General features: G+C 38.0%; 3 protein-coding genes across 4 annotated transcripts in view; 2 read left to right on the top strand and 1 right to left on the bottom strand.

Annotated features, from left to right (window-relative positions):
- LOC101852646 overlaps window positions 1-9,117 on the top strand; it is a 26,679-nt gene extending 17,562 nt beyond the window's left edge. The window contains exons 15-16 of the mRNA XM_005105777.3: window positions 2,244-2,429; window positions 6,020-9,117. Of these exons, the coding sequence (XP_005105834.1) occupies window positions 2,244-2,429; window positions 6,020-6,126 (293 nt within the window). The 3' untranslated portion in view covers window positions 6,127-9,117. The remainder of the gene's footprint in view (window positions 1-2,243; window positions 2,430-6,019) is intronic.
- A 5,377-nt stretch (window positions 9,118-14,494) lies between these two features.
- On the bottom strand, window positions 14,495-36,337 carry LOC101852430. Its single transcript, XM_005105776.3, has 16 exons — window positions 36,169-36,337; window positions 31,624-31,679; window positions 30,639-30,739; window positions 30,329-30,420; window positions 28,998-29,137; window positions 28,201-28,289; window positions 27,696-27,796; window positions 25,857-26,042; window positions 24,710-24,863; window positions 21,150-23,815; window positions 20,570-20,659; window positions 18,603-18,834; window positions 17,794-17,907; window positions 17,423-17,524; window positions 16,118-16,228; window positions 14,495-15,473 (listed from the first exon to the last, which is right to left on the bottom strand). The coding sequence occupies exons 1-16, from the start codon at window positions 36,316-36,318 to the stop codon at window positions 15,427-15,429; spliced, it is 4,431 nt and encodes a 1,476-aa protein (XP_005105833.1). The 5' UTR covers window positions 36,319-36,337; the 3' UTR covers window positions 14,495-15,426.
- A 272-nt stretch (window positions 36,338-36,609) lies between these two features.
- Window positions 36,610-64,153, top strand: LOC101851887 (N-acetylglucosamine-6-sulfatase). 2 transcript variants are annotated; one of them, XM_005105773.3, is made up of 12 exons: window positions 36,610-36,794; window positions 44,642-44,701; window positions 45,509-45,712; window positions 47,325-47,390; window positions 48,265-48,363; window positions 49,535-49,702; window positions 50,168-50,250; window positions 51,739-51,857; window positions 54,454-54,557; window positions 55,316-55,633; window positions 59,079-59,189; window positions 59,978-64,153. In XM_005105773.3, exons 1-12 carry the CDS (start codon window positions 36,630-36,632, stop codon window positions 60,146-60,148), a joined length of 1,668 nt encoding a protein of 555 aa, XP_005105830.2. In that variant the 5' UTR covers window positions 36,610-36,629; the 3' UTR covers window positions 60,149-64,153. The 2 variants fall into 2 exon arrangements, with proteins under 2 accessions (XP_005105830.2, XP_005105831.2); XM_005105774.3 differs by lacking the exon at window positions 55,316-55,633 and adding an exon at window positions 57,101-57,304 and having other exon boundaries at window positions 36,611-36,794.
- Window positions 64,154-72,089: the final 7,936 nt, after the last annotated feature.

Raw genomic sequence — 72,089 nt, 5'->3', positions numbered from 1 at the left:
CCCGTGTATAATTCAAACTGTAAATGAGCCATTGGCCTTAACAATGAATCAGGACCATTTACTTCAACCTTCTCCTCACCAGCGTCCATGGTGCAGTGGTTAAGCACTTTGCTGTCACATGCAGGAGACTTGAGTTTCATTCCCAAGTTTGGAGAGTTTTTATCAAGCATGTCGGTCTCTCTGCAGGAATGTTATACAGTAGTCTCCGCCTAAATGCTCGGTGCTCGGGTAGGCTCCTTAGCATGTGTTTGTACGGATTGTGAGTTTACCTGAACCTTTGCAAAGGGAGGAAGGGATGCAGTCATCTCATTGCCTTGACATTCAAGTGACCTCCCTTTTTGGTTGGGATCACTTTGGCCGATAATGTGATGACACGTGACTGTTTTGTGAAGGATACCCCGACTGTGGTAAAGAATACAAAGATGTTGAAGGGGTGGGGGGGTAGATTAGAAAGACGAGACTCAATGTAATGATATGTAGTCTACCATAATCACTGATCGTAAATTCATGGACGACATCAGAATTGTAGATCTCTGCATTCAGAGAAACTTTTCTCTTGTGATTCGTTGAACAAGTACATTATAAGTTCTTTGAGTGCAGCTGATTAGGCTTACTAGACCAATCTTTAATCCTATATGGTAGAGGCCTATCTTCTAGTGTTTTACAGCATTCTCGCGTGTTGGACATCATAGGCTGAGGTCTAACTGAACATTACATATAATATATAGGTACCAGAAACTAAATTTTCAAAGAAGCTGTATGCCAAATGTATCTGTTCCTTATGAAAGGCCTATATCTCCAGAGAATTTTTGTACCTTTCTTTAACCTCTCAGTCAATTTTTAAGAAAATGGCAGCTGTTTAAAATTTGATCAAATTTGTTAAAGTCGCTCACTGGCTGCAACCCCATGTTTGACAGACAATAAAAGAGTACCAAGTGCTCCAAACATCTCCACATTAACAGAGTACAATCACTATAACATATGTATGGAGCCTGATTTTTTTCAAGACTGTGATATCAATAAAAATCAGTATTTTATCACCTCAAACCCCATGATCTGTCATTACTTCGACAAAACCGCAGAGCGTTGACCTGGCCGGCGCCCCACCAGCCCCCCTCGGCGAGCGAGTCGTCTCTATACTGTAGTGTACCGAGAGCTCCCCACGTGGGGGATTGGGGGGTCACATATTTTCCCAGCTTTGCGGAAGCCGATTACTTAATTCTTATAGAAAATGAACTGATCTTTCTATTAATACCTTTTTTAAGCCTGTATTATACATATTTTGTGTAATAAATGATCTTTGAAAACTTTGACGGTATTTTTAAAGGCTTTCTATTTCAATGCCAAAGGTCAAACATATATTACAGGAAAATCCGTCTAAAGCTCCATAGTTCTCCGCCAATAAAAGGCAGTATTTAATCATTGATCTTTCTGCGAAGCATTTGAAAGCACACGTGTCAGTTTTTTAACCGGCCGACCACGCGTTCCGACCGCGAGGGACTTCTCTTTCCTTGACGAAGCTCAAGCTCCTAATAATAGGACATATAAACAACTTACTCTATTGTAATGAGGAAAAGCTGAACATTTACAAGGTGTACAGCATTTGGTGTTTTATAGCGAAAGAGCAAAGAAACAGCGATCTGAATTACCCCGATTTGACTGATACCATGCGCTCGGAAGGCCCTGAGTGCCCGTGAGGCTGTGTTTATACTACCTTTTACATGCAGTCACCCAAACACTTGACAGAAACCTTCTCTCAAAGATGCATTTCCAGTGACCAATCAAAAAACGTTTCAGTCCCCCAACCCCCCAATATTTTACCGACCAGTCCTAGACCTATGTGTCTGTAGAAAGTTGGGTGTGAAAATGCTGCCCAACATTCTCTTTGTTCAGCATGAGGGCCAGTCTCACCAAATATCCGGTTGTCTAGGCTTGTCTTATGCAAACTGTGCAGGTTGTAGTGAAAATTTTCCCTTGTCAAGCTTTACCAGTCAGCGTGTATGCTGATCGGAGCGTATGTATAGAGGGAGTGACCGTACGTCTAAATTATATAGTAAAAAACCCGTCAGATGACAAAGTCGTGCTTTTGAGCGGAGTGGCATTTGTATGGTGTGCGTTTAGACGGAGACTACTGCATCCCTTTCAGCCCATGATGGCCCTGACAGGCAAGATTGAAGCACTCCTCGTAAATTATCTTCATTGTGTTGATGAGGGCATAAAAACACCTACATTTTTTTTTTCAGATATGGGCACAGGCACTGATTATAACCCAGAGGAACCAGCTGTAGGTGAACCGGAGGTTGATACCGAACCGGAGGCTAATGGAAGTAAGGATGGAGGTAACGACTACGGTGGTCAGCCTGATGCAGAGACAGATGGTGCTGACCCAGAGGGTGACGATAAAGAGATGGAGGAGGGAGAAACTGGCTGTAAGACCCTTTTACTTGAAAGATTAGCTAATATTTAATGTAGATTCCTTTTCAGGCTGTAATAATTTCTTGTAGTAACCCATGATGAGACAGAAGAAGTAGCTCATTTGTCCTGTCAGTTACTGAAACTAAATATGTGCCACAAAGCGGTGGAATCAGGCGCTTGTCAATTTTGGGGCATGTGGAGTTATTGGTATCAGTGGCTGTTGTGGGTGGAACAAAATTTGGGTGGGGCTTTGGTTGCTTCTACTTCTTTACCACTAAAGAGCAAGCAATAAGACCTAAACAGTATTGATTTCTCTTTAGTCACGGTGAGCCACGGCATTTTGAGAACCATTCAAACAAGAAGAGTCTCCTTTGTCTTCCATCTTTGTTCTGAGTTGGATTCTTCTGGATGAAAAAGTTGCCTTAAAAGTGGAATTGACATGATTTATAACTATTAAATCTCAGCAGCACAAACACAAACATGAACACACAGTATTTTCAACATATTCTGTCGATGAGCTGGATTGGGTCATGTTTTCGCGGAAAGTAGAACGCACCTAACAAAGATCCAATAAGAGCTTAGGTATCTGTGTCGCTGGGGGAAAGTGTGTCATAAACTTTCACCTTATCGTCAGGGCTAGGAGAGCGTGAGCCCTCAGTACAGTATTATTTTTTCCAGTGTGCTACCTTTTATGAGAAGAGTTTCATTATGGAAGGGGCTTTGGAATGGGCTCATCCTTTGCTGAGCCCTAAAGACATTTGATTGGCTGTTACTTTACTACAGTTGTAAGCAGTGACAAGAGTGCTTGGACAAACGAGCAAGCCGCAATGCTGATCACTGTGTTTATTGCATGTGATCATAACGGTTTCAACTGCTTATTTTGTTAGTTACGAAACTTTCATTTAATTTGGGATAGAGTTGGGGGGGGGGGGGGGGGCTCAAGCCCGTGAGCCCTTCACTACCCACTGCCACAATTGGTATCATCCGAAAGCTGATTTATTTGCCTTGCTTCCAATGAAATAAATATCCTTCTATCTGGAATAGAACTCCAGATATTTGCAATTGAAGGAAGTGAGGTTTCCTGGTTTCAGTGGTGAAATTAGCAGGAAAATGGCCACCAAAGTTTGGTAACTCCAATAGCTAAAGAGTCCTTGAAAACAGAAAAATGACATATTTTGTGCCTATAATCAATGTTTTCAGTAAAATCCGCATGGAAATGTGTTTTTATATGGACATAAAAGAGGTTGAGCCCAAAAATAAAAATTTGATAAAAATGTTCAAACTGACGGGAAAATGCCTGTTTCTCCGATTTCTGTATTTTGACGAGCGCCTGATTTCATCACGCTGCCTCACACATGTCACAGAATTTACATAAAGTACTTTTTTTTTTCAAATGACTGCATTTAATATGATTCTTAATATGTCAGGCATCATGATGAATCAGGCAATTATCAAAATAATGAAACCGAAGCAAAAGGCATTTTTCCTCAAGTTTGACAATTTTTATCGAATTTTGGTTTTTTTGGCTCGAAAACCTTTTATATTCAAATATATAAAAACCCATCCCCATGTAATTTTTACTTAAAAACGTTGATTAATGACCCAAAATATGTAAATTTTCAGTTTTAACTCATTCGCTACGCCGAGCCGTGGGGGGGGCGGCGCGGCTAGTGCCGTCAGTACGCTAAGCCGTCCCCGGCGGCTCGAAACCCTATCTTCAATTTTAGCTTAGATTTTTATTCCAATCCACACATCAGTGTTAAAATAAAGGTCATAATATAATGTTGACTTCCGGGTCAAGCGTTTCCACTGAAAATCGAAAGTTTTGATTCAGTTTTGAAACAATTTCGAAGTTTATGCGACTTTGTTTTATCGCGATGCTCAAATTATAGCTCAGACCCCAGTCTTACTACTTTTACGCAACAAAATATGTCATAATTTGGACACTAAAAAAATGTAGGACTCTTCTTTAGAATATTGATACAATTGGGCTCAAATTGCCATTGCTCTATTATTGAGAAATCAATATTTTTCTGTGCTAGATCTAGATCTAGATCTTGATCTAAATTGTCAAACTATTTTTTACTCCCAAAAAAATCACAATTTTTGTGTGAAATTACACGAAAGTACCTCTCAAAACATGTGTAGGTTTATTCCAAATGCAATTCTGAATAATTCCATATACGATACTAGTGGTTTTTTTCTGTCTGTGAATAGATTATCTACATTTTGTCCATTTTTTCAAGATTATAAAATTTTTAATTTTTTTTAAATTTCGGATGTCATAATCCAAATGTGCAAATTTTATGGAATGTATATAAATAACTGCAAATTTGTAAATAATTTCCAGTTTTCCATTATGGTTATTTTGATGTATCATTTGACTAGGTGCAAACTTTTTTTTTTCAGTTTCACCGAAGATGATTTATTTTTTATTTTCAAATTTTATCTGCATCCAAGCAAAATTGTGTCGCATAATCGCCTCTTACAGAAACCAAAGTTGAAAAATTCACAAATAAACATTACAGATGTATTCTACAAATCATACTGAAAATTTCGGTGCGTAATATGTTAATATTTATTTGAATTTGTGGCCCCAAAGACCTTTGAACTGTGCACTAGTCATCATCTCATTTCGCATTCCCGAAAAAAATTCGTCCACAAGCCGAAAATAATGCGTAACGAATGAGTTAAAGGACTCTCAAGTTATAGAAGTTACCAAACTTTGGGGTCCATTGATCTCACTGATTTTACCTCTGAAACCGTACTATACCCACCTCCTTCAATTGCAAATATTTCGACTTCTACTCAAGATAGATGGATGTTTTGGTGATACTAATAACTCCACATGCCCAAAATTGACAAAGCGCCTAATTCCACCACGTCGTGACACATATGTCTTTCAAATGTTCTGATCATTTAAAGTTGAAATAAATTAATTGATACTGAATACAGTGTTATCATCGTGAGAAAGTTTTGTCCAAATATCCCGTCAGTCATCATTGAATAGCCGATACAACTTGTAAAGAAATGGGAACTTGGTCAAGTGTTGCTTTGATGACAGAAAATATTTTTATTATACTATAAATGCAGAATTATGAAATCAAATGGTGTTAATCTGTGATGCAGAAAGTAAAGAAATATTCTTTGATTAATATGTGTTTTTATGATTAGGTGTTTCACCCATCACCCTCTCCTGAACTGTCCTGGTTTTAAGCTTATTGGAATTTTCCTAAGTATTGAGAGCGCAAATGTGGCATCGTTGGTCAGGCTCTTGGGCTTGCAACCATAAGGTCATGAGTTCAAATCCCATCAGGGGTTCGACGTTGTAGCCTTCAGAAGAGGCGCCTTACACAAATTTTCCTCACTTCAACGGCTACAGACGGCGAAAGTGCTTGACAGGTTGTAAGTGTTTGAGGGCAGCAATCAGCAGTTAACACTATATACTTACCGCAAAGACGAGAATGTTTCTGAGTGTTCTTGGGTCTGGTGGGTAATACTGGTTGTAAAGCGCATAGAGCATGCTGTAGAGCTTGGATATTCACTATAGAAATGAAATTTTTATTGTTTGTTATTATTCTTTTTCTTTTTTTTTTGTTCACAGCTGTCTCGGATCCTGACAAAGAAAATGGAGCTACCTCTATGAGCAAGTCTGCCATATTGGCTATTTTCATGCAGCTGATCCTGGCCACCTTATTGTCATGGAGATAGAGAGCCATAGTTATTCAAGTGGTCAGCGTTTTGTTTTTGTTTTTGGGTTGTTTTTTTTATTCTTCAATCCCTTGAAAGGTTGAGAGAGCAAATGACATAGGCGAAAGAGTAAATGATCATCTAACATCCCTTAGTTTGGATCCGTTGAGGTGTTGTTCTCAGTTTTTCGGAGTTTATTTGTTCGTCCTGTTGTACCTTTCCCTTTTGTTTTCTTTTGAATTTCTAACAGCTGAGTGCCTTGGTCACGTGACAACGTGTTATGTGTATGATGCCAAAAGAGACAGTGACAGTTGAAACACCTGCGTTCAGAAAGATTAAATAATAATGTATAGCTTATCGTTTTGTTCAACATTGATTAGATCAATGCTGATGGTAAGTCATAAGAGATGGGAGGAAGTCACGTTGGTAAGTTCTGAGGAATGTTATCCCAATGATGAACTGCCAAGATTTTAGAGGTTTTGATTTTTACTGACAGATTTTAATTCTGTTACAAATCAGACTTTCATATGTTATGTATGTGAAATGCAACTGCCTAATACCGTAATTTGTGGAAAAAAAGAACCGTCATAGAGTGAATGAGATACATTATCAAAAGATGAGTACCAGTATTGTACCCGATAAATTGTTGCCTCTAGTGTTTATTTGTTTTCTGAAGTTTTGTATTTAGAAGGGACTACGTCGTTATATGTGTGTGTATGCTCACGAGTGGATGAAACGGAGGAAAAGAGACTGCTTGTGTATTTGTACATGACTGAGTTTGTTAATGAGAATATGTAAAGAGAGAGAGGAATACAAAAAGAGAGAGAGAGAGAGTGGGTTCATGTGTGCTTATGTATGTGTATGCAAGTTTTTCTGACTATGCGTGTACGTTAGTGTCTGGTTGTACCTGTTCAGGCATTTGCATATATATATGTTTTGTAACCTGACAAGAGATGCTTCTAGTCTTCTTTATTCTACACAGATTTTGATGGCTGGTTGAATTGTACGATCTATGATTTTTGTTGTGTAGCAGAGTACAAGCTATATATGTCAGTGATATGGCTTGTTCTAGACTTAGCGGAGTTTGATATCGTCCATTCTTCATACTGACAAACTCTTCAATTTTAAAGGGCATAGTGTGATTATCCGAATAGAACAGTGAGTTTGTTGTTTGAATTGGGTTTCTTCTTTTCAGTTGGTTGTATACTGTGAATCAAATCTCATAATATATACTGTGTGGAGCGTCAGTTGTTTTCTTGTATATAAGCATTTCATTCATCTTGACATTATTGATGTCTCCAATCTATCATCAAATGACAAAAAAAAATTCAAAATCTCAACCCAAAAATTATGTGTGATTCTTAACTCTCTTTCACTGCAAAATTTTTTTGGGTGAAGAAAAAGAAGATAGCAAAGACTGTTAAAACTCAACTCATACTGTGCCTTTAAGTTTTGAATTCATCTTTTTTTTTTCCCCAGTATAAAATGACAACCAATTTGTCTCTGTCTGTATACAGGTGTCTTATTTTGGATTTTGTTTCCCCCTCAGTAATTTTACTTACCTTTAAAATAATTTTTTTAAAGAATATAACAATGTTGATCTTTATTTAAGTAGAAAGTCTTTTTACATTGAAAATAAACACTGTCTAAGCTTCAGCATTGTTCCTGTTTGAATTGCCTTAAAACTTATGCACTCAATTGTCCTCCCTTCTTCTCGTAAGATTGTAGTGTTGATCTTGCAATGTGTTCGAATGAATGTTGGCTCTCTCATAATCTTTTACAAGGAAAGAGAGAAGAGTAACATAAAGTGGCGGACTCTGATGAAGATCTTTGTGCATGCGCATTAATTCAAAGTATTTTTCTTCATTTTGTTGTAAATGTTGCTTGTGCAAATGGTAATTTATGTATTTATTTCCTTTCAATACATACTCACATAGTTCCTGACATGGGAAGTATTAAATGTGTTTAAGCAGTATACATTTCTCTGAAGTATCATTTAAATTATGATATTATTTCTTTTAGCCATTGCATAAGCTTCTTGAAAGTACTGTGAAGTAAATCTTATTGTACTGGATGTTTTTGACAAAGTTCCACCAGTTTAGTCATACTTGAGAATAAATACTCAGTGATAATAGTCACCTACTTCAACACAACTTTTGAATGCTGTATTTTTTTGTATTGTTTCTTTATTTTGCTACTTCTTTTACTGCCATGATTCATCGAGATTGCAATAAAACTTATGTGTATAAAGTTTGACGATATCTTATACAGTCTGTCATGGTTGATTTTTCCCCTCTTCATATGGCCTTTCAAAACTTTGATATCCAGGTATTCCAGTCAATGCAAACTATTAGTTTCAAAATTTACCTACCATGTTAACACTGTATGTTAACATTTAAACTGTGTTGCTCTATTTCCAAAATGCAGTGCTTCTCATGCCTCTTAAACTTTCACAAGGTGGCCAAAAAAAAAAAAATGAGGAAAATTATAGCAGCCGCTTTTATTTAGAATGTTAATCGTTGGAGAAGAGCATTTGTTAGAGGGTGGTTTTTTAAGCACAGGACTTTTATTTCCATGAACATGCTCTTGCTCTGTCCTCACAGGGTTGATATAGCCAGAGAGTTTGATTTGATTTATTGAATTTCCCTTGGAAGAATCACTCTTGAGTGTTACGTTCATTTTCTACTAATAAAGTTTCCATTTTCTCTTCACTCATTAACACTGATTCTGCAGATAGACAGGAGTCTTTTTCATGAAACCTCAAGGCTTTGTTGTGCTTTACAGACTCTTACTTTCCCTAGGAATTTGATTGAAACCTTTAAATTATACAAACTACTGGGGCTTAGGGCTGAATCAATTTCTGGAAGTTAGTTATGTCCTGTAGCTTGTAGAAGTCTCTCCCTCTTTACAAGTTGAGAAAGTCTATGTTTCAGAGGCAAGTTTTCTGTCATGTCTTCCAGATAAGACTTTGTTCTTCTTAAAAATTAATCAATAAAATTTCTTGTGTCTGAAGATATGTGTTTGCCTGTGATTTTTTTGTAAAGACAGTATCAATGAACACATTCTTTTCTATTTTTACTTGATTTACCTAGTGTTGTTCCTTGTGATATACTCTTACTCCTTGTAAATGAGGTGAACTGACCTGAAGGATGAAGGTTTGCTAATGCTGAAGCAAGGTGCTCATCTCATTCGTCACTTTATGACTCAATACTGGAATTATGACTAATGACAGCCTGGGATTATTATCAGGTATCTTAAATGTTGCAGAACTTGAAGCAAAATGGATCAAGTTTAAAGTGTTGATGACTGAACCAGGGCTGTAGAGTAACAGATTGCAATAATCTTTTTTTTAAGTTGACAAAACTCTCTGGAACGTATATGAAATAAAAGAGCACGGTAGCTTCAAAATCATCATGTAGCAGCCTGAAAGTCAATGGGCCTTGCTCTTTGATAGCAAAATAATCTTGAATGTCATGATATTGGCAGTACCACAAGTTGAAAATTTGAGTTGTTCTAGCGGGGGGGGGGGGGGGGGAGGTCCAAAAGGAAAATAATGAATCTTAATTTATAAAGGTATGAAGTAACATGCTTTTCATAATGTCTGGATGCAAAACCTGAGAAGTAGAATTCAGGTCAACTCTAAGTGTAGCTGACATGACTGCAAAGCTGTTTTTTTCTCCAGAACTCGGATGATAGCTGAACTAAAGCTGCACACGAAACCAAATAGCAGACAGAATATGGGAGAGTTTAAATACAGTATATAATCCACTTATATTATATCGACAGCCGATGTATCGACATTTTTCCAATTACGAAATTTTTCCTTCAATATCTTCACTAAACAATTTCTCTTATATCGACTTTTTTTCGGCCCACTCTGCTTTATCAACATGCTTCCTGGTTACCTGGTGAAGCCCATGAACATAAATGGGGGAAAAGGCCACGCTAGCGGTCAACACATTAGTTCTTCATTAGTCCGCATACCCGCCAAGTAGCCTAGCCTACACACCAGGCTTTTAGTAGGTCATGTAAGGCCTACACAGTCATCAGTGTAGTCTCCAACACAGTACAGTGCCTGACAGATGTGAGTGTCTCGCGAGCTGGTCATCACCTCCCTACCCCCACTCCTGATCGTTCACTCCCCTTCCCCATCCCATTCTCAGTCTGTTGCTGGCAAGTGCCACGGTCAATGCAATGAGTCAGTGCCTCGCCTTTCCATTTCCCCTAGCAAGCAGCCATCATAAACAGGCCTCACAAGGATGCTACAACAAAGTTTGCGCCAATCTAATGTGTAGTGTGCCCTCACGTTGCTTGGTCTTCGGTACCGTAACTCCAACACCCCCTCCCCTCTGCCTATTGTCAGTTTCTCTGCGTAGTTATGTAAGAATCAAGGGAAGCAACCAGCTTCCAAAAGTAGTGTTGTCTTTTTACCGCTAACCACCCTTTTTTTGTCCTCTCTGGCTTTATATAATTTTCATCGACATTTTTGTATACAGTGGAATCCTGTTATAACGAGAGGAAGGGGGCCGAAGCAAAATGTCCGTTATAGCAGGATTCTCGCTATACGGGATCCAGTAATAAATTCAAGGGAAACTGTAAAGTAGGCCTAATCTATGAGTTTGGTGTTCTGTTTTCCTTTTGCTATCTCCCCTGATGATGATTTTGTTTCAACATGACCTCTAGGTCTTACTTGATCAAAAATCAAATCAGGTTTTTTCTCTAGCGCTAGATCTAGCGATGTGGACTGACAGCTCGACGTTGGCGATCAGAAAGAAAGGACTCTGGGCTAACTCGCCTGCTGTGTCCCCCCCCTCCCCCCCCACCATGTGGTGCATTCTGTCTGCTTGCGCACGTCACACATTCGCTCCATCCATCACATTGCTGTGACCTCTCCATCCCCGCATTGGAGAAGTGAGAGGCATGGCAGGCCTTGGTAATCTAAACTGGCCTATCACGCGATGCGTTCTGCTTGTCTGTGCATGCCACACCCTCCCTACTCAGTTGCTCCGGCCTTCATTGTTGACGCACATGGGCTCTCCTATTCTTTGTTTCGCAAGATCAGCAACAAGTTTCTCAACTGGCGAGGTCTAGCATTATGTATAATTGGCCCATGCCATGTGCACAGCAGCAGCAATATTCCGCTATATAACCGACTCGCAAGTGTGTCTGATTGCGCTATAGCAGTATTTTGTTTACAAAGGTAAAGAGGGGAAAAAAACGGGGATTTAGAATAGTGCCTTTATAACAGACCTCGTTTTTTCTGGACTCGTTATAAGTGGACTCCACTGTATTGAAATCAAATACACTTCTCAAAGCATGTCGATATAAGCGGCTTATACTGTAGTCTGTTTCCTTTCAGGAAATGGAGTGGAGAGATACCATCATACTTTCGTATTTTTATTACCACTGTAGCAGATCATCACTGCTTGGTGAAAGATCAAATCACATCAATTAACGGTAACACTTCTACAGCAAATAATTGTGTTTCATGTCCCATGAGATAACTGATAACTCAAGCCTTTGCCTTTTCCAGACAGATATTAGCATGGTAGAGGAAAGGGGAACTTTTTTTTTTGGTATAAAAAAAGTATCAAGGATAAAAATATAATATGGCATATGCCTGACAATAGCTACTGACAAAAACTGTTTTGCTCTAAAAAATGGAACCGGAACCGTTAGCTTAGATTTGTGTATGTTTCCGAAAGACAGAAAACCACGTGAGCATTGGACCTTTTGCACCTTACCTTTAACATTTTATCAAGAGAACATTAGCTATGTTTAAAGGAATTGGTTTGTAGTTTATTATGAGTCTGCGTAATAATGACTTTTGATTATCTGGAGGGGGGGAGGAAGGGAATTTGATAAAACTGCAAAAAAGAAGCAGAAAAAGCAAATCACTTGCTAAACATGTGTTGTCCATTTTTTTTTCTAAGTAGGTGGTTTTCTTTACCTCCATCAACACAATTTATATCATTTACACGGTGGGCTTCCGACTGCCTGTCAGGGCCAACCAGGGTTGAGAGGGATACAACATCCTGGCAGAAAGACCAAAATAACAAAAATTTTCTCCCCACTAGGGAATCTGACTCAGGTCTCCTGCATGTGACAGCAAAGCACCTAACCACTTCATCACAGAGGCAGGTCCACCTGTTGTGTCCAGCAGAATATCAACTACATTTCGAAACATTACACTTGTAAGTCCAGTGACCTCTGAGGTCAAGATGAAACCAACGTAAGAGGAATAAAAACAAGAAACGAAAAGCGATGGAAGTGAACATACCATCTTTATTGAAAAAAAATGATAGCCAGACAGATACAATCTTCAAACTACAAGCTCTAGCAAAGACAGACGAAAGTGATTCCTAGTCATAAATAAAGTATAGTGCAACATTAAACTAAGTTCTTTTAGTCCCATTCATGGCACTCTAAGTTCTTTTTCTCATGATACTCAAGCACTGCTGCTAAATGGAACCTAAGGTGGTCTGGTTCGAATACCATGCCTTCACATTCACAGACTATTGCTACACATTTCCATTATTGACAAGTATGAGGTCATTAACAGCTAAGTGACACAATAAATGCTAGCGACATGACAAATACTTATGCTTATATTAATTCAAATTAGAAATTAAAGAGACAAAAATTTCAGATCTGAAATCCAAAGAAGAATGAGAATACTTGAAAGGCTTAGACAAAATATTTTATAGCTTATAACTGCACTGAAACGGCAGATATCATTTCTGTGCCTAAGAGAACCAAACAGGAACCCTAACATTACTTACAAACAAGGGGAGAGTTCAATGATTTTGATAGCAAAGCACCTAACCACTTCATCACAGAGGCAGGTCCACCTGTTGTGTCCAGCAGAATATCAACTACATTTCGAAACATTACACAATGATATATATGTATTCTGAGAGGCTTGTATCTGTATCATGTAATAGTGACTAGTAATAGGAGAACACATTTGTTTGTTATGGTAAAGAGAAGCACATCCACACAATAACGGTCATTTACCGCAGGAGGGAAAAATAAGATAGACAGGCACAAACAAAAGAGTGAAAGACAACTAGTTGCACCCTCTGTTACTTTTAGTAAGTTTTACAGCACTTGCAACAAAATAAGGTAATGTAAGTACTGAAGATTAGAGGTGTTACAAGAGAGTAACAAATATAAAAAGGATGATAGATGTTTGATAGAAAAGAAGGAGCAAACCACACCACACCACACCACAGCATCCGCCAACCACAGACTTTGTGCCCTCCAACCATCTGCAAGAAAGACACACCTATACAGCGACAGTAAAATATGTGTCAACACTTGGTGGAATCAAGCGCTCGTTAATTTTTCGACATATGAAGTTACTGGAATCACCCTAAAGCTTGTTTATAAAATTTGTCTCTCTTTCCATGAAAGAAATACCCATCTTCAGTAGGAGTTGAGATATTTGCGTTTGAAGGAGGTGAGGTCATCTGGTTTCAGGGGTTAAATAAGTGAGAAAATGGCAGCCACAGCATGAAGAATTCAACAGCTTGAGAGTCCCAACTAGCTGAACATTTTTTTTCTTTGTGCCTTTAATCAACATTTTTCAGTAAAATCGACACAAAAATGTGTTTTTATTAAATGGAGATAAAATGTGTTGAGCCAAAAAATAAAAATTCAATAAAAATTGCAACACCAGCAGAAAAAAATGCTGTTATTTGTTATCTTTAATTTTATTATTTTGACGAGCGCCTGATTTCACCATGATGCCTCATATATTAATGTGCGAGGGGAAACCTTAGTAAGAGGCAAGTAATGATAGAGAAATAGGAAAGGAGAAGTAAGTCCATTCAGCAGCTCCACCAGCAATCACTAATATGTTCTCAAGGATACAGAGAGCAGTGGGAACACAGCATGTTCCCCACACACTGTACATGCATACACAACAGACCAGATATATAAATACATACAGCTCACATTCGAAGAGGTTGGGAACAGTGGTTTGATCAAGCACTCATAAGCAGAAATTCACTTGCTGTTTACATAAAAAACAAAAACATCAAAACTCACTCAAACAACCATGGACACGTCGAAAGAAAATAATCTTGGATAATAGTTTACCATGAGAAATATTATGTAGATTATGTGAATATTTTAAAGTAGGGATTACATTGATATACTCAGTACATCAACATCTGAAAAAAACAAAGTCAGGGCAAATTACTAAGGTCTACCTTCACACAGGTGGACACTACATTATCAAAGATAAGAAAAAAAAGTCCTTTCAACTGTAAATCTTTGCAAAAATATATGGACCATATAGCAAAATATGAATTCATAAAAATGTTTCTAAAACTCTGAACCATATATCATGAAGACGGTAAAAATTTGGATTGAACTCTTAGCAAAAGGTAAATATTTTTTTAAAAGATATAAAAATATGCAGTGCCACAGGTTTTTCCATGACAGAATAAAACATTTCATCACTTGACTATTAAGATCATACAGAACATAGATGACACACTCCAGTAAGACCCACAAAAAAGCATTTACGTACACACAATGCTAGAAAAGATTCAAATTCCTCGACATTTTTTTTCTGCAAAGGCACATTTCTTTACATTTCTCCTCAAAAATTTTGGAGAAACAATCCCCAAAACCAAAATTTGGCAGAAACCGTTCCAATTGTACATGATGATTAAGTTAATAATGCTGCAAAAATCGCAAAACTATATATGCTTAAGCTGCTTAAGTATGATCACAGAAGATGCTGTTTTAACAAAAGTTGTAGACTAAAGAAAGAAACTGTACACAAAACTGAGTTATTTATCGTTTCCTGAATAGAGGGGAAATTAATATGTAAAGTAACATCAAAGACACATTAAGTGTTTCCATACAACCAGAGCAAAACATTTTAAGGTACCATCTCTAGACCCAGAAAATACATTTATGTCCATATTCCATTGCAGCCATGGTAATTAATGGAAGTTAATCAAATCCTTTAGACAGAGAGATGCACTTTCTCACTTGTCATGACATTCTGTAGTAGACAACAAAAATAATACAGACATAATGCATTACTCAGTCACTCACAACTTTCCATTAAGGCCAGGTTAAGCCTGCTTCAGGTTAATTCTATGCTTAGGTGTTGGTTGTTTTGTTTTTTTGAATGAATGCTGGCGACATTCCCAATAAAAATACTCAGCAAAACACTTGCAAAAAAACCCCCCAAAAGTACGATACTGAAATGATATTAATTGCACTCCCCGTAGTCAAAAGGTCAGTCAAACTCAGCCGAGAGTCTTCTTTGTTGCTGTACAGGAAAACTTGTTTCAGATCTTATAAGTCCACAGCAGACATCACCAGATTCATCTCAGCATTTTTTGCTGAAAAAATCACAAAAGCAAAAAGATTCAAATAAAAAAAATAAAAAATAACAACTATTAGCTATTAAAACTTGGATACCAGTACTCTCAATTCCTTCTTTAAAATATGTGAAAACAGAGGCTTTCTCTGTAAAGTCCATATCACGTAAGTATGAGTAAGGTTGAAAGATGAAATCCAATGAGCAGCTAAAATGACAATAAAACAATTTAATTTTCAAATCAAACTATTGGGGAAAAAAATATAGCCAAATGAGATAGAATAAAAACGAAATTACCCTTGTCTTAATCAGTTGTTTATATATTTACATACAAAATTCAAACAAAATTATATTCAGAAAATGCACATTGACATTTACATAATGTGAGCTTTCTTTACCATGCTAAAAACACACGAGGACTTTTAGGCTTTCAAAGATAAGAATTCAAGTCAAGATGAAACAACATGAAGAAAATTGTTGTTATTGCCTGTACAGTACCTGACCATAACTGCACCTATCCAGTGATTTATCCCTACAAATAAATGGTTATCTTGACATTTAGCATACAAAAAAAAACCCTGCCCAAACAGCAAACACAACACAGTGAAGAGAAGATAGATAAAAACAAAAAAAGAAGCAAAAAAGGTGATAGATGCCACAACTTACGGTCAAAGTATGTTGTGTCCATATTGTCATCTGGTTGGGGTACGAAAGGAGCTTCCATATGTAGCACACTTGACCAATCTAGTGCAGTGAAAAAAGGCATTGCCTTGACACCTGTACAAAAAAAGGATAAAACCAAAAATCTCATATTTTCTCTTGTTAAATTCACTCAGCCTTGAGCCCGAGATAGTCGAGTTGCACACTTCTGCATTGGGCCCTGAACCCGACAGTATTAGGATGGGAATTTCTACAGAAATAACGTGAACACACATCAAATAAGAACAGACTATACTTTATAAGTGACCCCTGGCCATTTCTTTATAAGAAACAGACCATTACAAGGGAAAAGGTTGCTTTCTTGACCTACAATTGAAAATAACTTAGCAAATGGTAGCGAAGTGGGAAATGAGAATGAGTCTTGGTCTTTCATCCGAGCCACTTTTCAGTGTGTGTTGCCGACCTTTTTTCAAAAGGCAATATCTCACAGACTATTATTAAATATTTTCAAATTCTGTAAATGGTAATAGTCAAAGTAATGACTAAACAAATTGTGTGCGAAATATTACAGCGATGGAAGTTGATCTAGTTTTCTTTCTTCTGATTTTACAAAAACACCTTAAGCCACTAGGCAAAGGCAGTAGACCAGGTCCTTGGCCTCAGGGCTGAGTGAGTTAAAGAAACAGAGTCGAAATTATTGAAAGGAGAAAGGCCAGTGAGGACCTCATATAAACAAACTCCAAGTGCTGAATCATCAAAAAATAAAAATTTTGTTCTAAGGGCTCATAAAAAACTTTGTAATTCTGACAACAAATCTGCAGATATTAATCCAACAGATAAAATAAATTTTCTTCAAAATGTTGGCAACAATACATAAGTAATAGATTAGGTCATCCTTATCTTACTACATTAGCAGCCACACATACTGTTTGTCAAATAAAGCCCAGGATGGTCCTGCTATGGCGCAAGATTGGGTTAACCACAGAACCAGGCAAACTTAAACAAGCCAGTGCTTCATTTCTATTCAGCATATATAGGGTAGTGCTGTGAGAACAAATAAATCAGTTCTTGTCAGTTTTACAACCAGGCAGATCCCTAAGACCAAATATTCAGCACCCATTTGCAAGTACTTCAAAAAACTTGACTGAAGACTGATCTGTGGTGATAAAAACTATTAAAGCTAAAAGCTAAGGATGAAGGGTGGGAAAAAGACTTATAAATAATTCAAGAACATCATTTTTTAATATAAATTAGGTGTTGACAAAGTTATTTAACCAAGAGACTGAAAAAGTGACATAAAGCCTCCCTGACCTTTAGCAGTCGGCCTTCTCTCTACATCCATGGTCAGCAGTTGCTCCACAGCTGACTGAGCATCTTCACTCAGAGCTTCCTCCCCCTCAGGCCAAACAATGTCTGAAACAGAAAATATACATCTTAGGCACTTAACTTCCTACTGGGTGTCGTGTAATGCAAGATATGTATTTCAATGAGTAAAATAATACTATTCATTATGGTAAAAAATCAACAACTAAACTTGCACGTAAATTCGTAAGAGATTGATAATATATTACATTGTATACAAAGAATTTTTTTTCTGAATTTTGATAAACCTTTTAAAATTGCCACCATTCAAAGTTTCGATACCTCTGATAAACAATAGTTTGAGAAAAAAAAGCACTTACTTCTGTTGAGAATATTTTCAAAAACAGCTTCTGGAGTCTGATCATTGAAGGGAGGAAGGCCAGTGAGGAACTCGTACAAACAAACTCCAAGTGCCCACCAGTCAACAGAAAAACCTGCGGAAAAAGAAACGTCCATTTCATGACATGCTTGAAAAATGAGCGTTTTCCCCAACAACCACATCTGACATCTCATGAGCAAGAACATCAAACTTATTATCTGTGGAAGCCAAGTTTTATGATTTTTTAGTTGACACACAAATCTTCTTCAACAACAGACACCTTACGTTCTCTGTGATACAAAAATTTACTTGCAACAGCATCAATGGGTTTCTACAATATGATCCTCAGTGCTAATAGGTATTACGAAAAAGCATCTTATGTCAAACAAGGTTTTATAAGACAATAAACATAAAAATGCCTATTGTCCTATACACCACCAAGCACTTTGAATTTGGCCATAACCATTCATTTCCAAAATATAGTAAGCCATAAATATACAATATATCCCAGGTCAGAAAATACAAAATACAGGAAATACGTAGAAAAAAAGAGGAAATAATTGTTATGTCCTCCCTTCAGCCTGAAAATACAATCCCTCCACAAATGTTTTATACAAACCAATTATCTAATATGTTCTCAATTTGAAACATGAACAGAAGGATTTACATTTGGGATGAAAACTGTCACAAAATCAAGCAGATTTAGAAAACTCCATTTTTAAAAAAAGAATCTTCTACTGAGCAGTCAATAAGCATGTTTTTTTCCACAAAAAAGTTTTTGTTTTTTTAACTAAAGATTATGAAACTCACTGTGAGGCTTCTGAAGCAAAATTTCAGGGGCTAAATAGTCCGGCGTTCCCAAGATTCTCCCATCATCCCCCTGCGGCTCGGGCCCTCTGCGAACACTTTTGGGCGTCCTCAGAGGGGTCTGCAGGTGAGCACCAGGCGTGTGCCTCGGTGTGTGAACTTTGTTGCCAGGCGTCCGGAACACGAAGTCGTGCTGTGATGCACTCAGCTTCGGGGTCTTAGACGGCGGCAGATGCTGTGGATGTGTGCAGAGGGTAAAGGCAACATACGACACCTTATATTAACTATAGGTCATTCTAACAGCTCGCAAGCTGCCATTGTAAGAATACACCTTAAGAAAAATTATTTATCAAGCAAAAAAACACAAATAGGATACTAGCAAATGTAGTGTAGAAACTAACCACATTGTCATAGCACAAAGATGACCTGAGTTCAGTTCCCATGTGGGGAGAATTTTTATCGAGTATCTCCAACTTTCCATTGGGATGTTGCATCCTTCTCAGTCTGAGTTGACCTAGTCAGGCAGGGTCAAAGCCCACATCCTAAATGATCTGAACTGAGTTGATAGGGGCAAAAAGCATCTACAGTCAAACAAACAAAAAATGGGATCAAATGTAAAAAAAACTTTTTAAAGCTTTATTCACATTATTTATACATCAAGAAAAAAGATTTGTCGTGGAAATTGTGATTACAGGTGAAGATCACTGATAGAATCTGCATTTCAAGAGAACATTTTTTCCCTGGAAATAAAAGCAGTGACACTTTGTGAAAGGAAATATTTTTCAGGGGCTGAAACGAGAGGCTTCTGCAAATCCAAAGAAAGCTGCAATTTCTGGGAATTTTGGGGGTCTTTTGTAAGTATTTTACGGCATTCGCACTGCATAAGGCCATATGACTCATATGACTCATATTATGAGCGTACAGGACACATAAAACATCTTTCAGTTGGTAGAAAATTTTGAATTTTGCTGAGGTGGCAGCTGAAGCCTACTCTTATCAACTTTAGGAGCACCAAGGGATCTTTAAAGTGCACAGCTTGCACAGGAGCCCTTTACACCCTTATCCGAGAAGGCTAAGTGTTAGATCTTACCTTCCGTAAGATAAGGGGTGTGGTTGAAAGACAGCAGTAAGCAGAAGCCAAGGAGTAGCAGTAGAAAGGCCGCAGAAAGAGTGGGGGGAGCCCAAAGTAGGGGGCAAAGGGGAGGGGAAAGGAGGCAGAAAGTGAGGATGAAAGCAGACAACAGAACATGGTTAAAGAGCAGGAAAGGAGAAGAAAGGAGACAATTTTAGAGAAGAAACTTTCTGTCGCTGTCTGGATTCTAACCCGGGACCTATTGAATGAGAGGCAAACACCATAACTTTTAAACCACGAGTCCCCCAATTTCTGTAATCCATTTATAATCAATTTTTTTTAGTATGTACTGCTCCTGGAGCTGAGATACAAACAAAAAAAAGAAGAAAAATGAACTTTGACCTGATATTCTCAAGTGCTTTCATTCCTTTGTTCATTATTAGACTTTCATAAAGGCGATGCACACTTCTTTTTAAAATTAAACAAATAAATTTTGACAAAATTTTAGTTTCGCCTTGTTAAGTGTGGAACTCATTATGTGACAAGGTAACATTAACATCCTTTGTTTCAATGGTAATCACTTGCAGCTTGAAAGTTAAGACTGACTGCCACATTTCTCTCTCAAATAAATACACCCTCATCAATTTACCATAGCTTTTTTAAAAAAGAGCTATGCACAGCAAAGTACAGCTATTCAACTCACATGCTGTATATCTTCCATAAGTCTTCTCAGAGCCCAGACTAGTTAGTACTCAAATGAGGATACCCCGGAAAAAAAAGATATACGCCAAATGTTCTTTCATAGTGTATATGTTAAACTTTCTGCTTTTTGCCAGACTGGAAAAAACACAATTTTTAAAAAAAATGTCAGCCCTATTTGAGAAACAGTAAACCATACCGCATCTTGTGGTGGAGAATGCACTGAGACGAGAGGTTTCTCCTCAGTGCCGATCACAGCATGCCTTACATGCTTGGACAACACTCGACTCTGAAAAGCAGAAGAGTTTAATGCCAAGGGCAAGGCAGACTCGTTCAAATTTACATTGACAATAACAAAAGAGCAATCTAGTAAGCAGAAAAATAAGAGGGAAAAGCAAGGACTTTCTCTGCTGAGTTTTATTTTATGGGTTCAAAAACTGACTTCAGTGGATATTCCCTAATAATTGTCAGATTGCAGAAACCAGTTCAAAGAGAATACAGTTAAAGGAACCATGTATAAAAAAAACCAACTAAGTATATAAACCAAAAGTATCAAGGTGGAGAACACTTTAGAAATGTCACATAAATCTAGGAAAGTTTCTTTGCAAATGTGAACATTTACATAATATATTTCTCATTGTTCACCAAACTTATCGACCCTTTGCAGTTGATCATATTGGTTAATTACGGTAACAAAACATCAGCACCTAAGTTTTGTTCATCTGGTCAAAATACTTATAGCATTCACACTTGTGTGCTAAGTAACTGTCACAACTTACTTCCTCAACACCCAGGGGCTTCAGAAAAGCCTGATCATCAATGTAGTCAAGTGTCTTTCCCTCAGCAATGCTGGGCATCCTTTGTCCTTTGCTCACACGACCACTCTTACTGACCAGATCAGTGTGGCCTGCCAAGTTCTCTTCTTCTGATGATGAATCATCCGATTTTCGCCTGGGCACAGGTGACATGCCCTTAAACATAAGGGAAGGTGACACATCTGTGGAACGAGGGGTCAAGGGTTTGGTTTTCCCATTTTCCCCCTGAAGCTCAGCACCATCCGAATGTGAAGATAGCGAACTGCTGCGGGAACGTTTTCTGTGACTCTCCATTTTCTCTTGCGAAGATGAGAAAGATGGAGGATCGTTGTACTCTGTCTCTATGGTGTTGTTTAGGCAGCCATCAGAGTCAAAGGATGAGTTCAGGGTAGAAACACCTTTTTTGAAGATCAAAGGTTTTAAGTCTGAATTGTTCTGAGTCTCCATCATGCTCGACTGAGAGCCTGGGGCAGGAGACGAGGCTAGTATTGGCCCTGAGGAAGGCGAAGCTAAAAAGAACCTCACTTCTTTCTGTCTCAAATCGTCTAATATTGGTGGAGCATCACCATCGGTAGGAACATCTGGCTGCAATATGGCCAATGTCGCAGAAGTGGGGCTGTGCAAAGGAAAAGCCGCCAAGTTCCCCACAGCATTAGACCTATGCAGTGTTGATCCAACAGCTTTTGTATCTTGATCACCAGAATCACCGGAGCTCTCCTCTTTAGCAGACTCTGACGTCTCTCTCTTTCCATCTGTACTCGTACTGGGGTCACTGCCACTGCTGCTGTCTTCCTCAGTAGGAGCACTTGGATTTGCACCCAGTGGCTCATCTTCCTTGTCGACTGCATCTGTTCTAGAGTGATCTTTTGACTTTGCAACAACGTCAGCAAGCTCTAGGGCATTCACCTCCATGGTCAAACCAGTGTGAGCAGGAGCAGTTCTGGAGTGAGAGGAAACAAGATGCGAGCTGGAGGGAGCATCTGCGAGCAAAGCCTTATTACTGCAGGCCTGAAGCTGCTTCAGTGTCTGCTTCCGAAGATCTTGAGTTCCAGACTGCATATTTTCTCTCCCACCAAATAAGGACTGTATGTGAACTGAATCTGGACTACCAGAATAGGATGAAGTATGTTCGGAATTTTCAATGTTTGAATTAGACCCAAAGAGGTTTTTGGTGTAAAGATCCCTGTCTAAGCGTAATGCTTTGGCTGGACGCCCCATGCTGCCATCTGCAAAATTAATTTTTTCTACCTCAGGAGTCAAACCTGAGTGAAGCTCTGAGGAGCGCTCTGGAGAGTTTTTAAAGCTTGAAGAAAACGACAATGGTCTTTTGAAACGTTGAGCGTTGTCAAAATGAACATCCTCATCAGAAGTAGACTCATCATCCACTGATCTGCTCTTTCTAGTCAAGGATACTTGACGAGCCTTAGTTGGAGATTGGCGGACACTTTTTGATCGACTGAATGAGGAACTCGATGATTTCTCAAGGCATTTGTCAAACGTGTCTGACAGAACACGCCTCAGGCCAGGACGGCTCAACTTCCGTCGAGTTGCTAAACCTTCACTGTTGGGAGCTTGCTCTTTCTCTTTCCTTAACAAATCCCCAGACCGTTTTCCAGGAACAACTTTCAAATGAGGAAGCGTCTTGCTGTCTCTGTGCTGATCTGGATTAATAGGTTGAAGAGCTATGCGGCTTAGCCCAGACAACTTGCTCAAGTCCTTCAATTCAGGCCCCGAGTCTAAACTAACCTGAGACTGACCAAAATCTATGGACAAGCGGGTGCTGTCTAAAAGTTTGTCCCTGCCTTGAAAATGAGAAGAAAAGTCACTGGATAAATCCATGTCAGTCGAGGCAGCAACGGAATGGGTCTGGGAGAAACAACGAGCACCGCTGAGAGAGTCGTCGAGTCCAGAGACCACACCTCGAGCCTTCTCAAAGGAGGCAAGAGACCATTTGCTTAAGTCAGAACTTTGGAAGACGTTATCACTGAGGCTACTTTCACTAGTGACAGAGATCTTTTCCGGAAAATCAGAGATGCTGCTGCTACTACCTCCATGACTTACACCATCTTTCGAAAACACAAATTTACGAATTGCCGAGGAGTTTGTATTGGAAGATTCTTTCTGACTTTTTACAGACTTTCGAACACTTTCACTTGACACTTGCTGGGAAGGGGAAGGTTTACCCATTTCTTCAACACGAACAGTGCCCAGAAATTTGGAATGTGAATCAGAAAGAAAGCTGCCTCCAAGAGACCCTGAATCAGTGTAAGATCCATCTGCCATGGAGCGGAGATTGCGAGCGGCGTAAGAATTCCACACAGAATCATGAGTCCGATGCAACATTGGAGTTTCATCATCCACCTCTCCATCTCGAAATAAAGGCATGATATGACTATCACAACTAGGGGGGTGCTGGGTGTTGGTGCAACCATCCCGAACCTTATGGGAGCTACAAGTTGAGTTGACATCATCTCCGTGGCTCCTTTCTAGATCTGGATCACAAGCACTATTGCCGTGGTCATTGATAGACATGTCCATTTCAACAGCGTTTGTTGCACTGGGGATGTCAGACAGCGACACTGTGCTGCAGTTCCCACCAGATCCAAGTGCATAAGTACTGTCATGTTTTCCTGCAAAGGTAAACATGAATGAAAGCTGAACTTATTTTACATTCTAAAAGACCAGAGTATATTTTCAAGGGTGGTTTCCATGAAATAAAAGAAAAAGAATAAAGTCAACATAATTGGACTTCTTTAAAGGAGCAAAATGCACAAATGAAATCAACAAAAGATATTGCAAGCTTCTGATCCCGAACTTAAGTTTAAAAAAGTATCACCATGACTCAAACCAAGATGCAAGTGGGCATTCAGCAGAAAACTAATCTGTTAACTTCTTGTGTGCTTAAGTGTTTGTGAATAAATGTGCGGTGGACAAGATGAACATGTATTGCCAAAGTTAAAAAGAGAAATTAGTGGGGAGGGGGGAGTTGTTTTTTTATGTAGAGGTTTTACGGCGCTCGCAACTGCATTAGGTCATATGAGCGCCAAGGGGTGGATGTCAACAGAGAAGCCCTTACAGGGAATCAGGCTTACTCTGCTCACCTGTCTAGCTTCAACAGCACAAAGTCTGCTTCGACTATCAAGGCACCCCGGAAATAACGGGTGACAAGAGTGTGACTAAAATACAACAGAAGTAGAGGTAAAATGACGATAGTAAGGATTAGAAAAGAAAAAGCAGCAGTTCCCTGTTGCAGTTCAGGCACTTTTATGAGCATGACATTGATGAATCAGCCCATTTACAATTCTACTGTGCAAAAGAACATATTAATGTCCCCCCTTTGGGAATGGCCTAAAGACACTTCAGTCAGTAGCACTGCCCCGGTTTTAAATTAGTGTTTAAATAGATACAAGATGAGACACAAAATTAAGGTGACAGAAAGAAAGATTTGACAGATTTGTATTTCTGAGTATAATTTTAAAGTCAGGAGGTAGTAATGACATAAGAGAAGGAATAAAGGTTCTCACTGGAGGCCAAAGACAACTGCAAGAGACTGCAGGCCTTCCGGGAGGTGGGCTCACTGGCTGAGGAACTTCTCCATGTAAGAGATTCCTGTAGAGTTGGAGTCAGGCTCTGAACAGGGGGCGTGGAACCATAACTGCTGTTGCACAGCCTGCTGGTCTGTGAGAGAAGAAATAAGCGACATAATTTACTACAAAACCAGCCAAGCCCTGAAAAATAGAACTAGCCTGAATTAGAGGCTTGAAATTCAGAATGTGAAACAAAAAGTCTACAGGATCTATAGCAACAATGTACAAAAAGTCTGGGATTGACAAAGGTATACATACCAGAATAAGAAACCCAAAGTTGTCTGTGTGTGTACATGCTCCAATTGTATTTCTTCACCGCACTATTTTTATCTCTTTGCTTAAAATAATTACTTCCATAGCTCTAGTTTTCCCCTGCCCCCAACATCCTTCAGTATGCTCAGTCTCTAAATACTTAAAGCACAAGAATGATGTTTCCAGTGGTCATCTACATCATTATTATCTTCTTTGCATTCCCACACAACATCTCCGGGGTAGTTGACTGCTGGTTCTTCAACCTGTAGTGCAACTTATTTTTATGTATGAGACACAACTGTATTTTTCTTCTTTGTAGGCAGCCACATTCCAATTTCTTAGGTACTCTACATTTTTTCTTATATTGACGAGAGTATTTTCAGTTTTGGTAGAAATTAATTCTGAATTTGGCTCAAGGGGCAGCCAAATTTTACTTTTCGATTTTAGGACCACCAAGGGATTCTTTAACTAGCACAGCTTGTACATGGGACCTTCAAATTTTTTTGCCAATATCCAAGAAGGCTAGGGGTTCGATCTTACCTACCCTAACATTATTAGTGTGACTGAAAATGGAGATGAGAGCAGACGGCAAAACAGGACTGGAGAACATGAAAGGACACAGAAGAAATTTTTTTTCCCCCCCAAAATACAAACAGAAAAGTCACAACAAAAACATTTTCCATCGCCCATGCATGCGTAGACATTTCCCATTAGTCTGGACAATGTCCACCAAAGCACATCCCGCTCTTCAATATATACATGTCAATACAGCGGTCAGTTTTACTCCTATAAACCTTCCAAATATTTTTACAGCATCTTTACGATCTAATACCTGAAGGGCTTGCTTGTTCCCTACAGGCGTCAACATGCGGCGTGAGAGAGAGTTCCTCTTGCCCTTGTTGTTCGGTGACCAGACGTGGGGAGGCATTAGGTGCTGCGATTGGTTGGTAGAGTCATCCATGTCCGAGTAAGAATCCCCCTTTGGGTAGTAGGCATTACTTTTGGTTGTGCTCAGTGTCTGACAGAAAAAAGATAGCAAAATAAAGTTATGAGAAAAGCTTAAAAAATCTAAAATCAAATGCATTGGGAGTAGTTTTCATGTGGCATAAATAAGCCACAAAGTGACGTCGTATTTCAAACAGGAAAGGCATAACAGGTGAAGCAAAGGTCTTCAGCATGAATCCCTAAAGTTTGTTTTTTTGGTCTCATTTGCCACTTATTCTGGGGTTTTTAAAAAGCTCTATAACTCTCATCCCATTTTTTGCATATCCTGTTCTGTAAAAGTTGACATTTGAGAATTATACGAAAGCCGTGTGACAATAATCAAGGAGTACTTGATTACTCTCATAAATAAAAGAGTTACAGTATGAGAGCTTTTTACCCCGGCAAAACAACGATTGAATTCGACAGGATTTCATTTTTACCTGATATGGTCAAATACAGTTGAAACTGTCTAAGACGACCATCGATTGTCAAGGAGAAAAGTAGTCATCTTAGATAGGTGATACTCTTGGACAGTGTCATTATATTTTTTTAATGCATGGGGGGGTCCGATTTGTACACATGTTCATATGGGCAGATTTGACTGCACTTCCAAAATCAGATTAAAGGCAATAAAATCATGCTTTATTTGAAGTTGAAGAACAGCTAAATTTTTCTTGATTAAATCGTTCTTCTCTTATGATCCCATACAAAATCTTAGGAGCAACAGAGTTTTGGTTTATCAATAAACAGAGTACCTTTTACTTATACAGTCAAACCTGCCCTGACGGCCACCTCTACAAACAGACACTTTCCATTTCCCTCCTTGCGTTTTTTTTCTATAATTTAACTGAGTAAAACGGGCACCTGTCCAACGCGGCCACGGCCACCATATTTTAACACACAACTCCTATCACACTAAGCAATAACACCTGTCTTAGACGGCCACCTTAGTGACTCCATTACGCTTTGTCATAAATCAAGCATTGGCCTCTGGCGTTGTGGGCAAACCGTCATAATCTAAAAACATGTCGTTGTTAGGTAGTCCCTCCAACTGATCATGTTGCGTAGGCCCCTCCCACTGTTGACCAATAGGTAACAAAATTAATTTTCAGCTGCTGGGGAGGGAAGCGTGTGATCCCTCATAACCCATAAGCTCCGCCCAGAACCCATACACAAATCGTAAGTGAGATGAGTGATCACTGTTTACCCAGTCTGTAACAAAGTAACAAAGGACGTCAACATGAACTTGTGACAGAAGCGTCGCTCTTCTCCGTGTGGTGGCGACCCATGTGTTTGTTTTACCATAGCACTTGGTCTTTCTCGTCTGACACATTTCATTTTATTGTCACCCGTGACAAAAGCAGCAACAATAGAAAAAAAATCCAGCGAAAACAACATCAACAACAAAAATAACAAAAACGACAATGCAACTACCTTCAGTTGGAACCTCAGAAAGGAAGAGTTTGTTTTCTCAGAAAGGAATGTTTTGTTTTCTTCATCTTGATCAGTCCTGCCTAAGACGGCCACCTGTATTATACGGCCACTTTTCTCCCTGACAATGGGTGGCCGTCTTACACAGGTTCGACTGATACTTGTTTGGCCTACTTTCCTTTCAAAAAACCTGTTGAGCCAATTTTTTTGCTAGTCAGTAGTTTACTGCCAAGCTAAGTTAAACATGTTGACTTACAAAGGCAAGAGATGACTGTAAGCTCAAAATCTGTCCGGGGGTCCTCAGGGCCAAATGATCGCGAGCAAATGGTGTCATGCTACCAGCCCGAGGGCTCGGACCTGAAGAAAATGTAGAACAATCTTATGTTAGTCTTTATCTTAAATGTGGGAGTGGATGTGTCTGTTTGTATGTGAGAGAACATCAGTTAGATAGATGAATAGATAGAGAGTGATATATGTTTAGATACAGACAGACAGACAGACAGACAGACAGACAGACAGACAGACAGACAGACAGACAGACAGACAGACAGACAGACAGACAAATCTTGGACAGGTTCAACTGTACTTTCACACAAAACTTACTGACAGTCCAAATCAGGGATCACATCCTACCAACTTTTTTCCAATAAAAAGTCACCTAATCACAGTTGACACATTTATTTTTACTTTTCAAATTACAATTTTTTCTGCTTGTTATGATAGAACTGAAAAATAAAGCATATATGTCAAAGATCACATACGATAGTCCATTGACACTTTTGAAAGGCCAAAATCAGTCAACTTGATATGTCCAGAGTCAGAAATCAACATGTTGTCAGGTTTTAAGTCCCTGGGGATAGTGAACAGAAATAATGGGATTATAATCAAGTATGAAGCTTCCTTATTGTTATTTGTTTGTAGGTTGTTTTTTACAGGACAGAAGCACATCAACACAATAACAGTAATTTTAGAGAAATAGGGCCTACCAAGAGCACTCTCTATATGCACACCATTATCTTCTTTTAATGCAAATATCTAAAACATGACGCTCAAGTTTTCTCCCATTCAAATTCGAGAAGTTAATACATATCTTTATGTTATGTAGGAGATAAAAACACAGTTAAAATGAGCATGTCTGTATAGTCTAATCAATTAAGCATGAGTGAGCTTATATTGTGCTGTGAACAACAGCTGAGGAACATCAACTCAAATGTGAAGTCAGTCTTGTTGTATGAATGTGAGACATGGAATGCATCTCAGACTTGCATAAGGAGGATCCGGGTTATCTTGAACAAATGTCTGAGAAAGTTAGCAAGGATCAGATGGATAGACAGGGTCACTGACTCCAGCTCTACAGGGAAGTGTAGGGGAGAAAAAGACAGAGCCTAGTTGAAGATGAGTTTCTTCATGCATTTAAGAATTCGGCCATTGGTGATAAAAAAATGTGTACATAATCTTTGTAGAAAAGTGCACTGAGCACTCCCTAAAAGAAAATAAATGAGACCCATTACTAGTTTTAATGCATAAACAGACAAACTTTCTGCACAAACTTCTATACCTGTGGACAATGCCTCGTTTGTGCAGATAGTCTAGAGCCAACGTGACTTCCGCAGCATAGAAGCAAGACATTTCCTCACTGAAGTAGCCGAGCATGATCAACAAAGACTTGACATCTCCCCCAATCATATATTCCATGATCTGAAAGTAGAAATTAATCATTAAACCATTAAATATCGGCTCCTTTATTTTGACCAAATCTCAACTTACTAAGTAAAGCCCTGTCCTTTACCCTTTGAACCCATAAGGCTGGTAAACACACCCAGGGCGTATTCCTCTACATCCCATGAAGCCGGTTAATTGACCCAGGGCCGATTTCTCAGTATCCTATGAGGCTGACAAACCAACCCAAGGCATTTCACAACCTCCCATGAGGCTGCTAATCTGGCCCAGGGCAAACTTATCAGTACTCTATAAGATCGATGTACCTGGGGATAACCATGTTTAAGTGGCCCAGGGATGGGGATAACCACGTTAAAGTGGCCTAGGGATGAGGAAATAGAAAACATGGGGATAACTATTTTAAAGTGGCCCAGGGATGGGGAAATAGGAAACATCAAGGTCAGAGGGTTAAAATTTGAAAAGAAAAGGGATGACTATTTTACTCAAAGGTGCCACCTTTAAAGTACGGTTGTAACGGTTTTTCTATAACTCTTTAAATCCTGAGTTTTTTTCCACGGTTTCCCAGAGTTTTTTCTTCTAGTCATCTAAACCTGGTGCACTATGTCTCATGATAAACCCAAAGTTTGCCTCCAACTTCTAAATAGCAGAACAAAGGCTTAGTCATTACTAAAAAACTTGGTTCGAGAAAAGTTCCGAAAAAACAAGCAAAAACAGGCACTAAATGAAACGAAACAATTATCACTAGTATCAGACACGGTTATTACCACCGGACACTCCCAGCACCCGTTTAAAGAGTTAAGTGGTTCAACTAGTTTATCTTGTAACTGCAAAATATCTTATCCTGCGTGAATGAATTTTATTACCTTTCAGTGATCATGTGATTGATGTAAAGCCCTCAGAGTTTATACTCAAATAGGATAGACCGTTATATTAATGCAATCTATTATTATTATTATCAATGAAACGAGCAGTTTCATATCAATCTTGTTTAACTATAGCACTCTGGGTAGTTGTCTTCCTCTTTCTTAATTTCGATCCCAATATACAACACATAAATTGAAAGACAAGCTGAAAATAATCTTTCTTGACCACCCAAACAAAGAAAAAATCTTACCAGAAGCAACAACATTCAAACCTTCAAAATATGGCATACAATATGCCAAGCATTCTGCTAACTGTCATAAACAATTTTCCTGTAGGTTCACTTACCAAAAAGATGTTTTGCTTTGACTGTAGAGAGTAGAAGAGCTGAACAACAAATGGGCTTCTTGACCTTGCTTGAGCATCTCTCTCCGCTGTCACTGTTAATAGAAAGAAAACAAGACATTGAAAATGAAAAAGAACACTTTCTAAACTTACTTTAATTCCCCCAATACAGATGAAATTTTTGTGTTACGACATATGTATGCATATATATATAAATAAATTCAGAAGTTGCATAAATGTGCCATCATATTTTGTAAAACAAAACATCAATACAGGCAAAATCACAAAATGATGTGACCGCTGACTTACTCACCTTGTTCAATCAGATTCTTGTTGACCAAATCAACTTTCTTCATAACCTTAATCGCAAGCATCCGCTCCTGACATGATTTCTTGTAGCCCAGCCACACCTTCCTAAAAATTCACATTAAACAAAGTTGAATCACTGTAAAATCAGAAAACATCAAATGTTTTTCAAAACGATATTTTCTTAAAGCAATTTTTAAAAAGTAAGACAATTTCACCATATGACAGTGTTACAATTCATGAAACTTGAATTAGCTCTGATATTGAGCCCTCATTTGTAATCAATATAGGCTATCCATCAATGCACAGACAGGATTGACATTTAAAAAAGAAAAAAAAAATTCACAGACACAGACAAGTTATTTTTGGATGTTCTAACACACAAAGTAATGATTCTTATCAAAGCAAAAGTCTAGGTTGAAAGTGAAAGGGAGCTTTTTTAAAATATAAATACATATTTTTGTACCATTGGAGCCTTAATTAGCAAAATGCATTTTTACAATAATATTATAACATATTCAGATGAAAACCATCTCAGCTGATACACGATGAAGTAGGAAATGCTGAGAGTAAGTGATCTTTGTATTTCTTTGTGGCGCTCAAGGCAGTGAGTGAAAATATCCATTTTATAAGCTTACTTTGATTTCTCAATACCCTTTACATTAAAAATCTATGCTTAACACTGATGGGGATCAATTCGTACGAATGTTACCAGGTGGTGTACCCAGTAAATCATGAGCAAGGCATCCGTAACCAGATGTTCAAATTATGACACTATATCAAGATTATAAGAGTGTAGTTAGCGGTTCACATTTGTATGCTCGCTGCCTCCTTCAGTAACATGATGTGAACTGGTGATACACAGAAGAGAAGAGTAAAAATACAAATTTCAGAGTAAAGTCAGTCAGTTTTCTCTTTATTTTCACAGCATTATAATAATCTGAACTGGTGATTTCATTGTAATTTGACTTTATTCATCAAAATGAACTTACCCAAAGGCGCCTTTGCTGATAGGCTTCACAAGAACAAAATCATCTGTAGTAGGCAGCTGAAATTAAAAAATACAGTGAAAAGGTAACATATAAAGAAAGAAAAACATGATGACCTGTCAGTATTATGATAGAACACTTTTCACCAACTAAGAAGTACTCCTTCTTTAGTAATTAAATAGCTAAACAAGTTGTTTGACTTCATCCATCAAATCATTTAAGTTATGAAATAGCCCAATAGTCTACTTAAATGTTTCTGTTCAACTTGACCGTCTACCACTGGACCAGTCTGACAAAAGCTGCACTTGATGGTCTACTGATCTACTTCAACCACTACTAAACATTTTCTTCTTTCTGTGACCAATTTCTTGAAAGTAGTGCATCAGGGTGAGGGAGGGGAGGGAGGGACAGTTTAAATTACTATGTGCAGCCCCTATGGGTAGAAAGCATTATGATAGGATAGAGACTATGGTCTGTCAGGGGAGACGTGTTTGAAGGCATTATAGTGGTAGACCATCATGTGGACCAGGACCAAATTATTTTCATTTGAATAGTTACATGAATCACTCAGTCAACACAGAAAGGTACTACTTTGTGAAACCCATTAGCGACTTAATGACTTCATTTCTTAGTATTAATCTCTAACATTGGCTGTTGATACTCCCAAACTGTTGAGAATAGATCCATACTATCTTTAACAGTTTAGGAATAAGTTTTTTTTCATCCCTTTCTAAATTTTGATCGTGAAGACTATGCATGTGAATGGAGATGAGATCAGAGTTCCATTCTCGTGTAGGGAGCATTTTCATCAAGTTTACATCTCCATCTTTCTGATGGGACTTACTTTGTATCCCTCTCAACCGAGGTTGGTCCTGACAGTGACAGGTGGAATTGAGACCCACCTCCTAATTTATCTAATTTTGCATTCATCAGGGTATAAAACACCTACACTGAAAATAAAATTTAACAGACAATAGCTACAGATTGTTGGATAGCTTTTCAGAAATAAATACAGATTTCTCAAAAAGCTGTGTGGTGGTGAATCTGCTTGGCCTACAGCCCACACTATAATAGATTCGTTAGTCACATTAGTACACTCATTTTATTTTCTGATCATAGTACAAATTACAGTCTGAGTTACTTCCCTTAATTTCCTTCAAACTTCAATTGTGAGGCATCGTGGTGAAATCAGGCTCTTGTCAAATTTAACAAAACGGAAGAAAAAGCATTTTTCCACCTGTTTGGCAGTTTTTATCGAATTCGTATCTTTTGGTTCAACATCATTAATGTCTGTTTTATATTTAAATTTAAGAACACATTTCAGTGTGGATTTTACTGAAAATAATTGATTAAAGGCACACAAGATGTAAATGTTCATTTCCCAAGCTATGGAAGTTACCACCAAACTTTGGCGGATATTTTCTCCATAATTTTACCTCTGAAACCAGGTGACCCCCACCTTCTTCAATCGGAAATTTACCTCGACTTCCTTTCAAGATAGATTGGTATTTTTTTCATCGAAAGCAAGACAAATTAATGAAATTCTTCCAAAGAGTCTCCCACAGACTGGAGGTTTAGGTTTTTACTTATTAAGTCAGTTTGTGGGAGAGTGTTCGTTGTTGATCCCAACAGAAGGGACAAGGAATCCTTCGCCAGGAGATCCATCTGATCGTTTCCTCAGATGCCCACGTAGCCATGTGAACACGATACTTTTCCCGGCTTCAATCAAAGCGTGAATTTCTTGTTGTAACTATTACACCCCTCCACAGGCCCAAAAATTGACAAGCATCTGATTCCATCGCGTTGTGACACAATTATTCATTTCATATTTTATGGGGTTAACCCGAAATATGGACCATATCATCATGTGTGTGTTTTAAACACCCAACATTTGTTAGCATGTCATTATATTAAATGGCATTTCTTACGAAAACTGCTGTAATGATAATAATAGTATAGCATTTGTATAGATAGCGCAAATCCTTGCTCAACAGCAAGCTCTATGTGCTTCACAATCTATACTATTACCCCAGCAGACCTGAGAGCATTCTGAAACAATCTCAACTTCCTGGGAAGCATACAGAGCAAGCGGCCATTTATAGGCGCTAAAACACTAAAATACTGAGATCTTTTGCTGTCTATAGCCGGGTACCCATTCCCACCTGGGTGAAGTGAGGAAAATTCATGTAAAGTGCCTTTCCCAAAGACACAACGTCGGGACTGCGGCTCGATCCCCCAAACAGGCAACTTCACGATTACCAGTCCGATAGCTTAACCATTAGGCCACCGACGCCAAAACAAGATCTAGACCTATTACTGGATCTACTGAAAATCTAGTTCTTCTGGACAGTCTGATTCAAAGAACGGGTGTAAACACTAAGATCTATGCTAGAAAGAGACTAGACCTGTCCTGTCCTAGAATTCATTCTAATTCTAAAGGATTCCTTCATTCTGGATCAACAGCTTATTATTTGAAAATAATTTTTTTCCGCAGCTTATTTAATTATTATCAGTCAGATTAGTAACTTGTCAAGACCTTGACTATGTTAGTTCTGACCGGTCATACTAAAATGTGAAAAGACCCGAAAAGACATGAAAAGACATGAAAAGACACAGCAAAAAGACAGGAAAAGACTTGCAAAGATACAATATCAGTCCAAATTGGGAGCGTGTCCAGCTCGCTCATATAACTTGCTTTTATGATGCAGTTGCGAGCGCCGTTAAAAAGAAAAAATGCGAAAAGACACGAAAAGATACAATACCAGTCCTAATTAGGAGGGTTTGATTGGTTATTGCGACCTCGTTGAAAGCGACTTCTCTGTCTGTTTGCAACCTCGTTGGAGCTGACGTACATTTACAAAGAGATAGAGGAAAAAATCGGGGATTGAGGATTGCCTCATTGTAGCCGACTTTTCGTTGAATGCAACACCCACTGTACTAAGGAGCCCTCCAAAGAACCATGCGTTTAGGCAGAGACTATTGCAAGTCTAGATGTTTGTCTAGTTAAATTAGAGTGTAAATAGACCCACTATTTAAATTAGACATGAGGAGCTCGAAAGGATAGCCAGGAAACAAGACTTCCGTTTTACTACAAAATCTTTCTAATGAGCTTGACAAGAATTTATTTATGCAAAATGATCTCTCTCTCTTGCCCTTTTTAACTCCCTGTGGAGCGCGGCCATCAACAACATTTTTCCAGCGAAGTCTGTCCTGTGCATCATTTTCTAGCTGTTTCCATGATGTCAATGCCTTTTCCATATTCTTCGCTCTATTTTCTCTCCTCTCTTCGGTGATGAAGGTTTTCCATCTTCCAGAACTGGCGGTCGTGTTGTTTTTGCTGTTGGTGTTTTTGTAGCAGTTTTTTGTTTTACAGGAAAGGGCTAACCCTTTGCCCAACCGACCTTAGTTTTGCCTTCTACAGCATGCACGGTACGGATACAGTGGTCCTATTCTTTGCTCCCCTGTCTCTTGGACACGGGTCCCGAGAACCATATACACGCATGAAAATGATGTTAGGTCTACCTGATAAAAATACGTTTTTATAGATAGATCAGATCTAGTTTTGAATACATTACAGGTAAAAAGAAGAATTAGAGTGCAAAACATTCGGAAATTGACCTCCTACTATTTCCTTTCAAACCCCGGAATGTGTGTAACTACTCATTATGACTTTTATCAACTTTTACGAGAAGGGGTTAAATATAATTAGGCTGAACTCAATGTAGGGTAGCGTTTGTAACACATGTTAAGAATAGAAAGCTAAAAAAGATGGCCAGAGTGTTGTTTTCAGATTTGACAGCACTTCACTCGGTGGCAATTGACACCAGCGTCAATTACTTCACTAGGAGGTGGCAACTGACGCTACTTTTCGCATGACTCGTTCTGACTCCCGACCTTTTTATACTTCCTTGTCAGTAATTATCATGACAATGTTATGAGTAGATCAAGTCACGTTCATTATAATCTCTAGATCTATTTGTCTCTAGCAGTAGGCTAATAGATAAGAAAATAATTAGAATCTAGGGCCTAGTCGTAGTAGACTAGTAGATGTCTGAATCTAGATTCTAGGTGAGTAATCTAGATTCAAGGTGGTTACGGCAGTGTAACAGTGTTTAGAAATCGGAAGGACTTCCGTAACGAGCAACCACCCCATCAAACACAATAAAGAAGAGGCCTAACCCTAACCCTAGATCTACCCCTACCCCTCAATTCTGCTCTGTCTCATAGTCATAGTGGTCGGCGCAACTGAAGTCTTCTCCTAGAATATACTAAGTAGTGCTGCTCATAAAAAAGTGCTGTAGTCCCAAATACTAATAGAAATCTCTAGATCTAGAATCTAGATTAGATCTAGAATGTCTAGATATCTAAATCTAGATTTTAGATCTAGATCTAAGGCACCAGAGTCCGGAGATCTATGAGTATGACTATGACTATGACATTAATTAGATCTAACTGTACTATAATAGTGATAGTCTCTATACTTTTGGTCTAGATCTAGATATCTAGATTTAGATTTCTAGATCTCGATGTCATGTCTGGTATTGTTACCGAAGAAAAAGATGTAGATCCATCAATCTCCATTTGTTCACCACAATCCATTCTGCTAAACGATCTGCCAAACGAGTTCTCCTGAGGAGGGATCGTAATTCGCTTGCATTGGAACTGTCGGTAACATCTGTTTGTGTCAACATTGGACATTAAGCTTCGTAAATAAGCGCCTTTGAATGAAGTTATCAACAACTTCCGTGTCAACACAATGTAGCTGACCAGGTACAAGTTAGTTTGTCATAATGAAGATCATATTTAAAATGTATGTACTTTTAAGCCTTTAAATTTAATAAAATACACTTATAGCACCTATTTAGATATATCTGATAAAAAATAGTCTATTTTTTCAATTGTATCTCTCTGACATTTTAGTTATAAATTCCATTCAGAACAGCACATTTGGCAATACAAAAACTTTAAAAACAAGAGCATGTGATGTATCATGTGATCAAACATTTAAGATGGTGGATGCTGCCGGGTGTCAACTACGACGCTGCTCGAAAATGAGTTCTATCGTATTGTATGCTTTGCTTTTTTTCACCTTGTCGGTGACAGTCTCACAGTCAAAACAGCCGAACATAGTTTTTGTGCTTACAGATGATCAGGATGTGGCTCTGTTCGGTTACGTAAGTACATCTAGAATCTAGATCTAGATCTAGATCTAGATCTAGATCTAGTTTGGGTAGGAGTTTAGAAAGTAGAAAGAACAGCAGAGCCGAGCAGGAGCTGTGCCGTTCAACTTAGTTTAGATCTAGATCTAGATCTATTTAGATTTAGTAGTTTAGTTTAAGAACTCTGAAAATTGTATATATTATAATGCAAGTGGCTATTCTCCGGCGTGGCGCCAGTCAATAGATCGGAAGCTATTCTCCGGCGTCACGCCACCACCGGTCTATTACTATTACTTTTATTTTTATGAAGGCCACCTCTATTCTCACCCCGGATGAGAATAGTGCGGCCGAGTCTTTTGGCTATTCTCACCCGGTTCGCGTGCACCGTTATAGCGTAGACCTAGGCCAACCAATTTTGCTTTCACCCTAAACCACAGAATTCTACACTGTGATAACAGAAAAATTGTAGAACGGAAATTCTGTGCCGTGAACAAACGTTCCATTACTACTGTTAGCTTACTAAAAGCGTACAATTTTGTCTGTGGGCAGTGGAGAGAGAAAGAGAGAGTGAGAGGAGTAGCGCGAGAACTTCCGGGCAAAACAAAATGGCGACCCGCGTAATTCGGCTCGATTCGAAAAGTTAAATAGCCGTAGCATCTTTGTAGACGACCAAATTAATTTACTTTTGGGAGTGTATACAGACCCGGTAACCGGGAACAAAGTCACAAAGTATACAGACCCGGTAGGGGAACTCTTTTGTGATTTCGGAAAGTTTCAGCGCCTCTTGGCTCAGGGTAGACCTAGGTTCTTCTAGATATCTATGGCCCAGGTCTAGATCTATATCTAGATAGACAGACATAAATCATTGATCTAGTTTCGAGGCTAGCCTAGATCTAGATCTAAATGAAGATTTCGGATGTCTTTTCAATGAACGATCGTTTTTCCTCCGTTTCAGAGTTGGAGGAATCACAATTTGAAGAAAAGAACAATGTCATAATTTCAATCGAGCAGTCACCCTCTCTATTTCTCTCTCTCTCTCTCTCTCTCTCTCTGTCTCTCTCTCTGTCTCTGTGTGTATCGCTCGCATTCTCTTTTTCTTTGTTTGTCTCTGTCTTTATTTCTCTCCACCTATTTCCCACTCTATCTTTCTCTCGTTCCCTCCTTCCTACCAACTGGGGCATGTCATATACATTTTGTTAGCACTTCTCTCCTCCTCCCCTCTCTCTCTCTCTCTCTCTCTCTCTCTCTCTCTCTCTCTCTCCCTCCCTCCCTCTCTCCCTCTCTCTCTCTTTCTCTCTCTCTCTCTCTGTGTATCGCTCGCATTCTCTTTTCTCTTTGGGGTTGGAGGCAAATGTGAGAAAAATGTAATTTGGTTTTTTTTTAAAGTCCCCAAAAGTCTAAGATTATATTTGAACAGCCCCATAGGTTTTCCATTTCCTCATCATCACCATCATTCTATTCTATTCTTCCTCTTCCTTCCCCCTTCCTCCACCACCACCACCTCTTCCTTCTTCTCCCCACCATCATCATTCTCCCTCTCTTTATCATCACCACCACCATCACTTCCTCGTCATTATCATTACCATCATCATTGCCACTGCCAGCATTATCATCTCATTCATCGACATCACTACATGTACCACACCCACAAGAAGAGCGGCCATTTTGGAGTTATCACTTTTCGCCTTGGGAATGCCTTTAAAATGTTCCTCCTTCCTTTGCACTGAGCAGATTTTTGATAGGTGTAAAAAAAAAAATTTTCTTTCACAGTGATTAATTAATTAATTATTGTGATGCAATTTCAGAGTACATGAATGTATTTTTTTTTTACATTCAAATATCAAAATTTTGCTCAGTACGATTGATCGTAGCTTCTGTATACCATTCCACCAATTTTCATGCAATTTTGTTAGAGAGTAAGAAGCCTTCGGTTTTTTAAAATTATTGTTTGTTTTGCATGTTGGTGCTGTTTCCATTCCATGACAACTTTCATATTTTCTGTCTTATCAAAATTTACTTTCTTCATTATTTCTTATTCCCGTAGCTATAATTTGTTTTCCTAAATATAAATCTGAAAAAGAATCATCCTTGGGGTGAGCTGTTCCCCGTAAAAATGGACAGCAATAATATGAGCACATCAGAAAGGAATGAAAGGAAAACAAAACACAAAAACATAAAAATGAGATCTATTTTGTTTGAAAGAATCCCACAACAAGGTCCAAGTAAAGAGCATAAAAACATTGAATTGTTTAAGTCAAGAATAATGACTATAATAATACTAATAGAGGACATTTAATTTTATAGTGCCTTCGGTAAATTGTAAACTGTCTGGAAAGGTACATTTTAGGGCCCTCTTCTTTGCTGAATCTACTGTCCTTGAGCTCCTAATATACACCTGCACAAAATTACTTTGTTCAAACTGTTTGATGGCAGCTTCCAGGGCTTTGAAACTTTCAAATTCCGTCCAAACGTGTATCGACCGAGCCTCTGCCATATTGGAACTCAAGTGAACACAAGTCGATTGGAAAACGTGTTTACGTCATCAGTTTGTGACCGCCGTAAAAATAGCCACAGTGTTAAAATAATGATTCTGTTTCTTTAAACGAACAAAATTGATTTTGTGTCTAAAATCCCTGTCTAGTCATATATAGTATAGCTTGCTGTTTAACTTTTCTCTTGTTGTTATAATTTTCGATAAATTTAACGATATTTCGCGACTTCAGTACTTTCTTGTCATATCTCCGGGTTTTTTTGTAAACAGTGAAAATGTAACTCCTTATGCTCACTCTTTGTTATGAACTCGCGTCTTTTGTGGTGAACACGTTTCTTCTAGCACCTAACAAAATTCTAAATTGGAGGAATTGAGGCAGTTTGTGTCTGAAAACCTATCGTTTGTATCAATGGAAGAGGCACGAAGTGGTGAAGTTATGGGAATTTTTTTCCAAGACAAACAGAGGGAGACATTTGCAAAATTTTCAAATTATTAGTAATAGACTAGCGGCATGACGCCGGAGAATAGCTTCCGATCTATTGACCGGCGCGACGCCGGAGAATAGAAGCCACTTGCTATTATAATAGGCCATGGCTTAGCCTACCTAATATGGCACAAACATTTGGAATTCGCAACTTGAGTTGCCTTGTGTCATGGGTTCTAATGCAGTAGTTTGCCTTTTAAAATTTTGTAAGTGGTTTGAATTTACTCATTTCTTTGAAAATCATGAATTCAAAAGTCACAGATGAACAGAAAGAATGATTTTCAGTAATCTCAACAGTTAGGACTCTTTCTATGGATATTTTTTTTTTTTTCTTTCCCTTGATAGTCTTCCTCAACAAATTGTTCATGAAGAGAAGGTTGACAAAGTTGAGAATGTCATTTTCAGAGCAATATTTTAAGCAATTGGATCTATCGAGATTAATAGTAGAAGTTTTATTGTTTGCATTCGTTGTTATCAATTCAAGCCATGAAAACTTAAGCCTGAATGTCCCTTTAAACCCACAGCCATGTTGTACTCTTCTAGTTGTTTTTTTTTTTGCGAGGGGGGGGGGGGGGTTAGGCCTTTGTGTACTGTGTTACATAAATCAGGGCATGGGGAAGAAATTGTTGCATCAGTGTTCATAAGAAGAGAGCAATCTTTGGAATTTGGAATTTACCCAAATCTCGTTGACCAATCGACATAAATGGTGCGTACTATCGTCTTTAATCTGAAGGTATGCATGCACTTTATATCTGAACAAGGCTGATATGATGTTTTTTTTCTACCTTTCAAGGTCTTCTTTTCTTTTCTTGACATCTTCAAACTATGACCTCATTGTATTTGCTTTGGTTGGGGTTTTGTTGTTTTGTTTTTATTGTTTGCTGTTAGTTTCTTTTTTTAGGAGAAGGGATGCGGGACGTTTTTTACTTTTCATTATGATAATATGAGCTTTTTAAGGAATCTCTGTCTTGTTCAGTTCTCAATACCCCAATACTAATAGTTTTCAAAAAGATTGAAGTGGCTATTCTAAATTCTTACTCCCATTCCTTTTGCTGTCAGTTTTGGGTTGAACGGTTGACAGTAATGAGTTCTTTGGACTATATACTGTGATACAGATTCGTCAATTTTAAAAAATCTTGATAGTGCTGAACGAGTTACAAATCCATTATGATTTTGCTTTTTGGGTCTGTTTAATCTTCAGCTTGAATTTTATGTTTTCATTTCATGAAAGCATTATCTTCATTAAGCACTTCTTATCTTTTTAATTGAATATTAAGACTGTTATTTTGATTTTATGTTTAAGTGAATATTAACTCATTGTGTCCTCATTCCCTGTGCATGCAGGTTACCAGCACTTAAGCCCCGTAGGTCAACTGCTAGATTTACATGACCCGTTTGGGTAACAGAAAGGAAAAGATAGTGCTCAGTCAAGCATGCTTTCTAGTCCATAGGGTTTACAGTGTTGATAACTCTGAAGTCTCTTGGAACTCTAAGGATTATTGAACATGAAAAGTTTAAATGTAGAGTTATATACAGTACTATTGTTTACACAACCAATACTATAGGCTGTATTGATTTTTGTACTTGTGCTGCTCATGGTCCTGTGACAGGGAAAATGATATTAGGATTAATAAGGCTACCTCAAAGTACAAGGTGTGATAGTGTATGAAGCTATTTTGACTTTTGGGAACAGCTGTTGTGGGTTGTGTTCTGTTGAGGCTTGAGAAGTATAAAACACAGAGTAGAGAAATAAGCTCTGTTGTGCAAATAGGAGTGTGTTGTTGGGTGAAGCAGTTCCTACTTCTTTCTTAATATGCTGGTGTTTCTGTCTGCCACCCCCCCCCCCCCTTTGCACTAAATAAACTAAATAACTGTCATGTGAATATGCTTCTCTTCTTTTTTTTTTTACTTTACTCAAACTCAAGCTTTGTTGGGATGCTGTAAATATATAAGAATCTGTGAGAGGTGGGTTTAGCTTTTGAGGGAGCATTTAAACTAAAGTTGTAATTATTATGAATATTGAATGATAAATGAAATGGAAGTAGTCAGGTCCACTCCAAGCTTAATCCATTTTTTACGGAAGCTTGATCATAACATAGACCCATTGTACACCAGTAGGAAGTACAGCTCCTTTAACAGGGGAACAATATGCATGCTTCATCAGTGCTCAGATAGGGACATATTTTGTGTAGCTTTTACTTTGATGTGTTGTCGTTGCCTTCTTCTTTCTGTATTCGGTCTACTCAACCAAGTTCTTTACCTTCAAGATCACTTTGTTTGCTTACGTGTATTTTGATATTGCTTTCATCAGCGGATTCTTTTTAAAACAATAAGTGTTTTGTGATTGTGCGTTTTATCATCTTTGAAGAGCATTTTTCTTTCTAAGTGTTGTTTGATGCAATCTTGTTTCACATCCCTGCACATACATACTCTCAAGTTTGTAGTCAAGTGCTTTTGATAAGGAGGGAGATTAACAAAACATGATAAAGTAAGGGCTAAGAGGTGGAACAAGTGTCTTAAAAGGGCTTATTTGGGAAGATTGGCAGACTGCTATCTGTTGTGCTCGTAATTTATATGATGCATTTTTTACCCTTACAATGAGCTCCTCTTGCAATACCATGCCATGGTATAATGACAGTAAAAATCTTTGTTCGTCTCATAGGGAGACATTTGTGTTGGTCCTTTGCAATGGCAGTGTTGTTACAAAGGTCATTTGGGCTCACACATACACAAAACAAGAAAGGATATATTATAAATGAATTTTTTGTGCTGAAACACTTTCATTCCATAAGCATTCTCTCTCTCTCCCTCCCTCCCCTCCCCTCCCCTCCCCTCCCCTCCTCTCTCTCTCTCTCTCTCTCTCTCTCTCTCTCTCTCTCTCTCTCTCTCTCTCTCATTTGTAGCAATATGTGTTCAGTAACTTGCTTTCTCGTAAATGTCATTTACTGCTGGTCAATTATTGCAACTCCGATGTTATTGAGTGGCTATGGTCACTTGGCATTATTGCCTCCTGTTATAGAACATTTGTCTTGTATTGCATCCATGATTTCAAGGAAGTGGAACTGTTGGTTTCCTCTCCTAGAGAAATAAATACATTTCCTTTGACTTTGGAGGGGTTTTTGGGTTTTTTTTCAAATTGAATTGCACAATTAATAAACTCTATATATTTTAAGTTACCCTTTTTCCTCAAGGCTTATTTGTCGAATTATCGTAGAGTCATCTATCTGTGAATTTTATTAAGTAGGTTGTTTCATACCTATTTCTATAAACCATTGGTATATATCATATACAAACTTGGTGACAAAACACATCCCTGGTGCCGCCAGTGTTACAAAGGATGATGTCAGATTGTGTGCTGTTCTGTGTAATGATATGGATGGGACAAGGGTCAAAAAGAATTTTAATGTACAAGGTAAAAAATTCATATCTTCTATCAGTTTACCAACCAACTTGCTAATAATTTGAATATGACCTTTACGTTTTCTTGAAGAAAACTTATATGGACACGAAAAACATGAACAATTGACTCAACTCTCTAGACACCAAGTGATTTGTCAGTCTTTCAGCTCCATATATTTAGATATATATCATAAATTTGTCTTGAAAAATAACAGTAAATGAAACAGTAAATCAGGCGCTCTTCAATATTGGGGCATATGGAGTTAATGGTATCATCTTTAAGTTTTTTCATTGTACTGCTTTTGATGAAAAAAAAATACCCCTTTGTCTTGTATAGAACTCGATATTTGCGATTTAAGGGGGGGGGGATGTCGCTTGGCGTGAGAGGTAAAATTAGCACAAAAAACGCTGCTAAAGTCTGGTGACTCCCAAAGTTTGAGTATCCTTGAAAACTGCAAATTTACATTTTTGGTGCCTTTTTTCAATATTTTCAGTAAGATCCACATAAGAATGTGTTTTTGAATGGATGTGAAAGGTGTTAAGCCCAAATTAAAAAATTAGATGAGAATTGCTCAACAGGCAGAAAAATGTCGGTTTCTCGATTTCACCACAATGCCACACAAATGCTTTTTCAGTCTGTAGACCTTTTACTGTACTGGAATATAATCCTCTTCTTTTTTTAGATTAGTGAAAAGGCCTTTTATTATAGTTTCTATTTTACTTCATACCGTACCCTAAATTGTGATATTTGTCCCAGTTCAATGAGACCATCATTGTTTCAATACCAATATGTATCTTCAGCTGGTGTGAGAAAAAACTCCTATTTTCTCTTTAGGTAATTTTGTAGATTTGTTTCTGATAATTTTGTTTGGTGCAGTGTATGTTTGTATGAAGATGGGGAGGACTATGTGTCGGGATTGTGGGGTTTGGAAAGTAAGGTGTATGGCTTACTACCTTAATTTAACTGTAGTTGAAGAAACTCTGACATGCATGGCTCAGTTGGCTGTTTCTGTTGTTGTTGTGTGTGTGTGTGAATTAAAGAATGAGAGTGACATTTGTGTTGAAATTGTCCACTAAAGAAATTTTTTAAACAAAAAATTACCCTCGCTTGTCATGTGTGAGGTGCTTCACAGTGAGAAGTGAGAGCATTGTCAGAATAATTTGAAAGTCAAACTGAAAGAATATTAAAAGGGAGCAACTTAATCAATGCTAGATCACAACGAAAATTCTATTTCAAGCTGAATCCCATTTGGGAATTTAACTTTTTTTAGGTTTTATCAATTGTAGGTGACCAATCAAAAGAATAGGAATTCATCAGTTGGTAAATTTAAGGAATTTTCTTAAGTTTATTACCTATCAGGTATTGAGTACTCAGACAATTCAAATTGGTGAGCTAAGGGCTAAGTTCAAATGATGAATTATGTTTGCTATCTGTGGTCTTGTTTTCCAATGTTTTTGTATTGGTTTTACTTTTTTTTTTCCTTTCAGAGCCCCATGCCAAAGGCAAAAGCACTCATTGGAGATGTTGGAAAGACTTTCACAAACATGGTAGGTTGGGGCGTACTGCACAGCAAGGCTATTCTTGTTCCGGGATTGTTGTTTTTTTGTGTTTTTTGGTGGGTTTTTTTGTTGGTTTTTTCTCATCTTAATTTAGCAAATTAAATATTTATTTTTTTTAGTCAGGAGGGGGGGGGGGTCGTGTAGATGGCTGGGGGCTGTATCTGCAACTGATTGTTGGTTATTTGAGAAAAGGGGGGAGGGGGTTGCACAAACTCTGCAGGTTGTTAAAGTTAGCTATAGATTTTTCAGTTCCTCCTCAGAATTTGGTCTTGTTGTTTTTCCTGTGACAGATGACCGGGACATGTATTGTGTCAATGCACCTCTTAAGTTTTTTTCTCCTATACCTGATCCAAATGGCATATTATTTATGTAATTTTGAAATGACATTTCCATACGATAAGATAAATCTTTTATTGTTCAGACGCTGGCACACTGGTTTGGTGTTTCACCACACACACACAAGCACACATGCGCTCACCCCCACACTCACACACATCTCTCTTTCTGTGCGCCTTCTTCTATGATATTTTAGGAGTCGTGATTTCTCTGGAATATGAAGACCTGTTCCAGATGACTTTGGCTTACCTCCCTTTGCGCATTACTACCTTTCACACAACAGTGTGAATGATGTCTATATATAGAGAAAATGTGTGGAGGTATTGTAGCTATATATCAGTTGTGTATTCTTTACATAAATGAAACTGATTTCATAAAATGATCTTGATTTTTGCAGACCAAAAATGGAAAAAGCCAGTTATAGAGAGGATTTGTCTTGATTTTGGTTTTTATCTCCAGTTTGTGTCCAGCCCTCTCTGCTGCCCCAGTAGGTCGAGCATTCTTACTGGTAAATATGTGCACAACCACTTAGCCTCCAACAACAGCCTGACTGGGAACTGTAGCAGTCCTTCCTGGCAAAAAGGACCTGAGCAGGAAGCTTTCCCAGTCTACTTGAAAAAAAGTGGCTACAAGACTTTCTTTTCTGGAAAGTATTTGAATCAGGTGTGATGAGATATCTTTCTTTCTTTTGATCTTTTTTTAAAAAATGGTATTTTATAAACTATAAACTACCCCCTGGGGCAGTCCCAAAGGGGGGACATTAACCATGTTCTTAGGCACAATAGAATTGTAATTGTAAATGGGCTGATTCATCAATGTCATGCTTATAACTGTGCCTGAACTTCAACAGGGAACTGCTGCTTTTTCTTTCCTAATCCTTACTATCGTCATTTTCCTCTACTTCTTTATATGTTTGTCATTCTCTTGTGACCCGCTATTTCCAGGGTGTCTTGATAGCCGAAGCAGACTTTGTGCTGTTGAAGCTAGGGAGGTGAGCAAAGTAAGCCTGATTCCCTGTAAGGGCTTGTCTGTTGACACCCGCCCCTTGGCGCTCATATGACCTTATGCTGTTGCGAGCTCCATAAAACCTCTACTAAAACAAAAAGACTATAAACAGAAACCAATGTAGTATGTCAGAGAAAAGGAAGGTCCTCAAGGATGATTTTGTATTGTTTTGTCTTTTTTTGTTGCTGCTTTGTTGTTCTTTTTTTTTAAGATACATTTTATGAAAATTCTTCAATACTAAAGTGTAGAATGGTACCTTTTTCTTTTTCTTCCGGACTATAGTTTCAGTGATTTGTATTAGTTTTAGTTTTAGTAGAGGTTTTACGGCGCTCGCAACTTCATATGATTTGTATGCTACTTTAAATTTCACCCTTCTTTGTACAAGGGCTGTCTGAAAAGAAAGGTTAAAATGGTCTCTGAATGAATTGTTTTATATGGATCTGAATAAAACTTAAATACCTTGTAGTAACACAATTCAGCATACTTCTCTACAGAGTCCCTATGCAGATCGATGTATTTTTTTCCAGCAACGCATCAGGGACATTATGATGGTCAAGAGAATGCGTCTAATCTCAGTCCTCTTTAACTTCTGCAGTCTTATTTCTGTATATGACCCAAAAAGATAAAAGTCTGATTGAAATGAGGCATTATCTTCCAGCAATGCATAAGGATCCATAAGACAGAAAGTCAAGATTTGGTGTCTGAGGAGCAACATTGTCATGTTAAAGAACAAAACTCTTGCTGGGGTGTATGGGTCTCTTTCTGTCAGTTACAATGGGACCCATTGAGCCAAGACTTTGGGATGTTCCAGTTTCTCACAGACAGTTTCGCGAACTACTAATTTCGTCAAACCTCTATAGAAATCTTCCTAACTTTTAGCTGCCCATCTTCCTGCACTCCCAAGCACTTGTACCTTTGGCTGTTCCTTGAGATGTATCACTATGTTTATTAATGCAAAGCCATAGAAGCACACATCCAGTGTCATGACAGATACTTTGACAATACCAAATAGCCTGTGTTCTCTTTTGAACAGTGCATGCAGATTGTCAAAAGACCTATTACTTCTATAGTTGTATAACTATTTTCACCTTAGCTTCATACACTGTGCTTAGAATGGCTTGTCTGATAAATGAGATTTGTTTTGAAAGGTGATTTCTTTATTTTGTCACCCTGAGATGCTAACCAGCTCTCTGAAAGATTACTTATCTTTTATTTTGATAATTTTTCGGGGTTCATGACCATATTCATAGCTTTTTCTGTCCCTGTACAGTATGGCCAACCAGGAGCTGGGGGTGTGGAACACATTCCTCCTGGCTGGGATGACTGGCATGGTTTGGTGAGTTTATCCCATCTTTCTGTTCTTTAAATTAAATATGTTTTACTATTAAGATGTTTTCATTTGGAAATGGTACTTGTTGTGGGTCATATAACTAGAAATGTTGGAAACTTTAGTCAAAATTAAATAAGTCATGTCTATGTCTTCCCTATATAACGTAATGGTGGCTTGGAATGAACTGAACTTTTATGTGGATGATCCTTGTTTGCTTTTTCAACAGGTTATTCTTGGAATTTTGATTAATGTGTCTTTCGGGCTCTCTGTTAACTTGTCCTGTTTCTGTTGGAGATGAATATCAAATAAGTTGCTGGCCTTAGAAACAATCTTACTGTGTTGAAAATAGGCTAACCTATACCTGTATATGCATACCTATTCTAAAGAGAGAAAGAAAATTAAGTACTCTTGTTATAGTATCATAATTATGAGAGAGGGATTTTTTAAGTCCTAAAATCATTTATTGTTTCTTGGTCTATTTTACCAATTGGACTAATTTTCTGTTGACTTTATGTTACATCTAAAATTGTCTTTACCTATACGTACTGTTCACAGTTTGAAAAATGTGAGAGATGTTAAAGACAGCGTGGGTTTGTTTTATTTGTTGTTTGGGGTTGTTTTGTTGGGGGGGGGGGGTGGAGATGTGATGGATAGGGTCTGTGATTTATGGCACAAACTCAGATACCCCCGGGGCGGTGTCTCTGACTGACGTGTCTTTAGGCCATTCCCAAAGGGGAGACATTTGTAAAATTGTAATTTGACTGATTCATCCATGTCACGCTGATAACTCTGCTTGATCTACAACAGGGAACTGCCTCTACCAGAACAAACTCAGACAGTTGCATGTGTCATTTCAATTCCAATTTTATTTCTTCCCAAGGTTGGCAATTCAAGGTACTACAATTATTCACTGTCTGTGAATGGAAAAGAGGAAAAGCACGGAGATGACTATAAGTCAGACTATCTCACTGATATCATTGTAAGATTTATTGCAGCTACTACTGCTATTGTCTACTCCACGTTTGCTATTCTATCTTTGTTCTAATGTATGTTTGACGCTCAAAGTGAAACCTGGATGTCTGATGTTTAACTTATGTTTATCCTGAATTGGATACAGAGTTGTGTCTACAAATCCAAGGCTTTTGTCCTTGAGGGAATTAAGCCAACAAATGATGACCATACACTCTCGATTTAAAACTACCGTAATGGTGCTAGATGGTTCGCCAAGTCTAATGATCTGTTATCACAGTTGACACTGCAAATGTAAGTGCTCTTTTCTTTACTAGGAGCTCATAAAAACTGAAACCCAGTTAGTCTGATGTTCAACTTTACTCTTTCTCTTTCATACTTTAAAAGTTGAAATATACTATTATGAACTCGTTCATTTCAGACCATGAAAAGCATTATGTTCTTTTTTGGGTGTCTCACAATAGTATGGTCATTCTTCTTTGACTTTGTCAAATAAGGCAGACATCTTAGCTCTACTTGCATCTCTGTTAGCTGGCTCCATTTAGCCGTTTAATAGTTTTAGTTTTCCACAAGATGGATATTCATTAAATTTGTTTTCATTTTTCTAGCTCACTTATAATGGTAATGTAGTCTTTTGTGCTTGGAGTTTGAGAATTATCAAGTTGAGATACACTATAATCTTGCACTTTAAGTGGCTTGTATTTATGGTTAAAGGATGGCTTAAATTTGTTTTTTGCCTAAACGAGTTTGACTTTAGTGTCTTGTTATGGCACATTAGATCACCTCTTCATGCTTTTCCTATTAAAATCGAAATCAAAAGTTTGTGGAGACCACTCTGATTATTGTATCCCATCATTCTTAATCAAAATATTTTTTAAATTTCTTTTTCAATGTAGGTCTTTTTTACGCCTCCAACAACACAATTTATCTGAGAGAATACAGCATCCCAGCAAGAAGACTAAAATACACAATTAATAAATATCTCACGCTCTTAAGAATCCATCTACAGTTTTGTGCGTGCAAAGCCAAAGCACCTAACAGCTTCGCCACAGACACCAGTGAACAGAATCTAAGAAGGGCAACATTTATGTTATTGGGGAAAATTTTATAAAATTGATCAAACTTTTTGTTCTGATTATTTTGTCCTCGCCATCACACGTTGTTATTTTATGTGATTCCAGCACCGGCGAGCTTTGGACTTTTTGAACAAGCAGAATGGTGACAGTCCATTTTTCCTCATGCTGTCCACCCCTGCGTGCCACGAACCGTTTGACTCAGCTCCTCAGTTTTTGAAAAACTTCACTGGTGATAAGGCTCCCAGGACCAAACACTTCAACATCCATGGCACAGTATGACAGTTCCTCAATCTTTTTTATCTTCATCCTTCTTCTTTTATGTTCCTGTTTGTCTCTCATCATTTATTGGGGGGGGGGGGGTAATGTATTTTTTCAATCAACATCTTCCATTCTAGTGTAACCTTCTGTTTATTTTAGTAATGTTGTCAGTGTGTTGACACAATGATCTGATGAAACATGGATTTTTTAATTATATAATAATATAGTACTGGCTTTATTGATTATATTTTTTGTTCCTTTATTTTCGTTGTTCTTGATATTTTTTTTTTGACAGAAGGAAATCGATAACTTGATATTTTTTGCTCAAGAGTCTCATGCGGGAAGGCAGTGTCAGAATTGTGAAGGGTTGGATAAGAAAAGTAGAGGAGTTTTAATAGTATCCCATATTTTTAAGTGTAGGTATTTGGTGTATATTTAATGACACAAAGACATGAGTTTGATCTGTACTTTCCTGTACAGGACAAGCATTGGCTGATTGAGCAGACAATTACACCGATGCCCAATGACACCATCACTATGATTGATGACTACTTTAGGAGCAGGTAAACATTGGATGTCTTTCAGGAGGCAGTGTGTCGGCCAGCTGCTGTTGGCTGTAACTTTAGCGGAAGGGTGCCATTTTTTTACTGGAAAGAGCAAGACAGTGGGGAAATGTGCCACTTGTAGAAGAGCATTTCTTTCTTTCTTTCTTTTTTGTTATAGATCAACACTTTGAAATCATTTATGGTGAATACCAGCATTTTCTGCCCATTCCGTCCCCCTCTTCAATTTGTTGTTTTTAGTTACTTAATTTTTTATAATGATACAAACTAGTTCAAAGGACTTTCCGCCATTCAAGCACTAGTTTGTATTATTGTATAGAATGAAGTAACAAAAGAAAAAAAAATTTTTTTGGGGGGGGAACAAGCGAAAAATAGGCTGCAGGTAACAACCAGTTACAGTGGTGCATTTAAATAAGGCGAGTGATTTTCCACCTCATTCCGTTCCGGGTAGACGTTTAAATGCTGTTGATATTGTGCTTATGGCATGATCAATTTTCTTGTATTTTGTTTATATTATTATGTTTTTTAAAATAAATATTTTAAATGCTATTGATCCCTGAATGGCAATTTGGTTTACAATTGCAAGCATACATACATTCATACATACATACTCATATGCTTACATAAATACCCAATATTACACCAATACAGAATATGTCTCTACCATGCCATTGCTGGTCACCACTGTGCAGTTGCCTGTTTTTCTTAGCTAGGATTGTTGTGTCTTGCTCAAGGACACACACTAGTGACCACCCATCTGATCCCCGTGTCACAGACACTTGCTTGACTTTACTCCCTACAGTCCTACTCACTTGGCCACTGAAGCCACCCCTGGGGATTTGATATTTTTGCCTTTTTTTTCTCTTATGTAAAAAAAAGTTTTTTTGTGCCACAAGTGGTAAAACCCTCTTTGCCAGGGAGCAAATCGTGCTGGTGAAATAGCACATCTCAGCCATAAACCATGTTGTGTCCTCCATGCTTTCCTCTGCATATTCCCCATTTTTTTTCTCTCCTTTAGAATCTGGCACTCCCTGGGGCGGTGCCGCTGACTGAAGTGTCTTTAAGCCATTCCCAAAGGGGGGACATTTCTCTTTCAAGCACAGTAGAATTGTAAATGGGCTGATTCATCATGTCACGCTCATAACTGTGCCTGATCTGCAACAGGGAACTGCTGCGTTTTCTTTCCTAATCCTTACTATTGTCATTTTCCTCTACTTCTTTTGTTTGTATGTCACACTCTTGTGACCCGCTTTTTCCGGGGTGCCTTGATAGTCGAAGCAGACCTTGTGCTGTTGAAGCTAGAGAGGTAAGCAGAGTAAGTCTGATTCCCTGTAAGGACTTCTCAGTTGACACCCACCCCTTGGCGCTCATATGCCCTTGTGCTGTTGCGAGCGCCGTAAAACCCTTTACTAAAAAAGAAAGAAAAAGAATCTGGCTTCTATTTAGAAATGTTTGTATATGTATATAAGTGTGCTATTTGTTATCCAGATGGCGCACTCTTTTGTCTGTGGATGACATGATTGAAGGAGTGGTGAACAAACTGAAGGCTATGGGTGAGCTGGACAACACTTACATCTTCTTCAGTTCAGACAATGGCTATCATTTAGGTATGTGAACATTTCGTTTGTACGCCACCGTTTGTGTGATTTTGGGTTGGAGTTGTTGGGTTATTTGGTTTTGTTGGTGGGTTGTTTTTTTTTTGTTTTTTTTTTGGGGGGGGGGGGGCACTTGAAAATGGATCAAGGTCTTGTCTCTACAGGAGTAGTCTTTATTCCACTCGATTGAAAATGGGTGCAGAGTATCAGACTTTGTGTATTCATATGTAACAACATAAAATCAATTGTCTTTAGCATTATTGTCTGCTGGTTCACGGGAGAGAGGATCACCCAGAACAGTTTTGGCGACCTGCACCCAATACCAGGATAAAAGAGGCTAAAAGAGAGAGAGCGTTGTTGTTTGGTGCTTGGATGATCAAACAACTGATCTGAAGAGACATTAGATAATGCAACGGACTTCAAAGCATTTCTTTTCCGCAACCCACATTTCTTCATATGCACTGGCCTAATAAGCCTCGCACACCATTCTCATAGAACAAAAAATATAGTCCGGTACAATGTTACAAATGCTACAGTATGTGCAATGGAATGATGCTGACAATCACAGGATCATCAACATCCAGTGCCAGATCTGCGACAGATCGGCGATCATGGTTCTCCATTCATTCCTTTGCTCGGATGCTCTTAAAAAAGCTACGTTTCCCTGATCTTTCCCTGTTACCCATTTGTTTAGGTTCCCTAAGTAGTTTGTTCTGGGCCTACCTCTGACTCATTTGCCTTCAATTTTGTCAGTGACAGCTAGATGTTCAAGACCCTTATATCTATTCAGGTGTCCCAAAAACTGCATTTGTCATTTCCTGATTGTTTTTAATAGTGAGCGTCCCACATGGGCTTCATCAAGCACTACCTCATTTGATTTCTTTTCCTTCCACAATACTCTTAGCCTGTTTGAGACCCACTGGAAAAAACAATAAACTTCACAACATTAAACCCAAACTGGGACCACGAAATCCTTCGGGCCTCTCCAGAAGAGACGAAGTCATTTTTACTCGATTACGCATCGGACACACGGCCCTAACACACAAATACCTCCTTCAGGGAGATGAGAAACCGTTTTGTGTATGATGCAACACAGATTTTACCATTAGACACATTTTAACCGAATGTCTAGACTTCGGAGAGACCCGAGGGAAATATTTTAGATGCTAAATAAAAAATTTGCAAGATCTGTTTTCCGCCGTTGTTCCCAACAGAATATTGGATTTTATGAAGGCCATTGGCCTTTATGGGAAGTTATAAAATAGATTGTTTGAAATTTTTAAGTGTTATTTAGAAAGTTGTTTGAAATTTAAAATCTATTTACACTCAATTTTTAACATTTTAACAATTTTAATTAGAAATATTGACCCGAATCAGGCCGAGCAGTTAGCAGTTGAGAAAAAAAAAACTTGTTTTGCGCGCTTAATGACCTTATGCAGGTGTGAGCGCCATAAAACCCTGTACTAAACTAAAGAAAAGATATTCTTAGCAGTCTCCTTAGAATCTTGCTTCCGTTTTATTTTCACTGTCTTTAGTGATTGTCCAGCATTCACAGCCATATCAAAGGGTTGACCATAATAGCATTTCAGAACTTTCATTTTGGTACTCGATGAGATGTTTCTATTTTTCAGGATTGGGCTCATTTTATTGAAACTAGCCTTAGCCACAGGGTACCTAATGAAACTATCTGATCTCTGTTTTATTTTGCTGCCACATTTATCATCATTGCCTTTTTCACCCTGGATCAGGATACAGGTCACGAACAAACACTTTCCCTATCCTTGGCGAGTAGCTTGATGTCACTCCATGTCTTCCCACTTTCCTGTACATCCATTTCTGTGATTCTTCTCCAGGTTCCACCTGGTCTTCCCCTTGGTCTTTTACCCTGTGGGTTCCAATGTAACACTTTCCTTGTCATGCAGCTGCTTCACTTCTTAAAAGTGTGTCCAATCCATCGCTAGTGCCTTCTTCCCTCCTCATCTCTGATTGGGCTCTGTCTCGTTCTTCTTAATACTTCCTCGATGGTGATCCTATCTGTCCCTCTGATCCTCTTTGCACGTCTGAGATGCGTTATATGTCTCACATCCATACAACAGGACTGATTTCACGTTTGAATTGAAAATCCTAAGCTTTGTTCGTAGTGAGATATCGCTGGTCCTCCAAATCCTGTTCAAAGAAATAAATGCCGTCTGTGCCTTTCCAATACAGGACTTGATTTCAGCACCTGTTCCTCCCTCTCTGTCAATTATACTCCCAAGATAGCAGAAGGATTCGACATCTTCTTAAGATCTTGTGCTTTTCCCTCTACTGTGACCTGCTCCTTTCGTAGTGCATCTATCCTTAGGACTTTTGACTTTCCGGGATGGACCCTCTATCCAACAGACTCTGCAACATCTTTGCACTATCGAAAATGTATCTATAGTTTTCTTCAAATTTAATCAAAACAATGTCCCCGGTATCGGGCACAGAGCTGATTTTTTTTTTTTTTCCATCGATTCGATATGATTTCTTGTTCATAGATCATATTTTAAAAATTGACTGACAAGTTTATTTTTTCAACCTCAGGGTCTGGTAGTAAGTGTTTTTGTAACATTCTTCCCCGCAACAGGTCAGTTTTCTTTGCCTTATGACAAACGACAACTGTATGACTTTGACATCAGGGTGCCTTTGATGGTGCGAGGACCCAATATAACAGCAAACTCCACAAGCCAGGTAAATTGTGTACAGTCCATTTGTTTCTTTTATTAACTTAATAATACACTTCAATGGGTGAATGTGTTCTAATAAGACTGAGTCTACATTCTACATTACTTGTGTTGAGTGCTGGTAGCTCAGTTTTTGTGAAGTAGTCTTTGTAGAATATGATTCTGGTGTTTGTCATACTTCTTGCTAAAGCTTTTGAATACAGAAGAAATAGGATGTTAGATTTCCTTGTCACCATCTTGAGATTTTTGTTAATTTTGTACTATAGAACTTTTAGAAATGCGACTTCTGTACACACCTGAAGACACATAGAAGTTCCAAAGGTTGAAAATATAGCCTGCCATTCTGTAATGTTCCTCTCATTTCAATATCCTGGGAGGGACAGCTTTATATCCTTTTGAAACAAATTGTTCTGTGCATACTTGTTTGTTACGCTGACTCAATAATAACCTTTTCAGCTCCTGTCAAGCTGTCCAGTGTGGCTGCTATTATTGCTACTATTTTCGTTACTTATTGTGTCTTCGTGTTGTAGCAGAGATTCTCCTAACCACAGACATGTGTTGATGAATACCCTCTACTTGTACCACATTCATATGTTCATTATGTCAAAACTGTCCTACGTCTGATGCTCACTTTATATCATAGCCTACCATTGTGGGCTACAAAAAAATTTCTTTTCTTTTCTTTTCAGTCTCTTACTTAATATTGCCCTGTAATAATTCTTTGTGGTTGTAGGTTGTCTTATTCTGAGCAAAACTTTTCTGCAGGAGACAGTCGTGTCTATAGACTTGGCCCCAACTTTTCTGGAAATAGGGCAGACTGGTCAGTCTCCTTCAGGTTTTGATGGAATGTCCATCCTCAAAATCTTGGAGACTGAAACTTCCGGCCTGACAGTAGGGATGGAGGATCTAACTCCCAGCTTCAGGCTTAGTGCTGGCCTCAAACATGAGGCCCCACCACACACAACCAGTGCAGCCGAAGAAACCAATGACTTTAGTTTCCGTAATTCTTTCTTAATCGAATACTTTGGAGAACATATGATCTCAGTTTTTGGATGCCCTCAATACAAAAATGAAGGAATGTATGTGAGTTGCTTGACAGATCCAGAGATTTTCGCCCTGTGATCAATGCGCTTTTCCAGCTTTAAACTCGGCCCCATCTGAAAACCCAAAACGCATCTTCCTGCTCTTCGCTGCATCTCTCTACCATATCTTATTTAAATTTGCATCAGAAAACTAGGGCTAAAAAACTGAATCTAGCTTTAGGAATTTAAAGTTTCTGAAAACGGACAAGCTTAGCTGGGGTGAGAAAGTATTTCACAATTGACTTTCGTGTACAATATTTTATGATTGGCCAAGTGTATGGAGTGAAGAATCCTGAAAGGTGGCTTATCAAGTATAATCCAGGATTTGTCTGTGTTCAATCCCATTCTATGGGTGTGCTTTATAGATCCCATTATTCAGGAGATCATAATTTGAATTAATACAGTCAAACCTCTCTTAACAGATGGCCACCTGTATAAGATAATCACCTGTACAAACGGCCACTTCCCATTTCCACGTTTGCATTAGTTTTACATTATAATATTTTATGATCTTCTTAATTCAAAAATGATGAATCTCACAAGAGTTCCAGCTCAATAAATCATACAACATAGATTAAGTGCTATTTTTTTTCAAGTGCAGCAAGCAAGATTATAGAATTAAATACATTTCATCCAGTTCTCAAGAAAATTGAGTGTCAAAACTTCAAAAGGAACTTTTCAAAGGAATCATGCTTGTAATGTGAACTGAGAAAAATATTGAATCCAAAAGTAAAATGTTTCCATGACTTTTATAGACTAAACTGTAAAGAAATCCTATGTTTCAGGATGGGAAAATCAGTGTTTAAACAAAGTCCGTGGCAGAAATAAGGAACTTGGCTCTCACCTGTCTGTGTCTATTTGCATTTTGCTTGTCCCCTTCTATTCCCTCTAAAAATCCTTGGAGTAATTTTAACCTAGTTTTAGTTGATGTATCTGAAAAATGAAATAACACTGCACAACATGGACACATTTTTATTTGAAAATTTGAAACAAAACGTTGAAAAATGGGATAGTTAAAAAACACTGAATGCAGCAGTTTTGTCTTTCTCTTCAGTGTTTGTTTTCGGAACTCCAGTACACGCCGTTTTGACGAACTGTAATATAGTAAAATCAGTACAGGCCCTGGAGAATATGTATTTTACACTAAAGGCACCTCTTCTCTTCCATTTGAGAAAGAAAAGTTTTTTCTGCCCTTTTGTTCTGCTATTCCCCCTAACTGATTGTTTTCTTGAACATGGAAAGTCACAGTGTTTGCCATTTTTTTACGAGAACTAATTTCAACCATGTGCTTGCCCTTGTTTTTTATGCTGTGCAGCAAAAGAGGATATATGTGAGCTCATCGCTTGTTGCTTTGTCTCCTCCCCCCACCCCACCCCAGATTTTGTGAAAGTTTGCATTCTTTTTTTTTTTTTTATTGTGAAAAAACGACTGTTCTTTTATTGCTTACCGCTCTTGCTCTGACCGACAGGAAAGCATAATGAACATAGACTTAGCCCCAACATTTGTGGACATAACCGGACAGAAAGTGCCCCCTGATTTTGATGGTGCCAGCTTCTTGGGATTGCTGGGTGGGCAGCCCCATGAATTCCGAGCTACTGTCCTTGTTGAGTACCACGGAGAACATTCCAAAAAAGTTCCTAGGTGTCCCAAGTTAAGCAATCGAGGAGTTTCTGTAAGTATTTTTTCCCCAGATGCTTTTAGCGTAGACAATGTTCTCTTCTTTGATTCTGTTGTTTTTTGTGGGGGAGGAATAACAGAACTGCTATTGTCTTTTTATGGATGAAGTTTTGTTTTTATAACAGTAGTCTGTGGGTAAGCTTACGACGTAAATCTAAATAACCCTGGTTAAAGTGTCCTTCATTCATTTTTGGCAGCTCTACCTTTCACATTCAAACAGAGCAAGTTATAAGAGTACATGAATGCATCCTTCAGTCTGGAGATACTATACAGTTGTGCTGGATTTGGGGGGGGGGGGGGGGGTCGGCTTCTTTAACTTTAAGCAACATAGGATGTGACTGAACTGGCCAAGGGGGTGTGTAACAAGGTTTCAGAAAGACATCCATTGTAGAGATTCTGTGATGTGTTATTTGTCTTCCTTATAACAGTAAACAAATGCTTGCACATCCTGCACTTCCTTGTGTGGTGAGGAAATGAAAAAAAAAGTACCCGCTTGCCTTTATATTGTGATCTTCCCGGTAAATACGTAAGACTTGTGCTTGCAGACCCAGCTGCTATTTTTCAGTTGCCTCTCCCTATCTTTCCCCAACGCTTTCTTCATCATTTTTCTTTTTAACTACTTGAAGTAGAGTTGAACTTTAGCTAATGAATCTTTATTATGAAGTCTATTGGTCTTTATTTTAGTTAAAAGATTGTTTTGACTTGTTTTTTATTACCTCCTGTCAGTGAAAGCTTTTTTTAAAGATAGCTATGATCATTATGGAAGTCAAATATACCTTGTCTAATTTTTGCCTTTAAGAAAAGTTTCTCTAGTGTTTCAAACATTTCGTCCTTTTCATAAACCATGTGACAAGTATTTTTCATTCTTCCACTTGTAACTTCCTTTCGAAAAGGGTCATTTTGTCTCTCTGTCTATGTGTTTACTACATTTTTTTTTCTAGGAATTTATAATCTGCAGTTTTTGCTTTGACTTGTTTCAATTAAAGTTTCAATTAAACCTCCTATCGACCAAAATTAATTTCATGGATTTTTCTGAACAGCCAGAATCAAATCTGTGTTGTCATTCAGAATTTACGTAAGTTTTTGTATCCCTGACAGTATCTCATTCCCCATGCCATCAGCAACATTGGGGAGAAAAATAGTGAGACTGAATGCAGAAAATGCCAGTGTATTGTAGAGGAATTTGATAAACAATCTTGATTTGAAAAGTAACGTGAGCTCTTAGGTTTAAAAGTTTCAGTGATACAGCGCGCTGGCACGCGAAAAGAATTCCCTTAAGCTTTGAATTCTCACGAAAAAAGGAGCATCATCATGTCTTTTTTTACTTGACCAATGTTAGAAACATGGATTTTGAGGACTGGACAGAAATGTGTATTTAATAAGAGGAGGTGAAAATGGCATGTTCTGTGTCATTCTGGCAAAAAGGGGTAAATTAAAATGACATGGAGTGGGTTTTTCTGACCGGTAGAAGTTTATGACAATGGGAGAGGTTTTCTAGGAGGATACTTCATTATTATTTCCATCTGTGGGTGCTTTCATATTTCAATTTTTAATTAATTTTTTTTTTTTGAAGGGGTCATTTCTTTTTTTTAAGTTGCAGAGTATGTAAAGTGGGAAAGTGTGGTAAAAGATGTGTTCAGTATTTCTTGTTAAATGACTGAAAAAACTGTTTGAAGAAAATGTATCCTGTTTCTTCTGTTGAACATCGGATATGCCACTATGAATTGATGGTAATTGACATGAAATATTTATTATTCCATTTCTGAAAGAACTGTGATGCCCACTGTGTTTGTGAAGATGCCTGGAACAATACATATGGATGCATTCGCTATGAGACTCAAAAAGAAAGCTACAAGTACTGTGCCCTGCAGGACCATGCTGTAAGTGTCAGTAGATCCGTAGTAGTATGACATTTGTACTTTACTTTGTTTCATCCTCAATACTCACGTTTTTCGTTCTTCATATAGTAGGCTAGCCGCTCTAAGGTAATTACTTTCATATTTTCAAGCCGAACAGGAAACAGGTCTTTGTAAAAGGGGAAATAGCATATGGGGCTGACCAATTCCCCTGTGAGTTCGGGGAGTCTTGTTGAATGTGGGGAGGGTGTAAGTCAAAGAGTTACTGTAAATGTAATATCATGGAATTGCTGTATTGTTGAAAGCATCATCTCAATAAGGTGGAAACTGCTATTCATATTCTTACAAGCTTAGCTCAGGGAGAGATGGTCAATGGATGGACTTTTTGTGGATGGGGGGGGGGTGATGCCTAAAATTTGACATAAGAAAGGGTTTTTTGCCCAACAGGTATGAGTAAAGCATATGGTATGGGACGAAGTACAGTGTAGTTGGCTTAAACAAAAATTAACAGGATTGCCAGATTTTCTTTGCATTAGCTGTGTTTTCATTTAAGAAAGATTGCTAAAATAGCAGAGAAAGAAATCAGTCTACTTTCTTTTGGTTTACCGCTGTTTTATAATTAACCTTGTTCAGTTTGAGCTACCCCACTTATTTTCTTTTGATCTTATGTGATACGGTTATATTATTGAACAGGAAATACACAAAAAATTGTTACTAGTATCTTCATTTATTCAAAGAGAAATGTGATTATATCTTTCTAACTTGATGTTACAGACAACTGAACTCTCAAATTAAATTTTTGTTATTTGCAGAATTTTGTGGAAGTTTATGACATGAAAAACGACCCATATGAATTGAAGAACATTGCCAAGACTGCTCCTCCTGAGCTACTGACCAAACTCAGCGAAGAACTTGCAAACCTGTCCCTCTGCTCAGGTGCTACTTGTCACAAGAAGATGCGAAGTCTGGAAGGGTTGAACTGATATCAGCGAAACAGATGTTGGTTTATTGCTGTGCTGTATGGGCGCTTTGTGCTTTATCATGATTCAATGAGTGTTAAAATGAAGTTTGTGTGAGTGTGTCTTCCATAATATTTTTTCAGCAACCGTGTCATTGCATAATTTTTATTTCTTCTTGTCTTCTTTTTGATTCGTGGACACTTTTGAATTGTTATTCATTTCTTATGTGGAATGCACATTTAAACTATGTATCTACAGTTTAGCATGCTCATAGCAAAATCTGCGGGATGTGGAAATGTTTTCCGTTTTGAACTAATTTTGCCGTGTATGTGTTTCAGATACAAAGAAAAACTTGTATATGAAAAAATTCTGGACCTGAAAGATCTGTGTGTTATGCGCGTGCTAGATTGTATTTTCATGGTCTTCATAACAATTGTCGTTGTTTTATTTTGTTATCTTTTCTTTATCTAGACTCAGAGTACCGTGTGAGATTTGCCTTCCATCTTTTAAATCTATGTACTCGTGTGTCAATATGAAATCCTGAGTACTTTATAATCAAAATAATAGCACTCTTGAATAAGCTATGAGGGGTCTGTTGGTTGTTTCCTTAGATATGATCGATTTGGCCCAATTGTGAGAGTTCAGAATTGCATAAGAAGAATCCATTTCCAGTGATAGTCTCATTTTTCTTATGGTGTCTGGTATAGATCATATGATTGGCATTTCATTTTCTCTAATTTTTTACTGCATTTTGAGGGGGTTTTGTTTTAAATCTTTTTAACATTTTATGGGTTTTGGCTTGTTTTGTACCTAAAGAGCGTGGTTAAAGAAAAAATCTTCCAATAAATACCTACGGTCAATACAATAAATGTTATATATCAAGGGAAAGGGGGTTGAGTATACTTTGATTTGAGACGATAACTATATATGTGTATGATGTCTCATTTACATATGTAATCTACTTACTGTGCGACTGAAAATAGAAAAAATGGCTTTTCTGATCTTTACACATGCAAAGAAGAAAAAAGAATTTTTTACAATGAAATTGACTTCATTTCTAATTTATATCAAGGAGCATTCAATTTAACAAAGTAGGCTATACCAAAAAATAAATTTTGTAATTTTAAGCCAATTGGTTGGAAGGGATGTTAGCCACATTAGTATCATGTCCTGAAATGCAAACAAAGTCACATTACATAAAAATTGATGACTGTGGTATATTACCTCAAAGAAATATTGGGTTGATATGTAATATTTTAAATATAAATCATGCATTCCACTCAACTCATTTGCAACTTATTATTTTTAGATTGCAGAATTGCTGTAAATAGAGTTTTTCACTAACATTGCTAAAAGAGCCTCCCTTTGGCTCCCAAATATGTCCATGTCTATAGATAATGTACATGAATTCTTAGTTCATGGATTGACCTTTGTTTAAAAGGAAAAAAATTATAGATGGCGGCAGATGGGAGTGATTTGTGTAAAATGTAACACCCTTTTAAGTATGTAGAAATAATTTTATTCTTCCTAATTTGTCATGAATAATTTACGAGAGTCAAGTGTACTCAATACGTCGAAGCACCAAACTGGATAGATTTGATAAGATATAAAATTTATAGCCTTCCAAAACCATACATTTTTGTTTTATCTTTCTTAAAGGTAAAAAAAATTATTATTTTTTGTTGTTGAAATGAATTTTTCTATGCAGTATGGCAATGCTCGGAAAAGGTGTTACATGCAATGTTTTTTATCGTTGCAGCCTAATGTTGGCCTTGTATCACGACTATCTTGTTGCCAAAAGCAGGTCAAGAATACCAAAGATAAGTTTTCAGAACATTAGTAGCACATAGTATCACTGGAGTTATGTGGAGATACAGTTTTGTCTTCTACTTCAAGGGATTTTTTTACACTTTATTAATTTTGGTGCTACGTTGGATTGAAGTTAAAAATACATTTAACGACAAGTTATCAATTATTTGTTTTGTATTCATGTAAGTCTGTTTCAACAGTCTTTTATTTCGAGCTGTTGTTACAAAGGTTTTATAACTTAATCAGGTATCGTACACAGCTGCCCTTTGTGTGCCATTGTACAAAATGGTAATAAAATCCCAGTCTGTTTTTTATGGCATCTTTTCATGCTTCAATCATGGTTATTGGGTGCACAGAGTTGTATGTTAACCTATGTAACATAAAAATTGACGTTTTTATACTCCTAATCAAAGTAATTCATCTTTTTTTCCTTTTCAAAGATTGTAATATGGGTCATGGCTGCTGTTTTCAATTGTTTGACTTGTGTAACATAAATCAACATATTGTTTCATAAGGCATAGGTATAACATACAAGTCATGGTCTTCGGTCCGTCATAGTACGTGAAATAGGCACATGTGTAAGCATCAGCTTTATATCATGGCCAGCTGTTCTCTCGCTCTACTGTAAGGTCTGGGTAAAATTTCTTTGACAGATATGCCTGTGCCCCCTCCCTGTGACTTAGTATTTGATCTGTTGCTCACTCAAACTTTATCAAATATGAAGCATGTTTCCTTGGGCATTATGCTTTTGATATCACTCACAAGGTATTGATAAATATTTGATCATATTCATGATTTATACATGAACTGTTGAAGTTGTAAACACCTATCTGTATTGTATTGTAAGAGTGAATTGTTTGGGATTTCTTTTTTTGTGTGTGTGTGTTGCCAAACCAGTAAAGTTTGATGTCGTTCAATATTTGACCTTTTGTCCTACAGATTTATGTGTGAATTAATTATGTTGGCCTCTAATACAGCTGCTTTCTGTTTGCATTTAAAACGTAAGACATTTCTGATCTTTTGTGGTTTTTTCTTGGAGACCTCAATCCTCAATGTATTCAACAGTATTAATAATTATGATAATTACGATCTTTCCAGTGCTTTCCTTTTGTTTCAAATCACTTTGACTTTTGTCTTTTTATTCTTACATTGTTTCAATGTTTGGAACCTTTTAGTATAAAGTCTTGTGATTGATATGGAATTTGTACTCTGTGTTAGGTACTTTCCTGGGGTTTGTTTGGGGTTTCCTTTTGGCTGTGACATTTCGTATAATGAGAAGTGAGTGCATATTTCTTAAGTTTTTCAAAATTATAATTGTTTGAAAAAATTGCATACCAAAAGTGTTGATACCTGTCTGCTTTTTGTGCATGCGTTCACATATTATATAATCCTAATGGACCTGACCGTGTGTTACCTTCCCCGTGATCTAGCATAAGACCTAAAGGAACTCAGCCCAGATGCATAGGTCCTGTAGGCTCAGAAGACCAGTTCTCTCAGGAATATGGACATCTATGTAGTCAGTGTTTTGTCAAATTGGAATGTTTCTGTGATAATGTTTTGCGATAACTTGTTTGTGTTTTGCACCTTAACCTATTTGTCTTCATGAAGAAACAGCTATTTTAGTGGTCTTTCTTTTGGGATTAGACTTTGGCAAGAATGTTAATTTTCTCCCTGAATATGGTTTTGTGATACAAAGTTAAAAACTATTTCTTTTTTCCTAGTCACAATAAATCACAGAGATGAATATATTTGTAACCAAACTAGTTATGAAAGATACAAGTATGGATCCTCTTGGCCCTCTAATTTGATACTCACTTTTATTTTACTCCTTGCAAAGTCTCCCAAAATAACTTCTACCAGGAAACTGAGCCTACAATTTGCACCAGGGTCATCCACTTCATAATCCAGCATAATGTGTTATTCTGTAATGCTGGTTTAATTTTTAAATCTAAGTGAGTTTCAAACGGAACAGGGTTAAAAGTGTATAATCAAATTTTTCTTGCAACAGCGATATGAAAGGAGTTCTTAAGCTTAAAGCATTTAGGTTGTCAAGTCTTGTGTGAAAAGATTGTTTTTATTTTTCAATCAATCAATATTTGAAGTTTGATTAGAGAGTTCTGAAAAATTGCTTTTCATTTTGTTGATGCTAATTCATTGTTGATTTAATGAAAGGCCCCAGTAAAATAGGCAGAATAAAAGTTTTTGACTTTTAAGCTTTTACAATTTTGTTCATTGTGAATGTTGTGTTTTGAGACTTCCCAAATATATAAAACAAATAGTTCTAGTTTGATGACTTGATACATGAATATTTTGTTCTTTTAATTTGCACGCAATTGAGAGATTATATAAGTCCTAAAATTACGGTGCCAAAAAGTAAGCACCCTTCCAACGAACCACAGTGCTAACCTTACCCTGATGGTTTAAATCTAACCGTTGTCCCTTGGGAGCTCAGGTGCATGGGGCCAGGGCTTAAAGTGTTTATGTTGTTACTTTACAGACTTTACAGCTTTGGCATTGCCTCTCGACATAAATTGCTAAAAGTTATTGGTAAATTATTTAAGTTAACTTGAGAGGGACCAATGGGGTTGAGAGCTTTGAAGATTCCCAAAATAACTTCTACTAGGAAACTGCGCTGACAATTTGTACCAGGGTCATCCACATCATAATCCAGCATAATTATAATGTGTTATTCTGTAATGCTGGTTTCATTTTTAAATCTAAGTGAGTTTCAAACGGAACAGGAATAAGAAAAATTATAAACAAATGGATTTTTAAAAATCTTTATATATGTGCACATATCGTCTTCAAAGTAGACTTGTGCGTCTCTTAAATGTTTGTAATTCTCAAGAAGAGCCTAGAGGCAGAGGTGTGCAGAAAAATAATATTCAAACTGAGCCACACCAGAGAAGGGTCTGAATCCATAGCCTGTTGATTTTTCACTAGCCTTCAAAGATATTAGCAAAATTTTAGGGTTTCTATTAGATGTCAATAACTTTCTGACCAATGCTGCCTTTTCATTTTCTTTTAAAAATCGCATATTTTTTTATTTTTTTAAAATCATTCTTGGGGGGGGGGGTTGCAGCCTTCACAAAACAAAGACTGTTCCGCCAGTCTTTTCCTGGCTTCTTATGGTATGCAATGTTCATTTACTATGTGCACCCAACGAGATAGTTCCTTCTTCATTCCTTTCTCCTCTCAGCCTACCTACCTATTCTTTCATCATAATCCATGAGTTGGTCGGTTTCCTTGAAATCTGGCCACTCTCACTCTCAGGTACTGAAGCAAGGGGTAAACTGAGAGGGCCACCGACCAAGTGAGGTAGCAGAATTCTGGGTGGTTGGAGAGCGCCACTGGTAGGTCCAACTTCTTTCCTTTCCCTCACTTGTTTCTGTCCGTCTGTCTTAATTTCCCCCCTGTACAATATGGCCGCTAATGTGTCGATGTGCTTCTTTTTACTCAAGAAACAAACGTACCGAAATGTGCTTGTATTTTTGCAAGCGGAAACGCAATCATGGACCAAGGACTGAAGTCCACTTGGTTTCACCGCAAGAGACGAAGTAGCCGTCGCTGACTACTCAGTTGAAGATCTATGACTATGACTGACTCTGACAATTAATGAATTCATCTCTCCTCTCCATCCCACCCCCTCCCCCACAACTCTCATAGAGGCCATCCAGAAGGTCGTCGGATTTTAAAGTGCTGTCAGTCTAATGAGCAAACGGTCACACAACACAGCTCGTGACCTTATTCTTAAAATTTTAGCAAAGGACTCGACGCGAACACCCTGCGAGATGCCCGAAACGATGTCGATAGTGCTGTACGAGGGGTTTTATGCCCCCCGCTTAATTTAGCTAAATTTGATCATTTTTTGCATAATCTATGATTAGTATCCATTATCATTCTTTGTTAAAATTAACAGAATCGCATAATTTCACATTTTTTGGCTCAGTTTCCATAATTTCAGAATTTTTTATTTTTTTTTCATAAAACCGCGGGGACAGATGTGAAACTTCCTCATGATTTCATGCCCAGAATGTCATGGGCTTCCACTCTCATTCTCTAATTTTGTATACGTCCCTGTCGACATAGGAAGCGAGCTGCTTCGATCCTGCCGAGCAGGGCCAGTCCAGACTGACTGGGATAGTTGATGGGAATTACCTAGTACAATGTATTTTTATCCTTCCCAGAGGACTCGGATTATTACCAAAGATTCTCTAGTAGAGAATCAATGGTAATAGACTATGCGGGCCTCTCTCACTGCGCAAGTGAGTACATGTAGTATTAATAGGGCCTAGTATCACTAGTTGTGAAGAAAAGACATCCACTGCGTATGTGACCTGTTTGGCCAGAATAATAATTATGGTATTTCATTTTTTTAGAAAAAGGTCGTAAAAGTTACCACAATGCTTCAATTGCATGCTATCACCTTTTAGTACATGTAGGCTACAATGGTTCCGCTGACGTAATGTTATAGGTCAATCAAAGTGCATTGTATTTTAATTTGGTGTTGACTTGAAATAAAAAAAAATGCACACATTAATTATTATGTAAGAAGAAGTGATTATAATTTTTAAAAAGGCAGTCGGTATTTTCAGAGCTCTCTCTGGCTAAGTGGTGAACGACTGCAGGTGAAGGCCAGACCTAGAACTAGAATCTAGGCCTACTCTTTGACCCTACTGTGACATAGGTCTAGATCTTCCTGCGCACTTTTAAAAATTAGAGTCTAGATCTACATGTTCTTGTACATGTACTTGTAAAAAGGCTCTTCTTTCAAGAGACGTGAAAGTAGAGCTCAGATGCAAAACAAAAAACATGGAATGGGACTTTTAATGACAGATTTTTAAAGCATTCCGAGAGTTGAAAATAGCATTTTTCCATTGCCGCTACATGTATTCAATTTGTCATCTGACAGTTGGCTACGCAAATTGGGGAACATCAGTCCTGACTGTACGGTTATCACCAAACCTAATAACCTAGAAAGGCAAGTGCCCTCTACTCTACTCTACTCTCTCTCTCTCTCTCTCTCTCTCTCTCTCTCTCTCTCTCTCTCTCTCTTCAAAGTTGTAGTTGTTTCTTATTAAAACATGTTGCTGCATAGATGATGATGCGGTAAGTACAGAATTTCGGGATGTAGGCTACGGGTTTCGCATGGGAAATTTGGAAGCACTCTCGGCGCCCATCACAAATCCGGAAGTTTTGACACCTTAATGGCGGTAGAACATGTCCAAAATAGGAAACTAGATCTAGGTCTACAATCTAATAGGCCTAGATCTCTGCGGTAAGAGCCTTCGACATATCGTGAAAACGCGCGAATTCTTTTTTTTCCCACGACAGAGGCGCCAATTATTTTTTTTCCACATGTCGTGAAAATCCCGGCTGTCTTATATGAATAACAAGCCCAAACTCACTGTGCCGAGTTCAATACTGATTTTAGTCGGTTACCGGTATTTAGAGTTTCGGGGAAGGTAAAGTGTCTGCCACATGTATATTATCTGTACAGGTCACCTAGTTTATGAAGTCCAACCCTTTTTCCCAGAGTAAGCCTACTTAAGCTCTCCCAAAACAAAAATGCAATCTTTATTATCAGAACACTCAGAAACACTTTCAGATTCCCGGGAAGCATGTAGTGCAGCTAGCTACGGATTGCACGCACTCAGACTCAAGACACTAACAAAATGACAAGATCTTTCGCTGTCTGTATCCAGTTACTATTTCCTCCTGTGTGAAGTGTAGGAAATTCGTGTAAAGTGCGTTTCCCAAGAACACAACGAAAGGCCCCTGGCGGGATTCGAACCCACAACTTTACGGTTGCGAGTCGGAGAGCATACCACAAGGTCACCGATGTTACTTAACAAGCTGACCAAGCACACCGGGGCTCTCAGTTCAGGGAAAGGGGGGGGGTGAGGGAGAGGACTTTTGAGTAGTCGTGACGACGTGCTACAAGAAAGACGCGTTTACCTTGCTTCCAAAGCCATATATGTCTACCATGTCATTGTTGCCTGAAGACTGACAATAATCGGCAAGAGTAGATTTTGACCTCCCCGTTCTTGACAATGTTTCAACACCAAGATTGCATCAAAGTCATAGGAAAACGAATAAACTGTCCAAACAAAACAAACCGAGAAAAAAAAACCTTTGTTGTATCGTGGACTAGATCAAGGCCTCCAGTTTGAATGGTACAAAAATATAATCTGGTGGTGGTGAGAGAGGCCGTACGTAAATCACAAAACCAGCAGCATCACGAGTTATGAAAGACTAAAGAAGGGACATGTTATACTGTAAGTGTAAGCCTGTAGGCCTATGTCACCGGTGCATTTTTCGTCCCACATCTTCATTTCGCTCCCCGTTTTCGTCCCATTTTCTTCAGACACGATTTTGCCCGTTTGCGCCCCACCTTTGCAATATGATATTTTAAGTCTGTCCCCGTCGTTTTATGCAAGAAAAATTCTGAAATTATGCAAACTGAGCCCAAAAATGTGAAATCATGCGATTCTGTTAATTTTAACAAAGAATGACAAAGGAAAATAATCAGAAATTGTGCAAAAAATGATCAGTTTTTGCTAAATTATGCGGGGTATATAAAACCACGGGGACAGATAAGTGAGTACCATGCGATACCTCTAATCGGACCCCCCCCCCCCCTCTCTCTCTCTCTCTCTCTCTCTCTCTCTCTCTCTCTCTCTCTCTCTCTCTCTCTCTCTCTCTCTCTCTCTCTCTCCGATGAGCGGATTAGGTGATATTCTGAGACGTATCGTATTTTATTTCTGCTGTTTGCTGGAAATTTCAGCTTATCATCTCCTGAGACAGCGGCAGGTTAACTGTGAACATGTACAAAGTTTTACCCTGGATTTATGGCAATTTTTTTGACGATAGGCTCATTTAAAGGACTCTATGTGTCGAAATTAAATTGTTTTATTTTGCAAACTTTTAACACAAAAATTTCATTCTTCACGAAATCCTCACGTTTTTCACCTCCCTGTTGGTATGATAACAATGAATTCTCCCTTCACGTCGTCAAACCATTTTGGAATCGGAGTGGCAACTGCAATAACTTATAAATGTAATTATTTGAATTGATGAGAGACCAAAGATCCAGTAGGATCTTGGGTGGGACGAAAACGGGTAATGTAGCCTACTAAAAAAAAAAACTACTATGAAGTTCAAAAATGAAAAGTATGGGACGAAAACGGATACGGTAGGCCTACTACGATTTTTACTACGAAGTTCAAAAATGAAAAGGGGGTGATGAAAACGGGTACGGTCGAAGTTAAAAAATGATGAAAAGTGTGGGATGAAAACGGGTTCTCTCGTACGTCATTGTTTAATACATTGTACCGGTATCATTTCGAGGCAATAACGGCCTACATTTTGAAACGACTGGACTAAAAGGAACAACACTGCAAATGTCGGGGAGAGATTAAATTCAGACATGCTCTTGTTGATAAAAGTCATATTAAGTGCTTTTGTACCTGGCCCCAGTACCTTCGTGTTCAGCATTCCAAACTTTCAAATGTCAATACATGTACCCATAACGATTTAATATATCTTATAGATCTAATCTACGCAAGGCCAGATATTGGTGTTGTACGAAATAAGAGAGAGTGGTGCAACTATTTTAAATCTAAAAAGAAATATACATATAGAAAAATTAACGAAGCTACAGTTGAGCAATGTTGTGTTATGCCACCCATTGTCAACGAGAAAAGGTGCCGTATAACACAAATGGGCGTCTTAAGCTAGAATGATCAAAATGAAGAAAGCAAACAATAATAATAATGATAATAATAATAATAATAATGATAATAATAATACTAATTTTTTAAAAACGATAACAATAATAATAATAACAATAATAACAACGATAATGAAAATAATAATTATTATTATTATTATAATGATAATAATAATAATGGATTGCATTTATATAGCGCATATCCATTTATACAATGCTCTATGCGCTCAACATGAAACATATTACGGAATTACAAATACATTTTATTGGCACATAGTATGACGTACGCGTGTACACACATGCTCACGCACCCACGCACATACATACACACATACGCACGAAGAAACTCTCGACGATCTACAGCTAGGGTGTATTCTGTCTAATCGAAATATGATGAAAATAGAAATGCTTTTAGTTTTAGTTTTTTATTTAAAATTTCTAGATTTTCTGCTTCTCTGATAGTTTTTGGAAGCCTATTTCAAACAAGTTGGGCAAAATATGAAAAAAGAGCGTTGGCCCCATGATTTGTAATTTATTATAGGCTTAACAAGGGTTGTTTTGTCACTTGATGATCTGAGCGTTCCAGGTTGTACAATAGGGTGTTAAAAACTGTTTTAGGTAGTCAGGTGATAGATCGTTGTGTAAAGCACTTGTAGCAAGTTAAACAGATTTTATATATGATACGCTCTTTCACCGGGAGCCAGTGTAGTTCTTTAAAAATAAGAGTCACATGATCATGCTTTATTTTCTTAATAATTATTTTGGCAACAATATTTGGAACTCTTTGTAGTTGTTTTAACTTTACTGTTCGTCATGTGCACCAGCAAGTAAGGAATTGCAGTAATCAAGCCTTGACAATATAAGTGATGTTATTAAAGTTTTGGTGACATCAACAGATAGTTATTTTCTAATCTAATGCTCCCTATTTTATTCTTTCGGAGATATATATTTTTACAAAGATTACATGGGATTTCATTGACACATCTTGATCTAGCACTATACCTGTAACCTAATTTTTTTAATATTTTAGTTTGGGCTGATATTTCGTGGCCATTGATGTTTATACTGATATTGTCGATTTCATTGCATTTTTTATAAGTAGAGGGTTTTACAGCGCTCGCAACTGCATAAGGTCATAAGAGCGCCAAGGGGTGGGTGTCAACAGAGAAGTCTTTACATGGAATCAGACTTAGACTGCTCACCTCTCTAGCTTCAACAGCACGAGGTCTGCTTCGACTATCAAGGCACCCCAAAATAGCAGGTCACAAGAGAGTGACAAACATACAAAAGAAATAGAGGAAAATGACAGTAGTAAGGATCAGGTAAGAAAAAGCAGCAGTTCCCTGTAGTAGATCAGGTACGGTTAAGAGAGTGACATGAGTCAGCCCATTTACAATTCTACTATGCTTGAACGAGAAATGCCCCCCTTGGGAATGGCTTAAAGACACTTCAGTCAGTGGCACTGCCCCAGGAGTATTTCATTACGTGCGCTGCTACGAATAAATAATATTTCGGTCTTATCCTCAAGTAATTTCGATTTGTTCTTGAGCATCCATTTTCTAATACTAATATCATTGATAAATCTGGCGATTCTACGAGGTCTGTCTCAGAATAAAGTTTCCCTCCTCAATAAAACTCAAAGTACCCTACCAACAGCCACTAAAGTTTGTGAGGTCATGACACCATGTCTAAGAAATATCAACGCCAAATTGCAAGTGCTTTGGTGAACGGGTCATAGAGCTGTGACGTGTCAAGTGTGGTGTACTTCTGCACTTTCTCCAAGGCAAATCCGAGGAAAATGGCAGAGCAAAACATTGGTGCAACCGTCTCATGCTACGATGTCCGAGTTGTAATCAAATTTTCAACTCTTCTCGGCAAGTCTGCAGTTGAAACCCATGGTGATCTTTACAAACTAACAGGGAATAAATAATGCCTCATCAATTCAAACAGTAAGGAAATGGATCTGGGAGGTTGAAGGTGGGAGGTCTGACATGAAAGATGAAGGGCACACAGAAAACATGGGTAGAGAAAGTTGATGCACCTTGGGGGGTTTTCGACATGAGTGGCTTCATACTTAGCTGGCTAGTCACACCTGGAGTAACTGTCAATGGTGACTACTACAAGTTCGTCCTCAAAGACAAGCTGAGACCTGCGATCCAGAAAAAAACCCTGCTTTGCTTGAAGAAGGCGTAATCCTGCATTATAACAACGCGCCTGTTCACAAGTCCAGAGTTGTGAACGAGCTTTTTGAGGGCTACTCGTGGGAATCAATGGTGCACCCGCCCAATTCGCCTGATCTCGCCCTATGCAACTTCCACCTCTTCCCCAAGGTGAAAGAAATGCTGCGAGGTTGGCGATTTGAAGACGAGGACCAGATTCAAGAGGCCATGAGAAAGGCACTCGGGACCCTGGACAAACCTGGCC

This window comes from Aplysia californica, unplaced genomic scaffold (assembly GCF_000002075.1).
Source record: "Aplysia californica isolate F4 #8 unplaced genomic scaffold, AplCal3.0 scaffold00491, whole genome shotgun sequence".
NCBI lineage: Eukaryota > Metazoa > Mollusca > Gastropoda > Aplysiida > Aplysiidae > Aplysia > Aplysia californica.
Note: the sequence above shows the minus strand (reverse complement) of the source record. Positions and strands in the feature narration are given on the sequence as shown.

Bases quoted from the DNA above. Each gene is read 5' to 3' on its own strand.
- LOC101852430 (XM_005105776.3), bottom strand. From the start codon at position 36,318: ATGTCCAATGTTGACACAAACAGATGTTACCGACAGTTCCAATGCAAG. The intron at 29,138-30,328 runs GTAAGTGAACCT...TTCTACTTTCAG, and splicing joins CAAAGCAAAACATCTTTTTG to ATCATGGAATATATGATTGG. The intron at 16,229-17,422 runs GTCAGGGAGGCT...TTTTTTGTACAG, and splicing joins GAGAAGGCCGACTGCTAAAG to GTGTCAAGGCAATGCCTTTT.
- LOC101851887 (XM_005105773.3), top strand. From the start codon at position 36,630: ATGGTGGATGCTGCCGGGTGTCAACTACGACGCTGCTCGAAAATGAGT. The intron at 45,713-47,324 runs GTGTGATGAGAT...GTCCCTGTACAG, and splicing joins CTGGAAAGTATTTGAATCAG to TATGGCCAACCAGGAGCTGG. The intron at 49,703-50,167 runs GTATGACAGTTC...TTTCCTGTACAG, and splicing joins ACTTCAACATCCATGGCACA to GACAAGCATTGGCTGATTGA.